The sequence below is a fragment of the Cibotium barometz genome, chromosome 52, assembly GCF_041138505.1.
Source record: "Cibotium barometz isolate CiBa-2024 chromosome 52, ASM4113850v1, whole genome shotgun sequence".
Taxonomy (NCBI): Eukaryota; Viridiplantae; Streptophyta; class Polypodiopsida; order Cyatheales; family Cibotiaceae; genus Cibotium; species Cibotium barometz.
Genome location: NC_141097.1, coordinates 5,396,185 through 5,468,273, shown reverse-complemented (window position 1 = coordinate 5,468,273; position 72,089 = coordinate 5,396,185). Strand labels below are relative to the sequence as shown.

The 72,089-nt window shown below is 43.4% G+C and overlaps 2 protein-coding genes and 1 pseudogene across 5 annotated transcripts; all 3 read left to right on the top strand.

Annotated features, from left to right (window-relative positions):
• The first annotated feature begins 28,980 nt into the window (after positions 1–28,980).
• LOC147608712 (Glycosyl hydrolase family 47 protein) lies at positions 28,981–58,305 on the top strand. Of its 4 annotated transcripts, none has more exons than XR_015264311.1 (15): positions 28,981–29,350; positions 29,703–29,745; positions 29,850–29,915; positions 30,026–30,087; positions 49,636–49,735; positions 49,871–50,053; positions 50,167–50,215; positions 50,309–50,488; positions 50,583–50,703; positions 50,826–50,907; positions 51,032–51,123; positions 51,267–51,367; positions 53,324–53,475; positions 57,792–57,939; positions 58,039–58,305. XR_015264311.1 is itself a non-coding variant. In XM_086788231.1 (15 exons), the coding sequence occupies exons 1-15, from the start codon at positions 29,205–29,207 to the stop codon at positions 58,279–58,281; spliced, it is 1,752 nt and encodes a 583-aa protein (XP_086644357.1). In that variant the 5' UTR covers positions 28,981–29,204; the 3' UTR covers positions 58,282–58,305. The 4 variants fall into 4 exon arrangements, 3 of the variants coding, with proteins under 3 accessions (XP_086644357.1, XP_086644356.1, XP_086644358.1); XM_086788231.1 differs by having other exon boundaries at positions 51,038–51,123; positions 53,334–53,475; XM_086788230.1 differs by having other exon boundaries at positions 53,334–53,475.
• On the top strand, positions 37,112–37,999 carry LOC147608714 (uncharacterized; annotated as a pseudogene).
• Positions 45,547–46,779, top strand: LOC147608713 (uncharacterized). Its single transcript, XM_086788587.1, has 2 exons — positions 45,547–45,966; positions 46,097–46,779. Exons 1-2 carry the CDS (start codon positions 45,562–45,564, stop codon positions 46,520–46,522), a joined length of 831 nt encoding a protein of 276 aa, XP_086644713.1. The 5' UTR covers positions 45,547–45,561; the 3' UTR covers positions 46,523–46,779.
• Positions 58,306–72,089: the final 13,784 nt, after the last annotated feature.

The following is a 72,089-nucleotide window of genomic DNA, read 5'->3' as shown; positions in this document are numbered from 1 at the left end:
TGGTAGGAGAAATCCCTTTCCCATGTAGAGCCTATGTTCAACGTTCCTTTCAGAGTCTGGAGGATATTATCAAGGACATGGCAAGGACATTGATGGAGGGAGAGTGGACAGAGTATTGCAGGTTAGTCGGTGGAGGGACTGTCTCAGATGGGTCCATTACGTATGCCCACATGTCAAGCTTCGCAGTCACCTCATCTCAAAATTCAAGCATGTCGAAGAGGTGGGACACTTTGATCAATGTATCAAGATTTATGTTGACATGTGCCCAGTGCATGGTAGGAAATGCAGGTTGCTAGAATATCATTTTGGGTTTGTTGCCTACCTCTTTCTTCATGCGCTGATAAGGAGGATTACACAAAAGAGGAGCTCAAAGGAAGGATTGATAAATCAGAATAGTCCTTTATTTCAAGTGCTCAGTCTACAGAAGAAGAGGTCCTAGACCTTGTGTCCGAGAAGGAGGAGGAACTCCTCAGCACAAATTTTCATGTGGAAGAGTTTAAGGCCTCCACCATCATTGATGAAGGAACATCACAAACTTCCTTCCTAATTAATGGGAAGTATTACCTCCTCCTCTCCCGCATTCAAAAACTCTACAATTTTAGGGATGATTACTGTCTTGCTATAATAGCAAATGGTTGTGAAGCTGCGTCTGGTGTTCTCGATGTAGAGAATGAGCATAAGAATGAATTTCTTGCATTGGACACGGAAGTGACAGAAGACTTCATAGAGACCCCAAAAGCAATGTCCTTGTGCTTTAAAAAAGCCAAGGAGAATGAAGCTTATCTTCCTTTTAGAGGAAGAATTTCAAGCCCTTCAGCATAGGATATGGGCATTTCTGAGTTTGGTAGGGAGCCTCTTCCTGAACTTGACCAAGAAAACGAAGAGGGCTTCATCAGCCTTTGGGATGTAGCCAAGTTGGAGGAGGATGAGAACTAGAAAGTAAATTATTGCTTAAGTTTGCCTGAATTAATTATTTCTTTAACTTGTCTGGTTTAATTCTTATTGCTTCAGTCTGTTTGCACTATTTCTTACTTTAGTTTGTTCCTTTTCCTAGTTCTTTGTCAATGCAGATAGAGCTTGGCGACGCCGATGGATTTCTTGGACGAGGTGGTGCTAGTCGTGCAAGATTTGGGCAAGATGCCACTCTTGCACACTACGTCTCTTCTATCGACAAAAATATATTTATTATATATCATAGCAAGTACTCCAAGGATGTAGAGATTCCACTCCTTACATTGAAAGCCCTATCCAAGTATACAGGGTATGCATTTATACCTTATAATATACATAAAATCATGCTTATAGAGAAGTGTGCTGCCATCCATATCTTTGGATACGGCCTTGGTTTTTGGCCTTCTCGAGCAGGTTGTTTCCTATGTTATTCAAGCTATGCCCTGGGTGCAGGAGTGGAGGATGTAAAGTCACTCAAAGGCTATAGTCGTAAGAGGTTTTTGCGTTATAGAGGGAAAATGCCTACCGAAGAGGGAGAGCAAGAAGAGAAGAAACTCAAGAGCAATTAGCTTTTTTCGTCAATTTTATTTTCACCGTAAATCTTCAATATAATGAAATGGTGCAATTATTTTTTATTTTCGAGTCAAAAAGCTTTACAACTTTCTTCTAAATGTTGTCTACTTCCTAAGTCAAAAATGTTTACAACTTTATTCCAAAATACTTTCAATTTCAAAGTGCTGTTTCTACTTCCAAATTCTTCCTATGCGTCTTCGTTAATGAAGATCTCCATGCTGCATGACGTGCTGGTCCTGTAGCAACTTTCCACTTTAGTGATCTTCTCTGTTTGGCATTATTTTGTGCTGCCCTTGCTAGATTACTCATACGTGCCCTTTCCATGGATAATTTTTGCTCAAAAGTGTATTTGTAAAACCAGTTAAACATCTCCTTGAGGTAATTTGTACAAGTTTTCCCTCCTCCATGCCGAGTGTTTTTAAAATATACTCCTCTAGCTCGATAGTGAGATTTCTCCATTCCTTGTGTGCTCCACATGTCCAGAGAACCATACTCATTCATGAAGTATACACCATGAGTATAAAGAATGTGCTGCACAAAAATTAAGACGACAGAGTCAGTAGTTATTCATACTCGTTTCTTAATATCTAGTAGGAAGGAGCAAATGTGTTTACCATGTGGTGCGTAATGTTGGTTTCACTCCATGTATCAACCATGGACTTTGTAAAATTAGAAAGCTCGTCTAGAAAATGAACCTTCCATGCATCACATATACTTAAGTGTTTGCAATATCCAAGGAGCCCATTCTCACCCTCTCCAACAAAATGAATGAGGGTAGGTCTGTGAAAGGTGGAGAGAAATTTGAAGAAGGATCATTAGGATATAAATACCTATTAACTCAAAGATCCACATTACAATGACCCTGCTATCTTCTTTCTTGCTTCTCCTGTGTGTTTAGACGTTCTTTTCTGATAGGTGCATATTCATTCAAGATGCGAATATGAAGTCTACCTTCCTCACTCGTGATAAATTTGAGGTTTTTGTTATTTCTGTGAGTGCCAAGTAGACACAATGGAAGATGGTAGGTAGCATGGATCCCAAAGAGAAGCTTGAAAGAGAGACCTACTGCAATGAGAGAAGGGCTTGGGGGGGAGAGAGAGAGAGAGAGAGAGAGAGAGAGAGAGAGAGAGAGAGAGAGAGAGAGAGAGAGAGAATCTTTTAGTTGTTGAGTCGAACAGAGAGGAGATGTGATAGTAATCAATGAAGAAAACGGATTTTAGGTGGGTTTGCTAAAATATAAATTTTAAATTGCTAGCCTATCTAAAAATTTAAATTTAAATTAAACTTTTTATGTTTTATGCATTTAAAAGTGAAAAAATAAAAAAACATAAGTTTTCCTTGTCTTTTAATGACTATTGATTTAGAATTTGTGGGAACTTCAAAAATGTAATGAAAGTGTATTAAACGAGATTGTCTTTTAATGATTGTTGATATGGAATTTAGAGGGAACTTCAAAAACACAATGAAAGTGTGTTAAATGTGATTGAAAGTTATTTTGAAACAATTACTTTGAATTGTAAGAAAAAATATTTTTGAGGCCCGAGATTGATGATGTTTCGAGAGTTTTAGTGACTAGAAAGAGAATCCTAGAGTGAAAATCCTAGAGAGGGAAATCTAGAGAGATCCCCTACTTTTAGGGCCAAAAGTAGGCTTCATTATGACTTTGTCTCCTTAAACCTCAAAAAAATTAGTCTTAGTTCCTTAAAGTTCTTATAGGACCCTTTTTATGCTCAAGTGTCCCCTAATGAAACCATGGCTTGTAAGAAAGCTAAAAGATCGGAACACATGCTGCTGTGTGTACCACATGCTGCTGTGTGTACCACATACAAATGATGTTCTTGAAAGATGCATACAATCAACTACATTCTGATGCTGCTAGTTTTCATGGGAGGTCATGTTCATGTGCCTGTGACATTTGCAAAAAATATGTGCTTGGTGGCAAATGTGCGGCTTCAAAGCACTCGTTGTCTGGGATAACAAAACTATGGGAATCATGTGTATGTGCAAAGAATCAGGATTCATCATTTCACAGGTACGAATGTCTTATGGAAAAATGCGATAAATGCGGTGTGAAGAATATTTTCTTTTGTCCATGTGAGCATCAAGAGACAACAAAAACAGTTGCAGTTCAAGTCTTTGAAGATCACATTCAAAAAAAGAATGGTGAAACAAGGAAACGAAAGGTGTTGTCCATCAAGCATCTGGTTGTCGGCGAGAATTCACAAAGCTTCTTTAAGAAAGAACCAGGTCCTTCATCAAGCACAACCAATAACTATGGTCGTCGATCACAATAAAAAGATTCTTGGGCTAAAATTAGTAAGTACATGGATGCCTCATGGCCGGCTGGTAAAAGGATGAGCGTGCATACCAAAAAAGGAAGAGAAGCGCAGAGACAGAATAGAAGTGCTGCAGGGCGCTGTACAGAGTGGGTGGTGGATGCCAAGTGTGATGCGGCATCAAGGACCTGGTGTGAGGAGGAAGCTTGTTTCACACATACACGCTGCTTCTCTTTCTCTCATGATCAGGCCGTGGCTGTGTGGCTGGTAGCGAGGAGAGAAAGTGTATTGCCAGAGGTGTTGCTGTTTGGCGCAGTTGCTGGTAGTGCAGGAGATGGTTACCTTCAGTTGAAGTGCAGCTGATTGAGAACGTGTGGGCGGCTCAGCAGGAAGGGTGGTCATCGCCATCGCAGGGGAGATACGTTATCGCTACAATAGTTGGGTTTTTTCTCAGAGTGATGACGATGGCAGTGGCGCTGGCGTGGCTGGTGGTGAAGGAGAGAGGGAGTATTGCTTGCAGGCGAGCAGGAAGGATGCTCGTGGTAGCGCAGCTCATGTACGAGGTCGCACCAGTAGTGGTTGGGTTTTCGTGGGCTGCTGCGGCTGGTGGCTGGCGAGGCGGGTTCTTGTTGTTTTGTTGCCGCCAGTTCTCCGAGGTTGGTGATGCAAGAGAGAGTCTTTTATGTGTGTGTACTTTGTTGAGGTAGCCGCCTCTGAGTGCAAAGTGGTGTGCTTCTTTTGTTAGCTGCGCAGAGCTGGCTGAGCAGAGAGAGAGTGGGTGTGCGTGTGGTTTTGTTGGGTTACTGCCCCCTGGTGTCTCAACAGAGGGGTGTGTGTTTTGTTGGTTTGCTGCTGCTCGTATCTAAGGCCAGCTCGAGGACTGAGGTGATGATGTTTTGAGAGGAGGTGAGAAAGGGATCAGTCATAATGTTGGGGTGTAGCTTGTAGTAGCGAGCAGGGATGGTTGTGTGAGTATATATCTTGTGTGTTGATATGAAGGTGTCGTGTATGTAAGATGGTGTGAAGCAAAAGCTTCTGTGTGTCGTCAGAAGAAGTTGTATGGAAGTGTTGGTTGGGAATTCAAGGATGAATGATACTGGTGATGTATCTGGTGATGGTTGTGTGTTGGTATCCTGTGTGTGTTGATTTGCAGGAGAAGGCGTGATTGACGTGTTTGGTGGTGTAGTCCATGGGTTTACACTCTCACAGCGCACTTTGTGCCAGCCTTTGATTACCTCGTCGTGCACACAGTGGAAGTGTATATGTTTGCTGGGTGTTTACTTACGCTTTCCAAAAGAAGTTCCATAAACAAGGACCAAGTGTGGTAGTTGTTTGGGGTAAGCTTTTGTGAATCGGAAACTTGGAAGGCTCAAAGATTGAGTGAATGGGTTAAAGGGCTGATATGATTGAGTGGGGAGAGGAGTAGTAGTGGAAGTAGTAGTGGAAGTAGTAGAAGAAGGAATCATAGTAGATGAAGTTGCCATAAAAGGCATAGATGATGTAGGGGGATATACCATAGAGGGCATAGAAGTATGTGGATAGGAAGGCATAAAAGACAAAGAAGAAAGAGAGAAAGGATCCGTAGAAGGTAATGGATATGACGGAAAAGAGAAAGTAGAAGCACCTACCGAAGAAGGAATTGCACCAACTTCCGTTGTAGTAGTTGCCGGTCCCAACCATCGTAGGAGATGTAGGATCCATAGTATCTTCAAGTTTTCCTTTGTCTTTTGGAGTAGAGGACTTCCGAGTTCCCATAGGGAGTGGAGGGTGGGAAAACACAAGGGAAGAAGTGTCGTACCTCTAAAAACGCAGCCAATAGATGGGCTATCCACCAAGGAAGTATCTCCAAAATATGCACAAAGATAGTGCAAAAACGCAGCCACAAGAGACAATGTACTCAAGAACTCATCAATGAACCACTAGCCAACTTCATTAGAAATGAACTACAATGCCTCATATATATAGGAAAGTTCCTCCACCCTTTCCCCCACCCAAAAATGTGTGTAAATAGGAAAAAATGGAAATGAATGCTATAAATCCCAAAAATGCCTAGAGGCTAAAGAGTGTGCCACTAGCGTGACACCATCTGGAGATGACACCTATCCAACAATTCTCTGTTCTTTTCATTGTTGCCTTTAGGTATTATATATTACTACTACCAGAACAGGTCCAAAACTGTTTATATACTGTGGATCCTCTCATTTTCGCGGCATTACAAAATGATAGCTCATCATTTTTGAGCCTTATGTCCTGGTTTGAACCAGTGAACCTCAATTTGGCAAGACTTATTTTCATGGCTTACCATGAAGAGCGAGTCTCATGTTAAGTTTTAAATTGACATCAAATATTTGGTAATCTATATTTGTTTTCTTTAATAACATCTATGTCCTCTTTGTTTTTTTCAGCTGACACTGGAGTTTGCTTTTGTACGACATTGAGCAAAACATGTGTTATTTTGGAAACTATGTTCAACAATATCATGGCCGCGTTAGAGAGTAAGTCCCTATTGACATTTCCCTCTTCCACAAGCATGTAGATTTATTTAAGCAGGATAAGCTGGTGCTTGTTTTTTCGACCTCTTAGATGTGCACAAAAAATTGATAAAGAATCATTCAAATCACATTCGAGTGAGCAAGCACTATATACAAAGGGTGGGAGATTTCAAAGGACAAGTCAATCAACATCTCAACTTCCAAGATGTTATCACTATGGAAAACTTGGTCATACCAAGAATGAATGTCGCAATAAAGATAAACCAAAGCTTGTTTGTGACTATTGTGGAAAAATTGGTCACCTAGAAAAAGATTGCTATCAAAAAAATAAAAAAAGCAGGCAAACTACATCGAGGCTGTCCCAACTGGAAGATGTGCTCTTCCAGAGAAAGAACCATTATACTTTTTACCCCTCTTGTCTCTACAAAAAGTGCGATGTAATAAGCCTCTGAGGCCATATGATGCACTCAAGTTGAAATTCACATCCAAGGTAGCTATAATTCGAAAGTAGCATAAAGGCCAAAAAAGCCTAGCACAAGGGGAGAGAGAGGAAGATTGAAAAGCCTAAAAATTGTACCCAATCTAGCATCAAGGGGGGGCGTTGAAATGAGTGATGCTAGAGTGCCAAGTCACCTAGCCAAGTTATCCCACATGAGCTATCATAGCTTTGTTGTACTTTCCTCATGTAAAAGGAGGACATTGAAGCACTGGAATACAAGCACAACATCTCAAGTCTTTTTGTGAGTACCAGTTTCCATCTTGTAACCTAATTGAACTTGAGTCTAAACTTAATTAGCACACACTCATCACCATGAATATTGTTCATTTTTTTTCACCTTAAGATTAGTGTTGTCATTAGTGTGTAGGAGTAGATCAAGATTGGGATCTAATTAAATAGTTGATTGTGATTAGGAAGCTTGATCCATGAGTTTCAACATGGTATCAGAGCTTGGTTTAAGCTCCCCTTTAGCTTAGCTCTAGCATTATTCTTCACTAATCAAGTCATTAGGATACTTAATCTCATCTTATCCCATTCTTCCTCTTTGTGGCCCAAACTTCAAGTGCTTGGCATTGCTTTATCCTAGGCTATAAACCACAGCTAGGAGGGTTTCATTAATTTCACTCTAATTCGGTCGAAAAATGTGCAGATCTGTCAACTAGTCTTTTCAAAATTTCTCCACCTACACAATAAATTGGGCCAAGCCATTCTATCAGAAGGCAATAATATAAGCTACAAATTCACCAAAGGACTTCTCCAATGGTGGAGTGTACCAGCCGAAGCAAGAAGAAAACCAAGCGGCAGAAACCCACGAATTTCGAGCTATTTCTTTTATACAAGGCTCTTGCTCTCATCTAGGGTAGCACCCTAATGCAAAAAGCCCTCTCAATGGTTACTTCCACATGCCCAATTTCAATCTCCACTTTTTAGCTCTATTAATCATAGTGATTAACACTTAATCACTATCATTAGCAATCATTTAGGAGAAATTGAGCTTAATTAAAGGTAAAATTAAAAAATTAGAGTGCTATTCCATTGTGGGAACTCCTTGTTGTATCAAAATACATCTTAAAACCACTTGCATTGCTCAACTACTAGCATATAATTTGCAATCATTTGTAAAAGGGTTAGACACTGCCTGAATCAAGGCTCAAGGTAAGACCCCCTTCCAATCATGGAGCATGTAGAAGTCCTCTCAAGATTTAATGGTGATGGTTTTTTCACATGGCAAAGCAATACCATGTACTTGCTTATGCGTAAGGGGATTTGGCACCTTATTGAGGATGAATAAGTGGAGGTTGAGCCACTTCAAAACAACAAACCATTGGGCCTCATCGCTCAAAATCTTGGTGATGATATGATTAGTCACATTGCTGGCATCAAGGATGCCAAGTTGGCATAGCACGAACTCAACAATATTTTCGGCACCGACTCAAAGAGCTCAAAGATCAACCTTCTCATGCAATTTTACAAGCTCGACAAGAAGGAGACCGAGATCATGGCACAACACATCAATAAATTCAAAGGTATCAAACAACAACTTAGTGCTTTAAAAAAAGTCATTGAGGAAGATGAATCTATTGCTGTATTGCTAAAAAGTGTTAACAAAGAACCTTATGAATCATTGTTGCTACACTTAAAAATGTGCCCAACACTAAACTTCAAGATGTAGAATCATCTCTACTTGAACAAGAATCAAAATTCAAAGATAAAGAATCATTCAAATCACATTCAAGCGAGCAAGGACTGTATACAAAGGGTGGGAGATTTCAAAGGATAAGTCAATCAACATCTCAACTTCCAAGATGCTATCACTATGGAAAACTTGGTCATACAAGAATGAATGTCGCAATAAAGATAAACCAAAGCTTGTTTGTGACTATTGTGGAAAAATTGGTCACTTAGAAAAAGATTTCTATAAAAAAAAAGAAGCAAGCAAACTACATCGAGGCCAAAGCTGTCCCAGTTAGAAGAGGTGCTCTTCTAGAGAAAGAACCATTATACTTTTCACCCCTCTTGTCTCTACAAAAAGTGTGATGTAATCAGCCTCTGAGGCCATTTGATGCACTCAAGGTGAAATTCATAGCCAAAGTAGCTATAATTGGAAAGTAGCATAAAGGCCAAAAAAGCCTAGCACAAGGGGAGAGAGAGGAAGAGTGAAAAGCCTAAAAATTATACCCAATCTAGCATCAAGGGGGGGTGTTGAAATGAGTGATGCTAGAGTGCCAAGTCACCTAGACAAGTTAACCCACATGAGCTATCATAGCTTTGTTATACTTTCCTCATATAAAAGGAGGACATTTGAAGCATTGGAATACAAGCACAACATCTCAAGTCTTTTTATAAGTACAAGTTTCCATCTTGTAACCTAACTTAACTTGAATCCTTAACTTGAATCTAAACTTAATTAGCACACACTCATCACCATGAGTATTATTCATTTTTATCCACCTTAAGATTAGTGTTGTCATTGGTGTAGGATTAGATCAAGATTATGATTTAGTTTTAGGATATATTCAAGTCTATATGTTATGTTCAATAATGTTATTTCTTATTTATGATGTTATTTTTGTGTTATTTGGGTGAAACAAGTGTGTTATTTTAATTACAAGTTATGATTTAGTTCTATATTATATTGAAGTTATATCTGGTTAAATTTGTGTTCAATAATGTTATTTCTGGTTAAATTTTTGAGTTGTACAAATGTATAAAAGCTACTTTTTTGTTAATAGTTGTATTTTGTCCATAGCTAATTTTTTGTTAATAGCTATGTTTTGTCCAAATTCGAATTTTAGGATGCAGGCCGGAACAAGAAGAGAGAAATTCACTTCCAATTGGAGGCCAAGTATGCACCGCTAGAGACAAGAGAACGGCAACAAATAAAAAAGCAACCAAAGATAATGCAACAAGAAAGAAATGCAAGGAAAAAACATGTTGATCTTTGGGTTGAGGGTTGTATTTATCCACCCAATCCAATTACCCAAACACCTCCACAATTTATTGGGCTTACATATATTTCATCAAGTATGTGTGTGAAGGTAATGCAGGGTTATTGGGATACACTAGGAGGCTATCAATGCTTCCTCATAGTGTTTACACATCTGTTCAGCACACCATGATGGGTATGGATGCAAGGATTAAAGAGCTCACAAAATCACTAAGTGAAAAGGAGAGAGAGAATCAGAGACTGCAAGATGCTGCGATGCATGTTATGGAAAATGCAGTGCATGTTGTCGAGGTAGACAATGCATAACTACATTACAAAATGCAAGGTTTGGAGAAGGACAACAAAAAGATGGCAGCAATGCTTTCAAAGACTGTTGTTGCTGAACCCTCAACGAAAACTAAACAAGCACGTAAGCGTGTGAGGTTGCTCAAACCACTTCATGAGTTGACCACAGGGAGTGGGCAATATAATCGGCAGGTCTATGCACAATGTGTAAACATGAAGAATATGTTTTCCAACCCAAGTGTGAAGAGGTTGATGATGCAATTGCAAAGGTCTTAAGCAAAGGTATGGTGAAGTATGCATTGGAAAACCCTAAATTCAAAACCATTGGTGATGATGTTACAAGAGTACGCTTGAAGGAGGTAAGCAATACCTTCATAGCTACAGATGCTCAAGGCAGCATATGTGACAAGGTAGGGATTAGCTCCGAATCCTATGCTATGATTTATAAGCAATTGGATGCAGGGTTTAAGAGGCTGTTCTTAATAAGAGACAGGTGGTACCCATCCCTAAACCGTTCCATGTAAAGCAGGCACGAAAAGATCTTAATACAAAAGTCTTAGACACAATTGGTGAGCCAATGCATTTGGAACATACACAGATGCTTAAGTCTGGATCAAAGAAAGTGCCTTTCAAATTGCATGTAGACAATAACTTTGTATTGAATGTATGCAAGCTACAAGCAGCAATGGTAAAGTTCTACAACATGTCTATCGAAGAGTGCAGAGGTAAGCTTCAATTTGTTTTGAAGCTTGATGAGAGTGAAGTCGTTAAGGGTCAAAATCTTGCACGTGTTAGCTTGACACTAATGAATAGGGCGTTAGATTCTAGCATCAATTCAAAACATCCAAAATATTATCAGAGAATGAAATATGGTGGCTTGCTGCATTTGAGGTACCAAAGGAGGACCATGAAGTACTTAAGATTTTTTTTAACTTAACACAGATACCAGATATTGTACAACAGCAAAACAATGGTGACGTTTTTCATGTCGATGGATTTGGTGAGGTGATTTGAAAACATTGAAATGTATGTTTGGTGTTTCAAATTCATTATTAGGTGAGTGCCCTTGCTTATATTGCATGTAATCCAAAAAGAAAGGCAACGATAGGAAGAAACAATGGATTGCAAGGACAGGACAACGTGGTGCTCCAACACGTGACCAATGTGTTCAAAGGAATGGAATGTTGGTGCCATTAGATCCTAAGTGGGATCCTATTTTAGAAATACCCTTAACAAGGGTCCACTTTTGCACCTTACATTGCATAGTAAGGATAATAGAGAAGTTGGTGTTTAAGTACATGTGTTTTGCCCACAAGATGTAGCCTACTTCAAATGCTGATGCAACATGCAAGAAGGTAGAACAAGTCTTATCTGATGTTGGATTGCACCGGGGCTAAGTAGAAAAAAAAAAAAAGGACGAGAAAAAGTCAGGAAAGAGTGGAAATTTGCCATGCAAATCGTGTTTTGGGGGAACGAAGGCTAGGAAATTCTTATCTCCACCATGAGATGAAGATGATAAGTTGCTTGTTGTAAAACAACCAGAGAAGTACAAAGCATGGAAAAAACTACACATGGCTATCCCTGATCAAAGCAATGGGGGACATACGCGGATAGCAAAGGCAAATGTGTGGATTGCACTTGATAAATTGGCACCACTTTTACAAAAGACGACATTCAATTCTGATGATGCCAATGCATTTAAAGAGGCGGCTGTAAACTTTCATAACTCAATGACAGAGGCATGGACTTCAAATTGCATTACACACTATATGGTCAGAGAGTGGTCTCCATTTCATTTTTACAATTAAATTGTAAATGTAATATTTTGAGTTTAATTGTGGATCCTGTGTTTTTGAATGCAGCACATACTTGAGGCTCATGGTCCATACTTTGCTGAACAAGGAAGTTTGGCGATATGGTCCACACAAGGCATGGAGTGATCTCATTGGCAAGCTCGATGCAGATTCCAAAAAGCAACAAAACATGGAGGTGGAATCAATGATTCCAATCCTATGAGGCAGTTACACCAATGGTGGTATAGGAGAATAGAGATAAGATATGAGGACAAATTAATAAAGTCCAAATCCAATGATACAGAAGTTGTTCACAGGGCAATATATGAAGTGAGGAAAGCAAGATATGAAAATAGCATGGCCAAAGAACATCATGCAGAATGGTTGACAACCCAAGAGAGAGTCGGTAGCAAATGGAAATATCGATAGAATTGTAATTATGAAATAACATTTTATGTTTATGAGAGTATTGGAGAAATCCGATGTTTTAAAGAAATAGGTGTTTGCTAAAGTCAACATGGATAACTTTTTCAAAATAAGTGTTTACTAAAGTCAACATGGATAACTTTTTGATAGTGTTGATATTTTTTAAAAGTAAGTGTCAATAACTTATATTAAGTTCCATTTATAAATAAAGGCACTTCTTTCATTTCTCTCCATTCCTTCATTTCTCTCCAGTCCTTCTAGCTTGTGAGTATGGCGTGTACTATAAGCAAAGAGCAAACAAGATGCCTTCCAAGACACCGGTTCATTCATCTGGATCTAGTGAACGTACTGACACCCACAATGATGAAGGTCAAGATCCTCCCGCTGCTCCAGCTGGAAATGCTCATCCACCTACGCATAAGAAGAGAAGATGGAGACCAGGCACCGTCGCTCTTCGTGAAATTAGGAGGTTCCAAAAGAGTCCTTAGTTGATTATACCCAAGGTGCCTTTCTCGAGGTTGGTGCGAGAAATATTGGGGAAATCACTACAAGTACTTTTCAAGAGATCAAGCATATAATGTAGAGCGATGGTCAGTCCAAGTGTTGCTTGCTCTTGAAAAGGCGGCTGAAAGTTACTTGGTGGATCTAATGCATGATGGTCAACTGCTGCTGTTAGCCATCCATGCCCGGCGCATCACACTCAAGCCCTTGGATCTCACTCTTGTTCGTAGGATTTGTAACAATAGTGATGCATTCAGCCTTAACCATGACATGGTTTGAAGAGCTGTGTAAATGCTCGTGTATCGTTTTGTGTTTTCACGTTTTCCTTCAATTCTACTCAGCTAGTTGTACTTTATGGATGTACCGGATTTGGATATTTTAAGTTTCCTTGTTGCCAATGTTGTGTACCAGAATTGCCCATTGATTTGAATATTTTGAGTTTTCTTCATTTCTAATGTCAGTGTATATTCTTATATTTTCGTGGAAAAATTTTTACAAGTGCATGTGCATGTGTAGGTGCTTTTTTATTTGTGCATGTGTAGGAAAAATTGACGCATGATGTGCATAGATCATAATGGGTTGAAATTTGTTCTATGCATAGATCGTGTGGCTTACATCAGGTTCTGGGTTCACGCAGCATCAAACCCACTACCTACGTAGTGGACAGCAAAAGCTTTGGAGGCACTCAAGGAGGCTGCAGAGGCGTACGTAGTGGACATTTTTGGTGACGTGGTGTTTGCAGCTGTCCATGCAAAGAGGGTCACCATCAATGAAAAGGACATGCAGTTGGTGCGATGCATGCGACGTTGATCCTCCGAGCCAGGATCTTTAGTTTTATTTTTGTATATCTCGCATGATTGTAATTCTCAAAATCTATGTAAAGCCTGATGTATATCTTTTTAAAAAAAATCTCATATCTTGTGTTGCAAATAAGTCTCTTTTAATTTGAGTTTATATAATTTGTTGATTTATATGTGTCTTCGAATGGATACAATTTTTATTTGAGTTACGTGTGTAATTTGAATTTATCTGCTTGAGTCAACTAATAAAATATATTACAAGACACGTATCAAACAAAAAACTCTGCAACCCAAATTTCCATTCATAGCATAAAAAATTACATGGTCAACAAAACATACTCATCAAAGTTACATAATCATCATAGCTATATCCTAGGCTTCTTACTAGTAGGCTCTCCAGACTCTGAAGCCGCCTTGATGGCTGGAATCAAAACATGGAACCCTTCAAGCTTTGCCCTGATGATGGTGGGATCATGTACCCCTACAACAATAATGCCACGGGCCACCACAAAATGTAAACGCCCTGATCTTTGAGTCGAGAACAAGTAAAGTAACTTTGAGCGTCGAAGTAGAACAACTTTTTCCAAACTTGATTTAGTCAGAATAATTTTGAATGTAGCACCCTTTGTAAGTGCTTTAATCTTCAAAAAGTTCTCCGCATACCCCGGAGAGCAAGTCTTGTGGAAGACTATCACATCATTGGCAAGTTTGCCAATATACTCCTTGAGTGCAGAGTCCTGAACCCTTCCTTGGCCCCCAGATCTTCCACTCTGCCTCGATGCAAATTCATCAAGATACACAATTTCCTGCAAAATAAAATTGATGTCAACATCGATAATGCAATGCATGGGAGAGGATGATTTTTTTTAAAGAATGGCCCCAAATTTAATATTTAGGGCCTCTAGGGCATGTAGACCCCACATGTATGATCCCATGCCCCCATCAGAGGCTGGGAAGTGCATTGTCCGAAGGCTCGCATGGGAAGTCCTGATTTTTGCAGATTCGGGGCTTCCCACGCGAGCCTTCGGACAATACACTTCCCAGTCTTTGATGGGCATGGGATCATACATGTGGGATCTACATGCCCTAGAGGCCCTAAATATCAAATCTAGGGAGAAACTGGTAAAAAGAAGATACCTTTTTTGCTTTGTCAAGCTCCTTCTACAAGGGTGCCTCCAGATCTGCTCCTGGAATGGGTAGATCTAAACTCTTGCAAAATCTAGGGTAGATTTGGTCCCCAAGGTGAGCATAGTGAGTGCTGCTAATCCACGCGACAAAAGCAGGGGAGGCGGCCATGATGAGTAGTGGGGAGAGCTAGCACACAAAGGGAGAGCTAGAGAATAGATATTATAAATGAGTTTGATCTATAACTTATACTCATATTTATACTTACACTAAAATTTATAATATTTATAATAAATTTATACTTGTGTTTATTATATTACTTACAAATATCTATAAACTTATATTTATTTTTATACCTTATATTTATTCTCTAATAAATAAAGAACTCTTCATTAAAATATAATAAATAAGAAATCATACTTCTATTTCATGTTAAATATTATTATTATTATTATTATATTATTTACATAGTTACTTATATTATTATTTACACTTAAATATATACTTAAAGTTATATTTATTTTTAAACTTATATCTATAGACTTAAAAATTAATGACACTTCATTAAAATAAAACAAATCATAAAAACATATTTATATTTCTAGCATAATTAATTATATTATTATTTACACTTAAATATATACTTATATTTATATTTACGTTTATATTTACTTATACTTATCATTATTTTCTTACATATTAAAGGGTTTGAAACACAATAGACTTAAAAAACCACAACACTTTATGAAAATGAAGAAAAATTAAATTTACAACACTTTTAGAGAAACAACTTCTTATATTCACTTGGAAGAATAAGAATTACACTGACTCCACAATCTCAAGGATGTGTGGAGCAACACACTGCTTGCATGTTTTGCAATGTTCACTTCGACTCCCAACTTTCCTACCATCCAACTTAAAATAGAAATTACAAGGGGGATTATTGAACATAAGTTGGATTTCCTGCCTTAGAAAACTAAGAAGCCTATGACTCTCTACATTAACGCTAAAAGGGTCATGACCCTCCCAAAGAATAACCACATCAATGAGTGCTGAATGCGTGCCATCTCGCATGTCTTGGTCCAAGCTGAGCCACTCCCCTCGTAGAAGTCACCACCTCCTATACTTGAAGCGAATGTACAAAGTTTGTCTTGTAATCAATGATTTTATATTCACGTGATCACAAATTTTTTTTGTTAATAACATGTGTTAACATGTTATTAACATGTTAACATGTTAACATGTTCCCAAAAAAGCCGGTGGGAAGCCACCTGGTAACCGGATAAAATCCCGCCGGGCTTTTGCTATACTCGACGGTCCCCCCAGGAAAAAGGAAAACCCGGCGGGTCCCGGTAGGGTCGTCATCCAGCCCCGGCGGGGTACAATTTCCTATATATATGGGCCCGGGGGGCCCTTTGGGAGTTCAGTGCTGACAGCATACACAGGTAATGAAACTTGTGTGTGTGTGTGTGTTCGTGTGTGTATGTGGGTGTGTGTTCGTGCGGGCAGCCGCCCACTGTCGCAATGTGCGGCAGGATGTGGGTGGTCCGCCACACGAGGGATGTGTGTGTGGGTGTGTGTTCGTGCGGGCAGCCGCCCATTGTCGCAATGCGCGGCAGGATGTGGGTGGTCCGCCACACGACAGGTGTGTGTGTAAGGCCATTCTTCAGAATGGTGCTTACCCTGGGGCACTTAGTCGGTAACGCGGCTAGTCTGTGTCCTATGGTAAGTATGGCACGCCGTATAGCGATACTAGTCGGTAACGCGGCAAGCATAGTATCGTTATGGCGATGTCACCTTCCCTTCCCTTCCCTTTGTCAAATGCGGGCATATGGTCGGTAACGCGGCCAGTGTATGTTCGTATCCTATTCGTATTCCCATAGAATCGGGCGGCATTTTGTCGTTAACGCGGCAAGTTGGTGTCGTCCGCTAGTGCATAAATTGTTTTTTGCATATTGCGGCATTTGATCGTTAACGCGGTCGAAAAAATGTCATAAATTTGCTTGCATATTACGGCATATGATCGTTAACGCGGTCGAAAAAATGTCGTAAATTTGTTTGATTTGACTTGTATTGTTTTTATTGTGTTTGATCCATGCGATACTTGGTTGCTAACGCGGCATGAGTATTTCATGGATCAAAGTTTACATCATATTGTCTAAACGTTTTATTTTATAATATCGTGATTCGTAACTCGAAAAAATGAATATCTCTCTCTCTTCCTACCCCCCCTCTCTCTCTCTCTCATGATACACTTCACAACTCTTTCTCTCTCTCTCTCTCTCATGATACACTTCACAACACGATAGATATGTAGATAAGGATTTCTTTTTTTTTCTCTTAAAATATACATAATTCCTAATAATTTCTTTTTTCTCCCTCTATTTACTTAAAAATTAAAACAGTACATTATTTTCCTCTTTAGGAACTCACAAAAAGATTAAAAATGTCATCTAATGTTTCTTCTCTCTATCTGTCATCACAACTCTCTCTTCCTCTCCTCTCTCCTCTCTCTCTCTCTCTCTCTCCCTCTCTCTCATGATACACTTCACAATTCTCTCTCTCTCTCTCTCTCTCTCTCTCTCTCTCTCATGATACACTTCACAACTCTCTCTCTCTCTCTCTCTCTCTCTCTCTCTCTCTCTCTCTCTCTCTCTCATGGCAGTGATCTTATGCAACGTCTACAGTTATGGGACGTTGTATGGAGCGAGCAAAGAGCCAAGAGCAAGCGCATGAAGGCGCTGGATGCAGAGTCCCTCCCCAAAAGAGTTCGCATTGCCCAGGACATCGCTGCAACGTCCAGCCAGGCAGATGCAAGTGGTACAGGTGTCATTAATTGTACCATCTATAATTCTATGTGCACACACCTCATTGGCATCCCGCACGAGGCTCTGTTCGAAGGGCGAACAATAGGCTCTGGTGTTTTTGGCACAGTAAAAGAGTATACAGTTAAAGGTATATCATTTTTGCCGGAGCACATTACTTTTTGCGGAAAGCACTACAAAGGAGAAGGCAGCGCCAAGTTCGAGAGCTTCCAGGCAGAGCAGGGCATGCAGGTTCTACACCCATCGATTGTCAGGTGTATTGCCTTCACAAAAGAATCTCCTTGGATCACTATTTTCCCGTACTATAATGCGGCTCGCTTGGTGATACTCTTCTGAAGGTTCCCTTCAGATTCAGTGAGTTCACCAGAGCAATTTTCCGTTTGGATCGAGGATGGAGACAGCCCCCGCCCGATAATATTCCTTTAAGTCATCTAGAACTTTCTAAAATAAAACAAATAGTAATAACCATGCCACATATTATGCATGCCCTGGTGGAAGGCCTAGCGGCAGCACATCTGGCAGGAATTGTACATACCGACCTAGATCCATTCAATGTAGTGTTGGATTTTACAAAAAAGTTGAAGCCACGCATAGGTATTATCGATTGGGGGTTACTGCTGAGAGCGCCCAAAAAACGGGTGTCTCTCAATTTTGTATTTGAAGCAGACAAGAACCCTGAGAAGGTGGCACAGGCGGTCTCCTACGCAGACAGAGAGCGAAATAAACGGCCGTGGATAGCCTCGGAGCTTTATGATCCGTTTTTGGCAGATGCATACACTCCTGCATCTGATGTTTTTGCCTTGGGATATTTATTACAAACTTTATATGACTTTTGGCAGAAAGTACAAGAGTTGTGGATGGATAATAGTTCCTATGACAAAGTTACCATGGATACTATTATTTATAGAGTCAAAAATTGGATGTTTCTGCCTAATCGCGATGAGCGAAAATCAATTGTCCTCCAACATTATCGTCCATCTGAACAAATAACCTATTCAACCAAGCATATAACAATGAATACACAAATGAAAAAACAACAAAGTCACTCACGTATTACAAAACATACATTAGCAGACAAAGTACTTCGAAACTATCTTGACAAATACAAAAGATCATCACATAACACAAAACTACTTCAAACTATCTTGCAAGGTCTTACTACAAAACTACTTCGAAACTATCATGCACATTGCACCCCCAATGAAGGATGCCTTTTGTACCCAATTAAGGATACTTTACACAATCAAAGATCTATGCTTGCCCAATACTCTAGTATAGGACAATAGACCTTCTCTAACATTCACAAAGAAAATCAAAGATCTATGCTTGCCCAATACTCTAGTATAGGACAATAGACCCTTGTCTACTCTAAACTATATCAAGTATCAAGAACCAATACAAGCCCCTAAGCAGGACTCTTGGCTCCATCCAACCATTCATAAAGCAGAATGAGGTAGATTACCTACGTAACTCAAATGCAAAGCTGAATGACTCCAAATTTGTCCCTAAATCTCCGCAAGTATTAGCTACGAACCACACCCTGCCCCCAATTCAAAGAACTAAGGACAAGTGGCTCAATAGCCTTAGGAGTGCCTACTAGGAAAGACGACAGCCCCTAAGATAAGGAAGTTCTTCCCAAGAGGACACTTCTAGCAACTCGAGAGCTCTACAAGTACTTTGAGGAGAGATATCACGCCCCCAAAACAAGGACTATCTCCCCAAAAGTTCCACGATGGGTGTTGGGCAGTGTTTATATACAGAACAGAACCCCGCCCGGGGTTCTTTGTTTTCCCGGCGGGCCTGTCGAGATATCTGGTATCCCGGCAGGCTCGCCGGGAAAGCTAAAAGCCCGGAGGTGTTACGGGACTAGTGGGTTCTGGCAGGTCATTGCTCAGGTCATGTGAATATACAATGTGATCACAAGTTTTAATATGTTAACAATAGGTTTTGTTAACGTGATCACGAAATTGTGAAGACGTTAATGAAATCCCTGCTTGTAATGAAGTACCTGTCATAAAAAACAAACAACAACCAACATAAAAACATAAAATCAACAATCAACATTCAACATTCACAACAATCAATGTCTTGCAACAATGAAGTACTTATGAATAAAAACCATCAACAATCAACAGAAGTGCAATCTTACCTAAAGGTAACATCTGACACAGTAATTTTCAACTCAATGATATCATCGTGGTGATTTCTCTTTAAGATGTTACCTAAAGGTAACATCTGACACAGTAATTCTGCACTCAATGATATCATTGTGGTGAGTTCTCTTTGAGATGTTACCTAAAGGTAACATCTGACACAGTAATTCTGCACTCAATGATATCATCGCCGTGGTGAGTTCTCTTTGAGATCCATGACTCACCTAGTAACTAAGTTATCCAATCCTCAGATGGGCACATGCCATTGATAAGTAATCTTAGTTTTCTTAACTATTTCACAGGATCCAAACAAATGTGCAAACAAACCAAATAATACAAACCAACTTAGATGCACATCTCTAGAGCCTGTGGGTTTCATGGCAGCATGAACATCAGTTTTTATCTTTACCCTACATGCTTCTGACATGTCTAAGCTAGGATTATACCATTCCTGGCTAGACAATGGTGGTAGTGGAATATACTCCAAACTATGTCTCTCCACATCATACACTGAATCATAAAAGTAAACATTCTGAGATGCCAATTTGTTTGCACTCTTGTTGTCATAGATCAAGGCACCTCTCTCTGCATGTAAAACATTTAGCTTTCCACTAAAACATTCTACATTCTGCGAGTCATGTAGAGTGGATGGATATAAAAATGCAAGCAAAAAACATGCTTGTACTAAAACTCTATCTAATAAGCATGGACTCAAAGCACAAGAACGCAAAGCACAGAGATATAAACTTACTGTTAGGCTTATGTCTTTCACTGAAGTTATCACGATGCACTCGAATCTCTTTGTGCATATAATAATGTTGAATGAAAGCCTCTGTTATTGTACTCATACCATTTATGCATCTCCTGAACTCTATGATTCTACCCTTCCATTGCTTATTGGGGTCTACGACATCTTTAAGCTTGACCTTGAAATCGCCACGAGTACTTGGTCGCATTAAAATCCAATTTAACTTACTGTACTGATCAGGGATCCAGTTACCTTCATTATCTCTCTTGTTAAACACCTCCACTGTGTGAATATTACTGATATTCCTCCTCCTTGAAGACGTCTAAATTAATAAAGCTAGATTGCATGATTAATAAATATATATGTTATATTGTAAGTAACAAATAAATGTTCAAACAATAAGAAATAAACAGCAACTTACTGCTTTGATTTACACAATCTTGTTGCTCACAACATTGTTGCTCCTATGAAAATAAACATAAACACATCAAGACAAAACATAGACAAACCCTAAACCTATGATCGTTACTCACATCAAGACAAAAACATAGACAAACCCTAAACCTATGATCATTACTGTTGTATTTTATGCCACTTGAAATCAATACTGTGCAGAGAAGATTGTAATCAACAAATAAAGATTAAAACAAGAAATAAACAGCAACTTACTGCTCACAACGTTGTTGCTCCTGTGAAAATAAACAGCAACACATCAAGACAAAACATAAACAAATCCTAAACCTATGATCATTACTGTGGTATTTTATGCCACTTCAAATCAATACGGTGCAAAGAAGATTGTAAGTAGCAAATAAAGATTAAAACAACAAGAAATAAACAGCAACTTACTACTTTGATTTACACAACCTTGTTGCTCACAACCTTGCTCCTGAGAAAATAAACAGTAACACATCAAGACAAAACATAAACAAATCCAAAACCTATGATCATTACTCACATCAAGACAAAACATAGACAAACCCTAAACATATGATAATTACTCACAAGAATTTGATGCCACTTCACATTAAGATAGCTATCTGTGGTGTAGAGAAGAGAAAGTTCATGTGAGAAAATGGGCATAACTCACATACATTTTGTCCAAATGGATGAAATTTTAGGAGGAGAGAGCTATGGTGGAGAACAACATGCCTATACATTTTCGTAAAGAAAGAACCAGAATTACATAAGATATGGCGAAATTGAATTCCGCCAAAAAAAGGGGAAAAATGAAAAGGTAGTGAAGGAGGGAAAGTAAAAAACATAAAAAATGGAAAAAATGAAATTCGGTTTTCAAACTTCCATGTGCTGACCACAAGGTACATCTGACATGAAAGATATGGAATCTGACATTTCTCTATTTTTTTAAGATATAGGCTCTATTATTTTATTGTCTTAAGAGATTTGGGCAAAGATATGACAAAAAGATCCATATTACATGGATCTAGAATCCCAGCTCTCTCATTGGTCTTAGGCTGGTCTAAGGCTAATCTTTTTTTATTCACTCCTTTTAAGGGGCAAAATAGAGAGTCCATATTTCTCCTAATGACACGTCACTCGAAAGTAATAATTTGGTTCTAAGCCAAACTATTGTTTAGAGAATAAAAGAGAATACGGACCTTAAGGCAAAGCTGGAACAGGCTAAGGAGAAACTCCAGAAGGAGGTTACCCACAACCACGAGCTAATAACTATTCATGCCCAGCAAGTACAAGAACTCCAGCACAAGTCCATGGCCAAAGAAGAAGAGCTGTAAAGCCAGATCCAACAGTTATCTTCAAGTCTAAAGGAAGCAGAAACGAGGGCCACTCACTTACAACAAGAAAGAGAACAAACAAACAAGGTACATGCAGAGAAAGTGAGAGCCCTTAATGATGCCATAAGTGCCAGTCAAGTTGAGATGCAAAGAATGGTTATAGCACACCAAGAGGCAATGGCACAAGTCACCCAGCTGTTACAAGATAGTTAAAGGTTGGCTGCCAAAAGACTTCAAAGAATCACAGAAGCTCAAGAAAGAGAGGCTACAGCCAAACATGCCCAAGAGGAAGCAACCTGGTGATTCGAGGAGTTGGATGCTGTAATGGTCTGTGAAACCACCATGTCAAACCTCCACAGCACCAATGACTCCCATCTACAAGAGTTGGAACACCAATTGGCAATACATGACCAAAGTCAACGGCAAGAGCCTACGGATGACATGCGCCTACTCCTTAAGCGAGCCTCGAAAATAGGTCAGTTGTTGCTAGTAACCCCTCGGGCCCCTCCTCAAACTCCTACTCTATTTTTGTCTACACTAACCCTCTCCTTACTTCATTATGATATAAATCTATCTGAGGACCTAGGCCTAGGTGAACTAACCCTCATTAAGCAGAATACTAAATGTGATGCTGACCCCACTATTATAATGGGAATTTTACGGGGAGATATAGTATTAACTAATCCATAGGATATCTACTTTTATCCATTACATCCTATTGTGTTAAACCTTCATAGCTGGCGTCGGGTACTACAAAACTCTGAAATTCTAGACAATAGTGTCAAAAAATTAGACCTGTTTGTTCTAGATGACATCTCGAGACACCGGCCAACTACAAGGTGGTAGCACAAAGCTATCAATGGATTATAAGCCATGGGTGGCTTGAATTCTACAATAATCCATGTTGACCAATGTACTCTACACTTTTGATGCCACCCATATTGAATATCCTAACATAAATCCTGAAGTTATCCCTGACCTTCAAGAGTTTATGAAATCTCACAAACCTAGCCACCCACCCCCCAGCTCAGGTCATGGTCATGGTCAGGAAGAGGCACCATCTTCATCTTCCATCTCCACTTACCCAGTATATTCTAGTGTCACTAGTAAACTACTTAATCCCTATCCTAATGCCCCACCTACTAACAAGTCTCAGGTCAACTGCATCTTTTCTACTCTCACTCCTAAACATATAGATTTTCCCACTAACCCTCTCGCCCCCGAGGAGATACTAGCACCTCACCCGTCTCCCCAACGGCAACCTCAAGAGGTACGCTATACTGTTCCCCAAGACAATCTTGAAGCTTTTACTAATGATACAGTTTTGAAGTCATTATGTGGTGCAGAATATGAAGGCTTCATTCGAGCTGGCAATCCACTGTTAAAGCCGAAGCTGATGTTCAAGGTGTTAATGCAAGTAACACCATTTGAGCCAACTCGAAGAATTCTACCAGAGACCTACTCCAAGGTCACACCGACAAAACAACCTCATGTACCATAACCTCTACAAGCACCTCGCCCAGATTTAGAACTACTCCCTTTGGTTAGAGAGGGTACATTGTGGTCTAATGTGGCGTGGCACACAAAATTAGCCAATCCACAATTGGCCGATGTGCTGGAGATCAAAATTGTTACCTTCGATCAGTTATTGCTTTCGCAGGTGGAGAAAAGCTCACCCAGTACACACACGAGGGGGCTATGCCACTATCATCACAGATGATGCACATCCCAAATTAGAAGATTTTGGAATATAGCCAGACTGGAGAAAAGAATTCTTAACAATTCCAGAATACAGCCAAGTCTATATGTGCACGCCACCAACTCAACGAGTTGACCCATTATACATGCTACTAAAGAGAAGATGGAGTTTCAAGAGGCCAAGCAGCGCGACTCTAGAGGAGAGAGAGGGAGGGTGGGGGAAGGAGGGAGAGGGAGGGTGGGAGAGTGAAAGGGAGAGAGAGGGAGGGAGGGTGGGAGAAGGAGAGAGGAAGATATAGAGATGGATATAGCCCACATCACACTCTCTCTCCTAGAGAGAGCGAGAGAGGGAGGGTGGGAGAGGGAAAGGGAGGGAAGAGAGAGAGAGGGAGGGAAGAGGGAGGGAGAGAGGGTGGTGTGGGCAAGGTTGGGCTGGGCGGTGGTGGGCGGAGATGGTGGTGGCAATAGCTAGAGAGAGATTGTTCAAGTAGAGAGAGAGGACATCCAAGAAAATCTCCCTCCACACCAAGCTCCCTCGGTGACCATCCCCCCATCTCTTGTGTGCATGAGCAACCCATCCACAAGACCTTTTAGGCTATACAAAGATCTCTAATCAACTCAAAAGTTAGATGCCTTGGATGGATAGAGGGTAAGGTTGAAAAGTAACCATTATATTCAAAGCTCATTCAACACGTGTAATGGCTCCTTATTTCTACTCTAAGAGAACACATGTTGGTCCATGATGGAAAATGATGTGGTTTTGTAATAAAAACATCACACACACTTGGCATCTAGATTCCAACATCCCACGTCCCAAATACTGCCAATTTGGATTATAGATGATAGCACCAACATTACCAAAGAGGAGGTTGACATGCTTATAGAGCAGGAGGGTTTAGATTGCAAACATCTAGATTCCAACATCCCACGTCCCAAATACTGCCAATTTGGATTATAGATGATAGCACCAACATTACCAAAGAGGAGGTTGACATGCTTATAGAGCAGGAGGGTTTAGATTGCAAACACTTTAACAAATTAATGAGGAGTTGACAAATTAAACCCCACATATAGGTTCAATTGTTCAACAAGAAGATCTAAATTGCAAACCCTTTAACAAGATAATGAGGAGTTAACAAATTCCACCCCAGACATAGGTTTAATTGTTCAATTGCTGCAAGAAGATCTTGGAGCCATGTCATCTGTATTACAAAGATCTAAATCGTGACATGGTACATCCAAAGAGCCAGGGAAGAGAATTAACAATGCACTATTCATGGATCTTATTGTTATGAGTGAGGCAATTGTAGAACTTATGAAGAATGTGATCTTTCATGTTAAATCTAGAAGCTATGAAGTGGCTGGTGTGTAATATGATGTGCACTTGAAGAAGGAACCTTACTACACATGCCCAGAGTTTCAAAAGAGAGGAATAGTTTTGCTTATAGTTTTACTTAGAGCTTTAGAAATATCTAACCTAGAAATGATTGGTTGATGCAAAAACAGGTTGTCATTTTGATATAGCCCCAAGACATGCAAAAAAATGAAGTAGATATGCTTACAAGCAATGTATGACTTATTTCCCCATTCCTCTCTTTTGAAAATTTGGGCATGTGTAGTAAGGTTCCTTCTTCAAGTGCACATCATATTACACACCTAGAAATGATTGGTTGATGCATAAACAGGTTGTCATTTTGATATAGCCCCAAGACATGCAAAAAAATGAAGTAGATATGCTTACAAGTAATGTATGACTTATTTCCCGTTTGAAACTCCTCCACACATGTGAAATAGGTGCCTCCTTCATGAGGGGAGATCCCCACACTGAGGTGTCAAAAATAGAGCCTACCCTTGAGGCTATATATCCTACTTATCTTCTCAAAGATGAGAGACATGCTTGCTTATGTTTTTGGACATGCTTGCTTATGTTTTTGGACACCCAAGGCTTTTTTGGACATGCTTGCTTATGTTTTTGGACACCCAAGGCTTTTTTGGACATGCTTACTTATGTTTTTAACTTTATGTGTTGTGGTACAAGAAACCACCTTGAGTTTGTATATGTTTTTTGGGCTTTTTTAGACATGCTTACTTATGTTTTTAACTTTATGTGTTGTGGTACAAGAAACTACCTTGAGTTTGTATATATAATTACTATTTGGACCAATCTAAGAGGTGACTTTATTATGTAAATGATTGGACCATGATGGCTAGATAAATATGGGAGGTGTCCCTTTTATGTTAAGCTAACATGGACACCCAAGGCTTTTTTGGACATGCTTACTTATGTTTTTAACTTTATGTGTTGTGGTACAAGAAACCACCTTGAGTTTGTATATGTTTTTTTGGGCTTTTTTAGACATGCTTACTTATGTTTTTAACTTTATGTGTTGTGGTACAAGAAACTACCTTGAGTTTGTATATATAATTACTATTCGGACCAATCTAAGAGGTTACTCTATTATGTAAATGATTGGACCATGATGGCTAGATAAATATGGGAGGTGTCCCTTTTATGTCGAACTAACATGCATATTTAAGGTTAATTGGATTTGGTTGGTTAAATGTGAGTCTTTTACCTAAACAACTAGTTGGTTAAATATGAGTCTTTTATACCTAAATGTGCAAACAATATTGCTAACATGCATATTTAAGGTTAATTGGATTTGGTTGGTTAAATGTGAGTCTTTTACCTAAACAACTAGTTGGTTAAATATGAGTCTTTTACACCTAAATGTGCAAACAATATTGCTAAAAAATCACAAAGCTCGTAGCCCCAATCTCGCAAAAATATATTCCCTTTGTGATGGTAATAGTTTTGAAGTTATGGGATGGTTACCTGAGTATGTATAACGATACTTCTTAGAACTACCCTTCTTCTCTAGCTACAGGTGGTGGTGGAGGCGCTGTTGTGCTTATGAAATTATCTATTTCTTCAATATTTTCTTGATCTACTAGAAAAGAATATTCTATATGATCGATAGCGAAATCAATAAGTATAAATCAATATAAGCATGAATTCTACATGTTTTAAGATTTTTTGATACAGCTTCAATACTCCATGTGGATGATATAAAATACTTTCTTGTAGTATGAGGTACTTATGGGGTATCATATGCCTCCCAACCACCTCTGGGTCCAATTAGAATTGCTATTGATGGTCTCGAAGGTGGTTGGTAATGGTGGGAAATTATCTGGCAAAAAGAGATTTATTATCCCCTTCTTGTCATCCTCCCTATCATCCCCTTGTTAAGTCCTCACTGACATCAATGGATGTATTATAACAAAGCGAGGGTTAGTTCAAAAAACATATGGAGTTAAGGTTCCTTATTAATAGAGAAGCCAATTGGAAGGCCCATTCAATGAACTGCTTTGTTTTATTGTTTAGCTGCTTTGATACTTGTGGCTTTACTTTTTGTGCAAAGCTGCATTTCCAATGACAATCCTGGCATCCTTTATGTTCGGTGCAACAGTGATTGCTTCCTCTCTAGTCACCAGATAGTTGGACTATACACGATATCTTCCACGTCTCATGGTTATAGTCGAATGTTGGACAATCCTCACAAGAGGTTTCGAATGAGCAGCAGCTTGCAAAAACGAATTAGACATCATCGAGCCTAAGTAGATTCTCCTCCATAAGTAGAAGCATGGTTCTAATCAAAGAATCAGACAATTCTACACAAAGTTTAGAGCTCGAGGCACTCACAAAGCTGTTTGGCTTGATGAGAAATTCTTCCAAGAGTACCCACAGTTATTGTTGGACTACTTGGAGGCCATGCAACTACCCCCAAACTAAACATGAGGGAATGTGACATGTACCCATGCATTGAGGTAATGTGACATAGTAATTTATCATTAGTGCTATACTTGTACAGAAGTAGTACCTTTTTGTCGTACACCATACTAACATGCTCCACAAATGAGTGTTTGAACTCCATATCAAGCCCATAGAGCTGATTTATTTTTGAATTTTTCGTCCTAGCCCCAAACACTTTCTCTAGCTCATCCCAGGCTTCTTTGGCATTCTCTTTGTTGCTAATGTGATGAATGATGTTGCCCCCAAGGCTTAACCCAATGATGGCAATGGATTTTCTATCCTTATTTGTCCATGCTTTGACCTCAATATCACTCCTTTCCTTTAGCTCATCTACATTTACTACCCCCCAAAGCTCGTTTTGTATAAGTAGATACATGGCTTTTGTTTGCCATTTATGGAATCCTTCACCACTAAACTTATCCACTAAGATTTGGCTACCCATGGCTCAATGAGGAGGGTCTTACTGAGATTCATAGTCGTATCTCAACAGTGTCTACTCCCTAAAGATTTGGTTCAGATTTAGGTGATAATCATGAAGTTCTGAACCCTAGAGTGGGTGATGAAAGAAATAAGAAGTTATTGAGGCTCAAGTTAGACTTTGGAGATATAGAAGTGACATAAAGAAAATAGAACCAAGTTGATAAAGTGGCATAAATTGATGAGACATTATTCTGTGATTGATATAGAAACCTTGAGAAGTTGTATCTTAGATAAGGCATCATTGTTTTGAGTTTAGTCATTAAGGATGAATCGTTGAGGGGGTGTTAATATCATGAACCTAATTTGGCAAGGATCAAGTGGATTAAGGCTAACAAAATAATGCTTTAGGCAAGGTTTAGTGGATCAAGGTTGAGAGATTAAGCAAAGTGCCTGAGGACAAATGGTCTGAAGGATAGCAATATATATGGCGCCATGAGTGTGTATCAACATTTGTAAGTTGCGAGCGTGAATGCTAGTCTAAATCAAGCAAACGAAGAAAGTTAGAGTTTGTAGGCCAAGCCAGACAATCAAGCATGTTTTTACACCTTCCAACATTAAATAAAGCAATGTTTTCTTTTGTTCTCATTAGTCCAAAAAGTTTATACCTCAGAAATTTGCAATCCATGAAATCGTCATGTTTGCCATTCACCCAATAGGAACACTTGCGTGAGTTCAAATCCTATATCTAAACTGGGTGTTCTAAAGACCGCTTGTTGGTGGACTCATCATGTTGGAAGGAGCCCAATGCAAGCTAGGTGGGATTCACGTGGGAAAGAGAGAGTTAAAATGTGCGTGTAAATTGAACCAATAATAAGGACGGCTTTGACTTTGAGAGCAACTGTGGATACTTTGTTGTTTAGGAGTTTGCTTCTAGGATGGATCTCACGGTTCGGGGGGCAAAAACAAGGCAATTTGGCGGACGATGTTTTTGCAAGCAAATCCGACCCACTGCTGTAACCAACCATAGCTTTGATTTTGCCCATCACTAAGAACCCAATTCCATCGCCGATTCTGCTCATGATCCATAGGCCCAGTACGTTTGAGCTAAGACCCGAGTCACGGCTATGGAAGACAAAAGCAACTTGGGCCCTTTTCCTTGTTTTTCCAGTTTACGAGCTCTCCTCCTTCTCACAGCGTCTTCCTGGCTGCTCTTGGCAACGCCCTCTTACGCTCGAGATCGGGCCGAGCTTAGAGAAGACGTGCGCCAAATGTGAGTGCCCAAATCGCAACTAAAACTTTTCTGTTTCCATTGCTTATCACATCCGTTTTTGATCGCTTGCCACATCTTTTTTGATTGCTAGCAAATATCTGCATTCATTGCTCTATCAAACCTGCTTATCACATCTTGTTTTGATTGCTCATCACATACGTTGTGATTGCTCATCACATGTATTTGTTGCTCATTACATATGTATTATTGTTCATCACATCTGTTTGGATTGCTCATCACATTGCATATGTTTTATTGCTCACATCACGTGTGTTTTCCACATATGTTTTTATTGTTTATCATAGCTGCTTGGCTTCATATCATATCTTTTTGAGTGCTTTTCTGTGGGCAGGTTTTATCATGCCTATGACAATTATATGCAGTTTGCATTCCCAGTGAGTACCTCAACTTAAGACTTGCTTCTATACCAATTGTTAGTCTTATTTGATTAGAATACTAATAGCTGCCATTTTCCTTTCTTTTTCCTTTCGGCTTTCAGCATGATGAGTTGAAACCATTGTCAAGGTCATACACAGACTCCCTTGCCCAATTGGGAAACTTGAAGGCAAGTGTCATCGGAAGTCCATATTCAAATTGCATTTTTGAGTTGAAATAGGAGAGAAGTTTGAACCTGTTCTAGCTAAGGTCTTTCCAATTTTTGTTGCTGTGCCTCAGCATGAACACTTACCTGAAAAGTACAATGGCACAGCTCTTACTCTAGTGGAGTCCCTGTCCAGGTACTTCTCACATGCCTATAGTGTGAAAAGGAAAGAAAACTTAATCAGTTTAGCGAGACTCCTCTTTCGATTTCTTTCATAAGAAAGGTCAGGAATTGTGCCTTCAGCCTATACAAACTTCTGAAAGAACTGAAAAGTACTTCATCTGTGCGATTGTTCTGAGAATAGGCCATTTAAAACTATGCAGCCATAAAACAAGTTGAGTTCTTCGTGGCATGATCTTGACACACATGTATTGTGCATTATAACCTTCTCCAAAATAGCAATGGGTGCCATTGGAGAAGAGCAACTACTTCTTGCAAGTTAGGCTTAAGGACATGGGTGAAGACAGGAACCGACCTGATTCACGATGAGGTAAGGGTGTAAGTGGCTTCTGGTTGATGGTTCAACCATTAGTCCGGGGTTGGGACACACAGTGTACCAGGGGAGCAGAGGGCTGAGGGTCGCGGTGCAGCCAGCACAGGTTCCAGCGGGATGCACGCAGCAGCAGGGTGGCGCGGAGCAGCTGCGCAGTTAGAGCAGGGCGGCGCAGATAGGGCAGAGAGAGAGAGAGAGAGAGAGAGAGAGAGAGAGAGAGAGAGAGAGAAATGAAATGATATATTAACGTCTCTAAGAGGCCATAATGGCATATGAGACCAAAACTGAGAATACATCTGAAGTTGGTGTCTCTGATTATCGTACAGTTATGAGAACATAATTGTAAGACTCCAAGATGATACTGAGGAGAAAATACTGGAAAATGTATATCAAGTAGATCCATGTATGCTGATTAGTTGAAGTGTTGCCCTCTCCTTAGAGCAAGTGTCTCTGCCGTGGGGCTGTCTAGAATGGAGAGGTCGTAGAAGCGAGGTAGGCGCCTCCGATGCCGAGCAATAATGGCTCTGATCTGGCGATGGTGAGGATGCCGTGGTCGGGATCCTGGTGGGCGTGGTCGACGAGCACGACATAAGATGACTGCTCTATTAGTGGTGACTCCTTGGGAGCGTGGTCGGTGCCCTGATGGCCCAATGGAGGAGGTATCAGGTGTGTGGGCTGGGTTGCTAGTGCTAGTGCCGAAGAAATCTGTCAGGGTCCTCTGTCTAGGTACATCATGGCTCGGTCTCCTGTCTGCCAAGAGGGTCTCTCTGTGTCTCCTGAGCTCGAGTAGGAACAATCCCATGCATCTTTGATCCTCAAACTCCATGACCCTGCATAACGGCCCAAAACCCTCTCGGAAGAGGCAGTGATATCTCCCTCGGATCTCATAATAGGATGTACATCGGCAAATGTAGTGCTCCTCTGTCTCTGCCTCCTGGTAGCATAGTTGACAAATGCGGTCATCCAAGATCTGATGCACATATCGCCCTGTCTCAATCCGCAGCTGGTGTGATGAGGTCCGGATCTATCCAATGGCACAACGTATCCCATGTGATAGGTGTACATCCATGTACGCCGGGCGGGTGATAAAATCATCTGGTGAGAGGTGTAGAAAATGGCTCTTGCAATGAGCCATTTTCGTGCCTAAGGGCTCAAGGGGGCTAGTCCATGTCCTCTCTGTGTCCACTCTGATGATATCCATCCTGATCACGTGGTTTTTCTCTGAGCGGGTGAGATCCAAAAATGGACAATCCAGACTGTATTGAAAGGGTGGTAGTGCCTCTATCCGAACACCATGTAGGATAGAGGTCAAACCATGATCTCATCTGAGCGTACCAACAATGGGTATCTCCATCCTCTGCCAACTGTATGGATGAGGTCAATGCCAATTGGGAGTACCTCTGGTGAGGGAGCTCCCATAGCCGCTGTAAAAAGGTAACTGCTTGGAATAGGGCCTCTGTTACTACTGGTGCGGCACCCAGCTCAGCCCGAACAATCTCATGTGGTACTGATGATTTGCTCCGAATCATACGAGCAATCATCATAATCAATGGTCTCTCCATTTGCCTCCATCCCTCATCTGTCCCTCTCTAAGATCTGTGATGTATGCTGGCCCCCCAAATTGGAGCTCCGTATAGGAGGGTCGGTGTGACAAGCGTATCAAATAGCCACAATTTGGTGCACGGCTCCTGAAACTGTATGTGTGCACACTGCCTCTCAAGTGCCCCCAAGGTAGAATGTAGAGAGAGAGAGAGAGAGAGAGAGAGAGAGAGAGAGAGAGAGAGGTATTAACGTCGGTAGAATGCAACACGAGGGCATATATGACCAACGATTGGACTTGAACTCGGGTGGATCATGGCCAAAATGACCTATGAGACCAAAAGGTTACATCATATCCATGAGGTACATCATCTTGGGTACACAATAGTAATAAAGAAAGATAGCAAAGATCTAGAACTATAAAATCTGATCTAGGTACATGAGCAGAGAGCTCTCATATCACCCTAATACATCTATCATGGGCGGCTGTGACATGGTGCTTAAGGTGGTAAAACTAAGCTGGTGCGAGAAGGTCCTACGATGATGGGAGATGATGGCCCGGATCCTCTTGTGGTGGTGTGGCCGTGGGCGAGGGCCATGAGGTCTGGGGCGTCGAGCTTTGCATAACGCAGTGGCTCTGTCGAGTGTCACACCTATCAGTGGCTTTGTCAAGTGTCACACCTATCGGCCGAGCTCTTGCACTAGCCTGTGGTTCGGGTATGGTGGGTGGATAGTGCTGGTATGGAAGAAGTCGGTGAGAGCTCTCTGTGTTGGTCCTCGAGCAAGTATAGCTAATCTGGATCTCACTAAGGACTCCCTGTGTCTGCGGAGCTCTAGAAGAAAAAGTCCCAGGCATCTTTGATCCGAGAAGTCCATGATCTTGGAAAGTGGTCCGAGCCCAGTTCAAAAGAGGCAGTGGAACCTCCCCCGAATCTCAGTATATACAGGGCATCGACATATGTAATGATCCTTTGTCTCGGGCTCTGTGTGACAGAGCTGGCATATCCTGCCCTCTGGTGCGGCCACCCTAGGTCCATATTTGGCAGTCTCCACTCTTAGCTCGTGGGGCGAGGTGCGGATTTGGCCGATCGCACATCTCACACCAAAAGCCAATAGATAGGTGTGTGTCCATGTAGCGTGGGTGGATGATGAAACCATCCTTTGTCAGGCATAGGAGGTGATCTCTGTAGAAGGCCATCTTCGTCCCTAGTGAACGACTAGGTGAACTCCATGTCCTCTAAGTATCCAGTCTGACAATGTCCTTCCTGATAACCTTGTTCTGCTCTGTGTAAGTGCCTACCTGTGCATACCAGCACTCTGTATCTCCCTCGAGTGTCAGCTATCTCAAGGACTCCAGGGCTAGCCGGAGGTATTGTGACATGAAAAAGTAATATCTTTCATTTTCAACTTTGTATATAGTTTTGTGGCTTTGCAATGGTAATAAGGTGGAAGCTTGTTCAAGAAGATTGCGGCGGGCCCGTAATAAAATGACATCATGGCGGTGGCTTGGCGGCTACCCCGACGGCATCTCTCATCAATATTTGCATTTCCTAAAGTTTGTGTAATGTGTGGATGTGCTCATTGTAAATACCAAGTATGTTCTATAAATGCTTTGGTATGGTTGTATAGGTGAGTGATGTGGAAAATAAAAGTGGGCCTAAATGTATGCATGGCTCACCTTTGTAATATTTAAATGCTTTGCCACAAGCTAGCATGTGGAAGGCATGTGGAGAAGTGTGTGTAGGTGCATAATTAGGGAAGATTCTTCTAGAAATCCTACACGGATGAGGAGCCTTTTGACATTTGTAAAGTAAAAATGCCACATAGGTGCCAACTTGGCTACAACCTTGTCTCATGCAAGTATCTTTAGTCAAAGATCTCCAAATTAAAAATTAGAAAAAGACTTTGTCTAAAGAGATATTTCATGTGACCTCCTCACAGGTGTCATGGGAGGTGGAAGGATTCTACAATTGTAACTTGTAACAAGGTGAGAGGGGGTCACTTTTCCATCTATAAAAGGAGCCCTCCTCTCCCTTTCAAATCAATGAGTGAAGCCTCCACAATTGAGCGTTTGAGCATTCCTGTGTCATTATCACTCTCCCAATTCTCTTAATCCTCTTCTCAAGATACTCTCTTTGCATATGTAGGCTAACTTAGCATTAGCTCCCAAGGCCTTACCCTAATGTTGGAACTCTTGATGATCCAAACTAAGGGAGATAAGGAGTTATTATCTCGATGGGCCTATGACTTCTCAAGGTAGTCCTTGCCTTATTGCCGCCCTCCTCTGGAGATACCAATGGTTCTAGCGGTGATGAGCATGTGTAAAGACTTTGGGAACCATGGGTAGATTTGCGTCGTCCACTGCGCAATGTTAACCCTTACTCTCTAGTTTGTATCATGAACGAGATGAAAGGCAAGGACTTTGCTAAGCTGGAGTCTCAAACGTAAAGAGGAATGCAGTTTTGGTGGTTTTAATCCTTACTTTCTATTGGTAATTAGTCTTTTCTTGGGTGATCTTTTCTAAAATTGTTAATACTGTTAGAAATCTCTTTCAATACTCTTTCCATATGTGTAATCAATTATTCCATCTCATGTTAAAATGATGATCAAAATCTCTCCTGAAATTGCTAGCTTAAAGTCGTTTTTTTTGGACAGCTTTCTATGCCGTTAGTAAAATGCCCATAACTTTCCGCTCGGTTATCCGTTTTCAAAACTTTTTATATAGGCGCGAAGCTCTCTTCGGGCTCTACGCATCTATGTAGTCTAATTTGAGTGCAGCCATAAGGATTGCAAACAGCAATTCTCTGTTTTTTGCTGTTTTTTTTAAACATATTTGGTCATCTCTCTCTTTAATCACAATTATTTCCTCTTAATCATCTTGCCCATGTGAAACCCCATGTATTTAAATCATTTGTAACCTATTTCTACTACCATTTACTTCCCAATGCTGCGTCCAAATCGCCCAATACGTCCAAATGAGCCATATTAATACACCCCTTTCACCTCTATTCACATAGTGCTACGCCAAAAGATTTTCTTCCAGCAAAGACTCTGTAATGCCAACGGGGGGATCCCGTGTGTAAGGTGTAGAAGGGGCCGCTCGCCAGGTGGTGTGAAAGGCCTGGCGCCGCAAGATCGCCCCATCCGAGTCGCCCCGGATGCGGTCATACTGTCCTCGCAGGGTGTGGATCAACTCCTGCCAAATCCCCCGTACAGTCTCTGCTGGTGGCTCCAGTCTCCCCTCAAAGGCCGTGAAACACCGGGCCCTCCAGGTGAACCAGATGGTGAGGGTGCTGATGAGCTCCCATCGTAAATCCCGCTCCTGTGTCCAGCTGGCGGACGAGAAATCCGGTGCCGGAACCAGGCGAGGCTGGCCCCTAATGAATCTGATGGCCTGACTGTCCTGCTCCATCTCATAACCCATAGCAGGCCCTGACGAAGTTGACCAAGCAGCGGCACCCCACGTAAACATACCCTCTGGAGAGAGGGGGGCCAGAATACGCAGCATCCGCAGCCAAATCTGCTGCGCCTGAGGGCAATCCCAAAGGCAATGTCTCTGTGTCTCCATAGGGTGGCCGCATCGGACGCAGGCCGCCGGAAGATCGCTGTAAACAAGCCAGGTGCCAACTGCTGAGCCCCTGTGGGCGACCAGCCACTGGAAAGTCGAGATCATGCGGGCCTGTCGACTAGCCCAGAGCCGAGCCCAAAAATCCTCCAGGAACTCCTGTGAGAGTCCCTGTAGCTGCCAATGCCCCGCTGCAGCTGGAGAGACCATCCTCCTCGCCGTCAAAATATGCCGCCCCAGCCGAACTGTATACTGGAAAAAGGTGATCTCTGTGGCCTCAAGGGATGCATAAGGATCATGCCACTCGTATTCCCCCGGGTCCCACTGTAGCCGGGCCAAGGGCCGCGCTGCATATGCCCATATGCGCCAATCCGGGAGCACATCTGCAGGGTGCTCCCCACCACTTTCTCATTTAGTTATATGCGGGATCTTGTGTATAGAGAAGAGTTAAGGGTAGTTTTCTGAGCAAGAGGGAGATAGTTAGGTTGCTGATTGGTGGACTATTTTGGATTGTTCGGGAAGAGAAGGTGCAAGAGGAAGGCGGGCTAAGGTGCTGGACAGCCACTTGCAGGTTTTAAAGTTTTTTTTTCCCACCCACCCACCCTTTTCAGTTTAATCCCTGTGATGGCAGATTTACTAGAGATGGCTGAGAAGCACGTGAAGATTCCGACTCTCCCCACGTTCCTAGTGGACCGTCAGTTGGATGGGTCCAATTACGGCATCTGGAGGTTATGATGGAGTCTAAACCCTCGCGGGCCTCGAGACTGTTGCCGGCCTCGGCTGCATGAAGCAGTTGCACGTCTGCACTATATCCAGGCTCCTGACCATAGAGCTCTCACAAACTCACGTGAGACTCTATATGACTAATGACTAACCTTGGCCACTCTTTTATAGGCTCTTGGCCGGTCATCGGGCGTCCACACTTGGGCGCCCGCCCGTCCATACTTGGGTGCCTGCTCGTTAGTCTATCCCTAACTCAGCTCGCCAATCAGCCTGCGAGCTCCAAGCTTCCCCAAACCTCGAAGCTAGTCTTGTGTGCGTGTAGCACACGGTAGATACACACTGTGCACATGACAACTTCCGTCCTTTAAATGCATGCACAAAGAGGGATTATTTTCCTCTATCCTTTCTATGGCATCGACTTCCTCTGACGTCAAGAATCTCTTTGAGATCAAGCGGTTTGAGGGAACAGGTTTTGATCTTTGGAAGGATAGGATTCAAGGAATCCTCTTCCTTAAAGATTGTGATAGGGCACTTGAAGCAGAGAAGCCAGAAGATATGTCAGATGCAGCATGGCTTACATTGAACAAGAAAGCCATTACCTACATTAAAATGGCCGTCTCTGACGAGATCTTGGTAGACCTCAAGGGTCTTGTCAATGCGTTTGAGTTGTGGGAGAAGTTGAAGGCAACGTATGAGAATACAACGCCAGTTAATCAGGTGCATTTGATGCGAAAACTTGTTGGCATGCAGTTAGTTGAGTCCAAGAGCGCTGCAGAGCACTTGTCGTTGTTTACAGGTACTCTATCTCAGTTACAGGACTCAAGTTTGCCCCCTTTTGAAGATAAGCTCAAGGCTATCTTCTTGCTGATGACTCTACCTGATTCTTGGGAGACTTTGGTGGTCTCATTGTCAAACAATCCCAATTTGACCTTTGATGGTGTTAGGGGTTCTATATTGAACGAAGAAATCAGGAGGAAAGCAAGTGGAGAGGGTGGCAGTTCAGCCAACATGGTTAGAGGCAGGACAGAAAAGAAGACTGCTTATGCACAAAGGAGTAAGAGTAAGAGTAGAGAAAGGGGAAATGCCAGCAAAGGCAAGAGTGATGTGACATGCTATCAATGTGGCAGGAAAGGTCACAAGAAACCTGACTGCAGGTACTATAAGGCAGAGTTGGAAAGGAAGAAGAGTGGTGGAGACAAAAAGAAAGAGAAGAAGGAGATCAAGACAGGTACACAGGACAGCCCAAAGAACAAGGAGAAGGCCAATGTGGCCTCTAGTGTTGTTATTGAGGAGCTGTCAGATGTAGAAGACATCTTATGTGCCACTTTGTCAGCCGATGATGCTCATGAGTTTGATGCCTCTCTCAATGTTCATACACAGGATATGCAGATCACCAAGAGTGATCTAATTGATGCTTTATTGACTGTTAATGATGCATTATCTCAGACTTGGATAGTCGATTCCGGTGCTTCGTTTCATGTGACTCCTATCAAGGAGTGTTTCTCTACTTTTAATGCAGGCAGCCATGGTCATGTATACCTTGGAAACAATCATGCATGTTCCATTGAGGGTATTGGCACTGTGCATCTTTCTATAGATGGCACAAATGAGCTTGTCTTGCATGATGTTAGATATGTGCCGGGAATCAAGAAAAGTCTGCTTTCTGTTGGCCAGATGGATATGCATGGTTACAGCATTTTGTTTGAGAAAGGATCATGGAAGATGACCAAAGGCTCAAGGCTGATTGTGAAAGGTACAAAGAAAGGGACACTTTACTGCTTGCATGGAAAGGCCTTGTTGGGCAAATTTATTGCTTTGGCTGAAATTAACTCACATATGGAGTTGTGGCATAAGAGGCTTGGCCATATGAGCCAAAAAGGCCTTACTAAGCTTGGTAATTTGAATAAGCTTGATGCTAAAGGCACAAAACTTGACTTTTGTAATGAATGTCAATATGGTAAGCAAGTGAAGAGTTCTTATTACTCCGGTGTCTCTCGCAAATCTAATGTGCTTGATCTTGTACATTCTGATGTTTGTAGCATGCCTGCCAAATCTATGGGGGGTGCACACTACTTTGTTTCCTTTGTTGATGATCATTCTAGAAAAATTTGGGTTCATTTGCTCAGATCTAAGGATGAAGCCTTTGCTGCGTTTAAGAAGTTTCATGCATTTGTGACCACCCAAACAGGTAGAAAGCTGAAATGCTTGCGTACGGATAATGGGGGTGAGTTCACAAGTGGTGAATTTAATAAATTTTGTGAAAATTTGGGCATTAAGAGGGAGCTTACTGTTCCATACAGCCCCTCTTCTAATGGTGTGGCTGAAAGATATAATAGGACTCTATGTGAGAGGGTGAGATGCATGCTGTCCACAGCTAATCTCCCTCATGGATTTTGGGGAGAAGCTCTAAAAACTGCAGTGCATATATGTAATCGATCCCCTCACATGTCTTTGAAAGGTGACATCCCTGAGGAGGTTTGGTCTGGCAAACCTGCTTCATATGATCACTTACGCGTCTTTGGTTGCGAAGCGTTTGTGCATATAAGACCTGAGTTGAGGAGTAAGTTGGATGCAAAGTCCATTAAAGGCCTCTTCATGGGATATGGTGAAGAAGGTGAAATGGGCTACAGGATTTGGTTACCTCAACTCAAAAAGGTTGTGCGCAACCGGGATGTTGTTTTTAATGAGGCAAAGCTGCTTAAAAACAATTGTGCCTCTAAGGATGACCATAAAAAGGTCAAATTTCAGCATGTACAGCCACCTATTAGGCCTGATTTTGACCCTCAGGATGCACCACATATGACTGAAAATGTTGATGAACCAGTGGTGTTTGAGCCAGATGATGTTGGACAGCAAAATGAGGCTCCTGAAGGGCATGTGCAGCCACATAACAATGCTGAAAATGGGGCTGAAAATGATGTACAACAGCCCTTTGCTGATGATATTGTTGTCCCACCTGATGTAGACCCATTACCAGATAATGTGGATCATTGGGTGAGACGATCTACTCGTCCTAGGCGGAATGTGAGTAGATATGATCCCTCTTTGCATTATATTATGCTGACAGATGAGGGGGAGCCTCTCACTTATAAAGAGGCAAAGACATGTGAGCACAGTAAGAAGTGGGAGCTTGCTATGCAGGAAGAGATCAAAGCTTTGCATTCGAATGATACTTGGGACTTGGTGGAATTGCCCAAGGGAAGGAAAGCCATTCCAAACAAATGGGTGTATAAAATCAAGACAGTTGATGCAAAACCCAAGTATAAGGCAAGGCTGGTTGCAAAGGGATATGCCCAAACGAAGGGCATAGACTTTCAGGAAGTGTTCTCTCCTGTAGTGAAGATGACCACTTTGCGTGCATTGTTTGCCATAGCGGCTGCCCTTGATTTGGAATTAGACCAAATGGATGTGCATACAGCTTTCTTGCATGGCGATGTTGATGAGGAACTTTACATGAAGCAGCCCGAGGGCTTTGTTATTCCTGGAAAGGAACATTTGGTATGTAGGCTTAAAAGAAGCTTGTATGGGCTGAAACAAGCCTCTAGACAATGGTACAAAAAGTTTGATGCTTTCATGCTCAAACATGGGTACAAAAGGAGCCATGCAGATCACTGTTTGTACACAAAATTTGATGAGGATAGCAGCCCTATCATTCTTGTGCTCTATGTAGATGATATGTTGATTGCTGGGAAGAAAAGAAGCACTGTTGATGCTCTTAAACAGCAGCTGAAATCTGCGTTTTCCATGAAAGACCTTGGGGCAGCTGAACATGTTCTTGGAGTAAGGATTAGAAGGCAAAGGGACCAGCGCATATTGTATTTGTCTCAAGAAAAATACATTGAAAAGGTGCTGGACAGGTTTAACATGGCTAATGCAAAGCCTCTTGGTGTGCCATTACAGCCATATGTTAAGTTCTCCAAGGATGATTGCCCCAAATCTGATCAGGCAACCAATGATATGCAAGGTGTTCCTTATGCATCAGCTTGTGGTTCACTTATGTATGCTATGGTTGCTACTAGGCCTGACATAGCCCATGCAGTGGGAGTTGTGAGCCGATTTATGGCTAATCCAGGCAAATTGCATTGGGATGCAGTAAAGTCCATTATGAGGTATTTAAAAGGGACTAAAAACAAATGCCTTTGTTATGGTAAGGGTCCTTTGGAATTGAAGGGATTTTGTGACTCTGACATGGCTGGTGATGTGGATACACGCAAATCCACAAGTGGTTATGTATATACTCTTGCAGGAGGTGCTGTCTCATGGTGCTCTAGACTACAAAAGATAGTTGCACTGTCTACTACAGAGGCTGAATATATTTCAGCCACTGAGGCTTCCAAAGAAGCCATATGGTTGGCACGTTTATGCAGTGAGTTTGGTTTGCCTGACAAGGCACCTATGCTTGGTTGTGATAGCCAGAGTGCCATATGTCTGGCAAAGAATGCCATGTTCCATGCGCGCACAAAGCATATTGACGTGCGGTATCACTTCATTAGGGAAGTGCTTGAGGATGGCCTTATCACAGTTGTTAAGGTACATACGTCACAAAACCCTGCAGATGCTCTCACTAAGTGCTTACCCAAAGCACAACATCAGCTATGCATACAGATGGTGGGAGTGACTTAGCTTAAAGGCGCCATTTATGCCTTTAAGTGGGAGGTTGTTGGGTTACAGGCCTAAATGACCCCCTCTATGTACTTTTGTATATCTTTGTACATGGCCTTTTTGAAGGCTTAGGATTTCTTTTTAAAAAAAGGTCCTTGGCCAAGTTCACATTGAACTTGGGCCAAAGACTTTTAAAAAGGTCTGAAGACCTTACTTTTAATAAAAAGGGAACACAAGGGCAATATGCCCTAACGTTTTTCCCCCAAATCGTACGATCTCTCTCTCTCTCTTTTTCGAAGCTCTACGCCTCTCTCTCTGTGTGCTCACGCCTCTTTGCTGCAGCCCCCAGACCACACTATTGGACCTTGTGCATCACCTGCCACCTTCCTTGCTCCCTTTCAATGTAGGTCATAGAGGCATTTTGGCCACAGCACAAGCTTTGGAGAGGTATTTCTTTTGGCCAGGTATTCGCAAGGATATTGAAGCATATGTACGTGAATGTATGGTATGTCAAAAGGTCAAGTTTGACCGACATAAAGCACCTGGATTGCTTCAGCCTTTGCCTATACCAAATGAACCATGGGAAAGCATTGCTATGGATTTCATTATGGATTTGCCAAGGACGCCACAGGGAAATGATGCTATTTGGACCATCATTGACAGGTTCAGCAAGCAGGCACATTTCATTCCCGTGCGCAAGACAATAAAGCTAGATCATATGGCTAGGATGTTTTTGGCACAGATATTCAAACACCATGGCATGCCTAAATCTATTGTGGGGGATAGAGATCTTAGAACCACATGCTTATTTTGGTGCGCATTGTTTGACAATATGGGTACAAAGCTGAACTTCTCATCAGCTTACCATCCACAGACAGATGGGCAAAGTGAAATAGCAAATTCAGCCGTCCTCGACTTGTTGAAATCTTATGTATCCGACCGCAAATCGGATTGGGAGAAGTATTTACCACTTGTGGAGTTTGCCTACAACAATACGGTACATACTTCTACGGGCAAGGCGCCCTTTGAGATTATCTATGGCAAGGTGGTACTACCACCCATCCTTCGTACAAAGGATGAGATTTTTGCAGCAGATGAGTATGTCAGAGACTTGGATACTGCATTTGTACAGGTACGGACAGCCATAGAGAGGTCTCAAACCAAGAATAAAAAGGCAGCTGATAAACATAGAAGGGATGTACAATTCAAACAAGGTGATTGGGTCTTGCTGAAATTTGAAAAGGCACGCCTTTGGAAGAGGCCAGGGAAAGAGGGAAAGTACCCTAAACTTTCCAACAGGTACTATGGACCTTTTCAGATCTTGGAGAAGATCAATGATGTTGCATTTTGGCTTGTACTCCCAGATCATTGGAACATGCATAATGCTTTTCATGTGAGCCTATTGAGGCCTTATGTGGGACCGACACCGTTTGAGCCGGTTTTGGAAGACCTATCCGAATTGGATGAGCTGGAAGAGATTCTTCAACCTGAACAGATTGTTTTTCACAAGGAACGAAAGCTTGCGAGAGGCAAACTTGTTCGTAGGTACCTTGTGAAGTTCAAGAATTATTCAGCTTTGGATGCGAAATGGATGGATGAGGCCTACTTTGAGGATTACCCAGATCTTTTGAAGGCCTATCTGGAGGCTTTTCAGTTGCGGTCAATTGATTAGAAGCCGGGGGGAATGTCACAAACCCCTATATTCTAGGGACACGCGGATGCGTGTCAGGCCTAGAAACATGCGGATGCATGTATGTATTATACCTGGGCATGTGTATGGATCATATGAGTGGATGCATATGAGTCCAAGGACATGGCAGGACATTTGTGGACTTTCGAGCGGTGCCCGTGTGGATTCCGGCCATGCACACATGGTGTGTTATGATGGCAGGCGGAATATTTTCAAGTACAAGAATGATGATAGGTGGTTCTCCAAGTTTACATGTGCACAATGCATAAATGATGCATGCCATAACTTTATTTTACTTTGTGTGACATTGTCTTGCTGCCTGGACAATGCTTGTTATTTTGGCTTGTGAAGTCCGAGGGACCGGGGATGCCCGGGCACCTTATGGACACGTGTGTGCACTCCTGTTTGGGCCTAAAACTGTGGGCTTATGGGTTTTGCAGGTGGACCTAAACTTATAGAAACAGGACAAATGGAGCACTATGGGCTGGACACCTACCTGGACACCTTATGGGGACACATGTCAGCCAGCATGTGTACCCACCAGGCCCCTGAGGTGGCACCTGAAAAAGGCGCCTCCCTCAAGAGGCCCTTTTGGGTTGTTTTACTCATTATTCAACATATTGGAGAGCTGGTTGGAGCTTTGGGAGTTGCTACAGGGCTGGTTGCTTGCTTCCCGGACTCACACAAGCTTGGACAACGATCCCCACACTCTTCTAAAGGGCTGGTTGGTGAATTTCAGACCTGCAATTTCTGGTTATTGCGAGTTTTGGACTGGTTGCAGGTGTCCAAAGTCAACTTGGACAGTACAGGACAGCTCTAGGGACCTCCACAGGGCTGTAGGACCCTTTACAGGTGGATTTCTCGCGACAGAAAGTTGCTGTTTTGGACTGGTTATTGCACATAATAAGCCGGACAGGAATGGAATATGTGAGCATGGATGTGTCTCAAGGATTCCTGGTATAGCATGTGCTTAGGGCAAGCATTGGGGACACTTGCTCGCGGAGAACACAGGTTTCTGGATGAGTTTCTCGCGTGGAAACAGGGCCTAAAGATCCATTTACATCTTGTGCAGGGCGGAGTACCTGTGAGGATTGTGATACTCTTGTGCAGGGCGGATGTACCTGTGTGTAGGGCGGATGTACCTACAGATTCTCTTGTTTGAAATGTATTCATTCATAATGTATTTGGAAGAATCAGGTGCAGGCTGGTGGTGAATCCCCAGGCACCCGTAATCTTGTACTTTGCAGACTCTTTTGGTAATATAACCTAAAGGGGGGGGGGGTCAGCCTATCATCGGCCCCTTTATGTGGTGTACTGTCATTTTCAGCTTTGTGGTTGTAATGCTCAAGTGTTAAGTGCTCAGAATCTTGTTCACATTTATACGATTCCAATACACGCGTCCGCCTCTCGTTACAATTGCTGTTTGCAATCCTTATGGCTGCACTCAAATTAGACTACATAGATGCGTAGAGCTTGAAGAGAGCTTCGCGTATATATAAAATCTTTTGAAAACGGATAACCGAGCAGAAAGTTATGGGCATTTTACTAACGGCATAGAAAGCTGTCCAAAAAAATGACTTTAAGCTAGCAATTTTGGGAGAGATTTTGATCATCATTTTAACATGAGATGGAATAATTGATTACACATATGGAAAGAGTATTGAAAGAGATTTCTAACCGTATAAACAATTTTAGAAAAGATCACTCAAGAAAGAGTAATCTCCAATAGAAAGTAGGGATTAAAACCATTGAAACTGCATTCCTCTTTGCATTTGAGACTCCAACTTAGCAAAGTCATTACCTTTCATCTCGTTCATGATACAAACTAGAGAGTAAGGGTTAACATTGCGCAGTGGACGACACACATTTACCTATGGTTCAGTCTTTCCACATGTTCATTACCGCTAAAACCATTGGTATCTCCAAAGGAGGGCGGCAATAAGGCAAGGACTACCTTGAGAAGTCATAGGCCCATTGAGATAATGACTCCTTATCTCCCTTAGTTTGGATCATCAAGAGTTTCAACCTTAGGGTAAGGCCTTGGGAGCTAATGCTAAGTAAGCCTACATATGCAAAGAGAGTATCTTGGGAAGAAGATTAAGAAAATTGGGAGAGTGATAATGACACAAGAATGCTGAAAAGCTCAATTGTGGAGGCTTCACTCATTGATTTGAAAGGGAATGGAGGGCTCGTTTTATAGATGGAAAAGTGACCCCCTCTCACCTTGTTACAAGTTACAATTGTAGAATCCTTCCACCTCCCATGACACCTGTGAGGAGGTCACATGAAATGTCTCTTTAGGCAAAGTCTTTTTCTAATTTTTAATTTGGAGATCTTTGACTAAAAATACTTGCATGAGACAAGGTTGTAGCCAAGTTGGCACCTATGTGGCATTTTCACTTTACAAATATCAAAAGGCTCCTCATCCATATAGGATTTCTTGAAAAATCTTCCCTAATTATGCACCTACACCATAGTTGCAAAAAAACGCGTTTCAAACTTTAGGCTACTCGTTTGAAACGTGCAAACGTTTCAAACGTTTGAAACGCGTTTTTTTGCTGGGCCAGTTTTTTTTTATGATAGAAAACGTACGATGCAGTATCTCCTGGCATTTCAGTTTTGAAAGTGACGCTTGAAAGAGACGTTTCCAGCCTTTGAAGTCTTCCAGGTTTGCTTGCACCCCTACCTACGCACCAGTCCTTCTCCCCCGGCCCCTACGCACCGTAGGTAACAGGTTTGTACTAACCCTAAATCCTGATTTTTTCTGATTTTGGACCAAATTTCAGATTTGAAATTTGGGCATTTTTTGCCAGGTTGCCTACATTGGTGCATGCACACCTTGCCTACGCACCAAGCCTACTCCTCCGGCCCCTACGCACCCTGCTTCTCAGGTTTTTAATAACCCTAAATGCTGATTTTTTCTGATTTTGGACCAAATTTCAGATTTGAAATTTGGGCATTTCTTGCCAGGTTGCCCAAATTTCTTCATTCATTCATCATGCCTCGGGCTAAGGATGCCATGTGGAACCACGTAACTCCTGTGAGCAGATATGGGGGTTCAGGCACAGAAAGGTGGAAATGCAATTTTTGTGCCAAAGTGTCAGGTGGGTCTATTATTAGGGTAAAGGCCCATTTTACAGGAGTAAGAGGGGAAGGCATTGGCCCTTGCAGTCAAGTACCAAGAGAGGTTGTAGCGTCTCTTCAGCAATGGAAGAGAGAACATGAAGCAGCAAAGGGAATTCAGCCTATTGATGATGATGTACAGGATACAGATTCTGTAGGTGAGCTCCTAGTATTTCGGAATGGGAGTCATGCCTTTGGGAGAGCCACTGCAGTTTTGAGAGAGACTCAGCTTCAGCCAGTCTCTTGGTGGGAGAAATATGGCATCGGTACTCCAGTTCTGGTAAGTGCCCACTGACAAGTTACAACTTACATGTAATAAGTTTGCACTTTGAAGTAACAACTTAGTACTTACAACTTATATAAGTTGTTTCTTCTTATTATTTATAAAGTTTTCTGTTATCTTTTGACAGAAACGCCTTGCATTACGAGTCCTCTCACAGGATTGCAGCTCTGGTCCATGTGAGAGAAACTGGAGCACATGGGCCCTCTTCCATACAAAGAAGAGGAACAAATTGTCCACTGCTCAATTAGAACGGTTGGTGTATTGTCATTGCAACCTCCGTTTAATTGAGCAGCAAGGCAATCCCATTGAGCCGCGCCAAGTGAATGTCGACAAGATCGACATAGAGAAAGTGAAGGACGTACCAGAGATCCCTGCTGAGGAGCGCGACATCTATGCCATGCTATACGAGGAGATGATGGCACCAGCTACTATGACACGATCACGGGCACCGACATCAGCAGATCATGCATCTACGAGTGCTGAGGCTGAGGCTGAGGCTTCATCTTCTTACGACACAGACTCACATTCCTCAGAGGAGGATGATGCTGAGTAGTTACTAGTTACTACTAGTGACTCTTGACTCTTGACACTTGAGTCTAGAGTTGAGAGTCCAGACTCCAGACATTGGAGACCATTTGTTTTTTCAGAGTTTTTGTATTTGGTCTTTCGGTACAGACATCTGTATTTCAGATTTCAGATTTATCATTTGACACTATTCACTAGTGCTTAGTATGTTGCTTAGTATGTTGTAAGTTGTAACTTGTAACTTCAAACTGGTTATGCTATTAATAATTATATGGGTTTTTGCCATCTATGATCTAATTCCTGATTCCTGAAGACTGCCATGTATCATGTATGATGTATCATGATTCATGTTACATGTATGATCATTGTATGATGTAAATTGTAATCATGTATGATGTATTAAGAATCAGGATTCAGTATGAAATTTGAATCATGGATTCATCATTCATGATGTATCATGATTCATGTATATGAAAGTTGAATGTAGATTTTAGCATTAAACTGTACCAAACATAAATTTATGGACACCCCCCTAAAAAAAACCTGGAAAAAACACCTGAAAAAAAATTTGAAAAAAACTTTTAAAAAACTTTTGGAAATTTGTTTGAAACGTTTTTGAAACGTTTCAAACACGTTTCAAAAACGCGTTTCAAAAAACGTGTGGCAACTATGACCTACACACATTTCTCCACATGCTAGCTTGTGGCAAATAGCATTTAAATATTACAAAGGCGAGCCATGCATACATTTAGGCCTACTTTTATTTTCCACATCACTCACCTATACAACCATACCAAAGCATTTATAGAACATACTTGGTATTTACAATGAGCACATCCACACATTACCCAAACTTTAGGAAATGCAAAATATTGATGAGAGATGCTGTTGGGGTAGCCGCCATGATGTCATTTTATTACGGGCGTGCCGCAATCTTCTTGGACAAGCTTCCACCTTATTACCATTGCAAAGCCACAAAACTATATACAAAGTTGAAAATGAAAGATATTATTTTTTCATGTCACAGTATCTATCTAGTGGAAGCTCCCATAGCTTGTGCCAGTATGTCATTGTCTGGAATAGAGCCTTTGTCACTATCGGTGTAGTCCCCAGCTTTGCCCGCACAATCTCATGTGGCACTGATGGCTTACTTCTAATCATGCGCGAGATCATTGCCACTAGGTGCCTCTCCATCGGCTTCCAGCCATCATATACCTCCTCTGTATCTGTCTCGGCCAGCTCTCTTCTTTGTCTCCTCTTGTGGTAGAAGTTGGGACCCTAGATGGGGGCACCATACAGTAGTGGAGGTGTAACTAGAGTAGCAAATAGCCAAAGCTTCGTCGTCGGCTCCTGAAACTGTATCTGTGAGCATTGCCTCTCTAGCGAGCCAAGGGTTGCATATTCCCTCATCAATCTAGCTTCGGCCGCCTTCCACATCGAGAATTGAGGTCCAACAAAAGTGATCCCAAGGTATACATATGAGGTAACATACTCCACAAGCTCTCCACTATGTAAACTGTACTGCAGATCTACCTATCCGCTGTGGGGAGGTGTTAAAGATCATGACCTTGGTCTTTCCAAGGTTCAGAGTGAGGTCCCGATCCTCGCAAAAGGCCCGTAATGCATCCAAATGCCTCTGCAGCCCCTTTGGTGAATTAGAAATAAGAACAATATCATCCGCATACAAGAGGATCCGTATCAGGACTCCTGCTGAATGTGCTCCTGGTCCTCCCTGTCTGTCTATTTAATCCGAGATCTTGTCAATGTATAGACCAAATAGAGTAGGAGACAAGGGGTAGCCCTGCTTCACCACCCCGATAGTGTGTATGATCTCTAAGTCACCTCTTGGAGCCCGTACTCTGCTTGTGACTGACTCATAGAGTGTAATGATTCTCCAAAGCATCTCTGCTGGCACTCCCATATCTTGCAGTCTCCTCATCAAGTCTGGCTCGTGGGACGGTATCAAAAGCTTTGCGGAAATCCACAAAGCAGCAGTATATCCGATGCCCGTGAGCTCTCCCCTCCTCAATGATCCCCGTAGTGTAAAGATATGATCTAGTGTGGAGTGCCCTCTCCTGAAGCCTGCCTGCCCCGGTGCTCTGAGTCTTTGCTCCTCGGACCATCTACCAAGCTCATGCTCCAAAATCGAACCATAAATCTTGGCCAAGGTGTGACCAATCATGATAGTCTTGTAGTTGCTGGGGTCCATGGGGTCACCTGCTTTCAAGATAGGTACAATAGTATTTGATGACCAGCTGGCGGGGAAGCCCTCACATAGAGCCCTGTTAAACATGTGAATTAGTAAAGGGGCTAGTGTGTCCCTAGCATGAGAGAAATGCTCGGTGAGGAGTCCATCATGATCGTCTGCTCTCCCAGTCTGCATCTTGTCAATAGCATCTCTCACCATGCTCAAGTGAAAGAAGGAAGAGTGTGGGGGACGTGGTTCGGGTGGATGGGGGAGAGGTTACTGCTCGGGGGCATGGTAGAGAGAGGTGGCATAGGTGTTCCAGGTTCCAGGTGAAGTAATTGGAGTCGGCCGGCAATGATCTTGGAAGATCCTCTAGGCCTCCTCACAGTCCCTCCCAAGAAATAGCTGGTATAGCTCCTGCTCAAGCCTTTTAGGTAGGCTCTTTTCTTCCTCCGTGTGAGATGTCGGAAGATCACTCGTGCCCGCCAGTGAGTGGTGGATCCTAGCGCCACCTCCCGATGTAGATGGGCTCGGGTATCACGACATTCCTGGTCGTACCAGCTATTATGTGGGACATTCCCTCTTGCTGATGTAGGGGTGGCTCTGGAGTGCGGGAAGTTGGCTGCAGCGGACGTATGGAAGGTGGCTGCGAGTTGTGTGGTAAGCGCTTCAAGTGGGATGTGGGGGTCGAGGTCGGAGAGGATGCGGTAGACGTGATCAAAATAGATGGAAGAGCTCTCTCTGGTGAAGTAGTATCTTGGGCGGCATGTGAGGGAGAAGGCCAGGTATGCATGGTCGGCTGCAACACCGATGGGTCGAGGCGAGATGGTAAACTCCGGAATGAGTGGGATGAGAGAGAGAGAGAGAGAGAGAGAGAGAGAGAGATTAAAACTGCTAGTATGACACGACTTCAAGATACTGGGAGAGTAAGGCTTTGATTTTGTGTACTCTAGCTTAGCTGTGTTGGGGAATGAGACGGAGTTTGCAAAGGCAGTACTTTGGCTAGGAGAGAACCTTTCATTCGATGTTGATGTTCGTGTCAACCTTTTTGAGGTACAAATCTCACATGTCTTTGATATTTTTTAAAAATGGCTGAATACAAGCGGTGTTGCAGTTCATTTTGTGTGAAATACTAACATTGTTGACAATGAAACATGTAATTGTAAGCATTTTTGGTTTGAATTTCAGTGCAATATCAGGTTGCTTGGAGGTCTTATATCGGCACATCTGCTAGCTTCAGAGTCTTCTGGTGAGCTGATACCAGGGGGTTACAAAAATCAACTACTTCAATTAGCTGATGATCTTGGACAACGATTGTTACCTGCTTTTAATACACCTACAGGCATACCATATGCTTGGATTAACTTGAAGGTTTTACGTTACACACTGTGTTGTGCCTGCAGATATTGCTGTTACCTTTGATGAAGGTGGCATCTTGTGTTTAGTAATGCATTTAGTAACTATTTTATTGGCTACCCTTTCAGAATGGGGTTATGGAGGATGAAACTTTGGAAACCAGTACTTCAGGATGTGGTATTAACTTCTCGGTGTTCATTATTAGTAGTCACACTATTGGGTAATAGAGTCATAGAATAACATTAAAAATCTTGGATTTATGCCAAGCAGGTTCTCTTATTCTTGAGATGGGTGCACTTTCTCGCTTAACTGGGAATCCTCAATATGAAACTGCTGCACTTAGAGCTCTCCGCAAGCTCTGGAGTCTACGCAGCTCTTTGGATCTTATGGGAACTACTTTGAATGTTGGAACAGGAAAATGGATCGAACATTCATCTGGTATTGGTGCAGGTAGGAAATACACTTGTTAAGGGTGTTCTTGATGTCATTTAGAGTTCTCATTATATGTAGAATATCAATATGTTCACTTGTTGGCTCGAACCAGGGGTGGACTCATTTTATGAGTATCTTCTTAAAGCCCACATTCTTTTTGGAGGTGACGAATATTGGAATATGTTTCAACATGCCTATATTGCCGTGCAGCAGTACTTCCGGCATGGTCCGTGGTTAGTGCTGCCCTTTTTATTGTTTTTCACCTCTCCTTCTGGCTAAGGGTATGAAACAAATTACTACTCGCATTAGCACGCACTTGGTCGTGCATATTTTTTATGGGCATCTGTCTGAGAAGGTATCATGAAGCTGACATGAGAACTGGAAAGGCAACATACTGGCAGCTCACCAGCCTCCAAGCGTTTTGGCCTGCAGTGCAGGTGAGGTAGCGGGCTTCAGTCTTGCTGTATAGGATTCTAGGAAATCATATAGAAATATTATGAACCCATTCCTCCATATCATAAGCATGTCATTTTGCCAATATTTTTCATTTAATCTGCTTAGATACAGGTTCTTATTGGTGATGTTGCAGCTGCTAATGCAACTCATCGTGAGTTCTTTGGTGTCTGGAAGAAATATGGAGTGATGCCTGAGAGGTAGGTGATTACAATCCTAGGTTTTTGGTGCCTTTTTGGAGAGGCATCCACATAATTAGAGAGTAATAGACGAGTTTTATATCTTAGTATACTTATAATTGATACATTTGCATTGATGATCTGCTTGGCTTTGATTGATAAAGGTACTTGTTGGATAGAGGCACAATCCATCCAACTGAGCGTTACTATCCTTTGCGTCCTGAGTTGGCAGAGTCAACTTTTTACCTTTATCAAGCTACAAAAGGTTGTTGCTTATTTTTCCTACGATTAATGGGTGCATTGGGACATGCTCTTGACTTTCTCTGATTAACTTGTTCAGCACATGTTTACCCCCCGCGCCCCCGCGCCCCCACCGCCCCTGCCCCCTCCCCTCCCCTCCCACCTCCACACCCCAACCTCCACTGGAAAAAAAACCCCACCACCCCAATTAGAAAATATGGGCAGTTTCTGCTTGTTTTTCAGCAAAACACTCAAAAATTGGGCGCTCAGCTTGTAAAGTAGCTGGGTCATGTCTGGTCACTCAAACAAGGCTGAAAAGCCGTGAATTTGTGATTTCCCGCAAAATAATTGGCGCCGACTGCAGTGGCTGTTGCGCGCGATTCCGCCTGATTCGGTCTAATTCCTCCTGGTCATGGCTGCGCCCTGGAGTGCTGAATGCCCTCGTAGAAGATCATGGTCAATAGTGTGGTGTGTTGACAATGCCAAGCTTTCAATTGCCTGTCTGTTTTAAGCCAAGTGAAAAAGAGGATAAGGTTGTGAATAATTATGATTAGCACTAATGATAGTGTTAATACTTGCTAATTCTTAGTGTTAGGAGTGAAAATGAGTCCTTTAAAGCCAATAAACTTTTGGTTTATAAAATTATGAGTAGTATTTGTAATTAAGGAACACAGACCCTCTTTATGTGGAAGTATATGTAAACGCTTTTCTAGGAGACGGTATTTATTGGTGTGAAATTGGTTTTTGGTATCATTCATTTCTCATTGTTTTTCCCCTTTCTTGCATGTCATGGGCTTGTTAGATACTGGCAACCAGCGGATCATCAGGTTGGGGAGAGGATTTTATCCTATTTAGATCTTCTTACCCCTTCATTTGAATTCATCTTCCAGAGGCCATAGCGTATAGAAATCAGCCTGGAAAACAGCTAACCAAAGGTCAAGGGCCCTGTTTGCATTACAATCGTGCTTATCAGTCAAAAGCTATGTGGCCTCTGAAGTATTGCAAGGCAGCTTTTCTACTCATCTGGAGCCCCGGACCTTTTGTCTTAAGGCCAGGATGGGATCACTTGGAATTACAGCCCCTAGTTATATCTTCCATAGTTTTCGCTTTTTGGGACCTAATGGAACCCCTCCCTGTATTCTTCTTCTCTAGACAAAGAGATACGGTTAAACTCTTTTGGCCCGCTTAGCCAGGCATGACCCTGAACGAACACAGGATATCTAGGATACCATCCAAGTCATAGTTACCACGAAACGTCGTTCCGCCTTCCTGGAACGCCGGAACGCCGTTCCGGGCGAAGGCACGTTCCCGGAACGTCCCGAAACGTTCCGATTTTTATTTATTTTTTTGCTTGCAGAAATGTATGTTCATGTCTTGGGGGAGCAAATATTATGAAGCATATTTGGCTATCAGTATACAAAAAGTTACATTTTTTTGTGTCATATGCTGACATGTCATATGACGTGGCGTTCCGCGACGTTCCCGATCGGCTCCCGTTCCCGTTCCCGCTCCCGTTCTAGCATCCGACGTTCCCGGAACGTTCCCGTTCCGCGGTAACTATGATCCAAGTACACCTGCTGTAAATCAGCCATGCTAGTGATTCAGATGATTTGAATTCTGGACAGGGCATTACTTCCCCCCTCCATTTTTGCACCACTTCCTTCTCTGTTTCTTTCCTCATTTCTTTCTGAAAAGAACCTATGTGTCTAGACAAATCTGTACCTTGCAAATTTGAGTTGATTGGTCATGTTGGGTCTTGCGTCTTGCAGCAATGTTGCACATATGATTATATGGCCGGTAAAAATATATCTAATTTATGCAACACCTGCTAATCTGGTGGGAGCGAATGCTGTAAATTCTAGTATCTTGTGTTTGTTTTTCATCATTGAGTTGATGTTTTGAAAGTTTTTGTGCCATTGTAATAAGGTGAAATGCTGGATTGTTCCTTTTACCATGTTTGATGTCTTTTATTTATGTCTAGCTATTTGCAGACCCTTGGTATCTGGATGTTGGTGAGAGACTTCTCATTTCCTTGAATGATTTAACTCGTGTTGCTGGGGGCTATGCAAGTATTCGAGATGTGACCACAATGGAGTTGGAAGACCATCAACACAGTTTCTTTCTCTCTGAGACGTAAGGTTCCCTCTGACATATACCCTGATTGCTTGCTATTGGACATTGGTATTCATTGAAATCATTGTTTTTTTCACAAGCAGTAAAGGGTTGATAGAAATAGCCTCCAAGAGAGCACAAGAGGAGCACCATTGATGTCAAGAAAGGCTGTCCTGGCCCTGCTGAGAGTGACGAGATTCCTGCATTCCCCTTCTGCCGGGAGGGGGGGGAGGGCCCTCTTCCATGTGGGTTTGGTGCCACCCCCTTCCGCCCTCGTGTGCTGTCCTATTGCCTCCGCCCAACTCCACCTCTGCCCACCATCCAGCCCGTCCCTTCCTCTATGCCATCCAACCGGCCCCTTTCTCTCTGCCACCCCTGTCATTCTCTCCCCTCTTTCCTGCGCATCCACTCCATCCTCCTGCCTTGTCCACTTCCTTGCATGCGTCAGCGTCCTCCCAAGACTACCCTCATCTGCCTTGGTAGTGGTCACTGCCAGCGCTGACGGGGTGCCCATAGTTTTTGTCCTTGTCTCTGATCCATCCATCATGTTGCAGAGATAGAATGGTTTGCATTTCAGACAGAGAATGGAGATTGCAGGGAAACTGGACCAGTGCTGATTCTGTCGACAGCAGGGCCACATTACTAGGGACTGCCCTAGAAACAGGAGGCGCACTAGGAGATGGGTGGGCGTGCTCAACAGATGCCGCCCACCCCACCCCGCCCTGCCCCTGGCTGTTCCAGCACCCCAGTAGCCAGGCGTCTGAGAACCCCACCCCCTGCCCCAGACGTAGAGCATCCCAGCCCTCATGCCTATCTTGCAAACCCTGATTGCAGACTTTTCGCAGGTGGGCCCTACCTAAGACGTGGAGCATCCCAACTCTTATGCCTCTCTCACCGATCAGACTCCTCGCAGGTGGGGTATAGCTCACAACCTATTCCCTCCTCCCCTAGGAGAGGATTTCTCCCACGAATGGGAGGGAGATTTCACCCATGCTCTTACACATAAGATTTTTTCTCATGAGGACTTTCCTATACTCGCCTCCCCACAGGTGGCTACTTGAGGCATTCCACTTCCTTGAGAGGTGATGCATCAACGCTGATCATGAGGTTTGGTTGCACCTTTCACACCATAGTCACATAGAAACGCGTTTCTGGGCTGAGAAACTCCGAAACCTTGAAACGCCCGAACCGCCAAAAAGCGTTTCAGAAACGGGGATTTTTTTTCGTTTCTAAAAGAAATAAATTGTCTTTTTTAAAAATTTTGTCTAAGTGTTTTTTTTTAAATGTTGGGCTTACACACTCTCTCTCTCTCTCTCTCTCTCTCTCTCTCTCTCTCTCAGATCCTTATAGTTGTGCATTTACCCTAGTAGTGCTCCATCCTTATATATGACATATGTACATACATCCCGACCTCATAGTAGTAGTTTTCTTTCAGTTTTCTTCTAGTTGTTGTATTGTGCACTGAGCACCATTTGATACTCAAAGATTACCACATACATTGTACTTGGTTTTGTCTCATGGGCCAGTTCTCTTTGGCCTGAGAGAGTCGTTAATACAATCTTTCTTTCTTTCTCCCGAGAGGAGAGGGTATGCAGATTGTGCAGAGAGGAGGTGGAGAGTGAGGAGCATTATGTATGCAGATGCAGAGCATATACAGCCATCAGAGAGAGATATCCCATTTTATTCAGAGAGCCACATTCCCTGCGCCAGATCTTTGAGGCAGCAGACCAGCGCATACTGGGGAGATACATTCTAGACATACAGCGCCACAGAGAGACATTATTACAGGCTCAGACAGCTCCAGAGGGGGGGCGACAGACACAGATTACTACATTTTTTCAGAGATCCATACCCCTCCCAGCCCCTACACGGCAGGGAATTACTCTCCAGAGAGCAGAGACACTTAGAGCCCGCAGGAGACAGAGGACACCTGGCTTTCGGACACCACGCCTATACCAGAGAGAGATGACAGAGATCAGAGCTCAGTTTCACAGAGAGGGTGTGGAGCGACTGGCTCGCTTCAGAGCACACCCAGGCATGTTCTTCAGGGAGCTGTGGACACCCCCTTCACTGATGTATACCATTTTATACCCCCAGTATGGTACAGGATGGAGCTAGCTAGGTTGCATATCATGATTGTATACTCCATGCATATAGCTTTGCATTCTCCTAGTAATAGAGCTCCATCCCCTGCACACCTAGATTCAGCTTTTTTTATTCAGTACTTTTTCATTTTGTTGGGATGACAGAGGATACCCCATACATGTACTCCGATTTGTCTCATAGGCCGAGTTCGGTCTTTTGGAAGACGTTAATAAAATCTTTCTTTCTTTCTCTCTCTCTCTCTCTCTCTCTCTCTCTCTCTCTCTCGCATGCGATCTGCAGTCACCTCTTCTCCTCCTCCTTCTCTCCCCCAATTTCTCACAAATTCCCCAATATTCCCAATTCCCTAAATTCTCAATTGCCCAATTTCTTATAAATCCCCAATTTCTCACAATTGCCCAATTTCTCACGAGTCACAATTGTACAACTCCCCAATTGCCTAATTGTGACCACAATTGCCTGAGCTTTTACCATATTTTAAGTGCCTAGCTAGCACTAGGTAGTCCTACAAATAATTCTACAAACTATTGTATTTATATAGAAAAAACTACGAAACCTCAACGTTTCTTAGCCGAAAGACGAAATGTTTTGTCCTGAAACGTCAAAAACCCCCCAAACGTTTCTGGTGACTATGTTTCACACTCTTAAGATTGTCTCGTGGTGTGTGTGTGCACACGTGCCTAGTGCGTGTTGTGATCCAACCGTGCGGATCGTGAGGTGAGTCGATCATGAGATGATTGGAGAGGTGAATTGTGAGCAATTGGAGATGTGAATCGTGAGCGATCGGAGATATTGATAAGCATGTTTGTGTTTAGGTATCATCCTCCCTAGCTTAGATTAGCACTAATCACATTGCTAATTAGTATAGGATTAAGTCTTTCTCATCATCACCATCTCCATGGGAGCTTGGATACACAAGCTTTAACATGGTATCAGAGCCAGTCTCTTGCTCCCTATATCTTAGCATTCACCTCCTCTAGCATGACATTGCATTAATCTTAGATTATTAGCTATTATCACTCACTTAACCCCAATCTTGTCTTCTACTCAAGAGAGGCTGAGATTGCAGAGCTCTATTCTCCTCATCTTCTTGACCATTGGCCAAGATCTCTTAGACACTTATTCTCCATCCCTAGACGACCAATCACACCAAAGGAAATTGCCAATTTCAGCTTCTACGCATCAAACCGGACGTACGGCGCCGTTGACTGGTTTTCTGTGCCATTCAGTGCCTACACCTCAAATCGGGACAAGACCTCTTAGGTTTGGCTAGAGCATACTACAAGGAGCCCACAGCTCGAATCTCAAGGCGTTTCATCAACGGAACAAGGAGAAATCAAGGAAAAACCAGTTGCTGCTGTAGGCGCGATTGTGCCTGTTTTTAGGGTATTTGAACCAAACTTTGCTACAAATGGCACTTGGCCTCATCAAGAACAACATTACTAAGAAAAATGCCCCTTCAAAAACTTCATTGATAAGCTCAATTTCGGCCTCCATCTCTCAACCCTCTTAATCACTGTATTAAGAAGGTATTACTTAATTAGTTTAGGGTATTCATCATGTTTGTATTTAGGTATCATCTTCCCTAGCTTAGATTAGCACTAATCACATTGCTAATCAATATAGAATTAAGTCTTTCTTATCATCACTATCTCTATGGGAGCTTGGATCCACAAGCTTTAATGAGAGAGAGAGAGAGAATAAAAGCTTTGATATATGTGTAGGTTGCAAACACACACACACACACACACACACACACATGTATATATATACATATTATGTGCAGATATATATGTGTGTGTGTGTGTGTGTGTGTCATAGTCACAAGGAAACTCCATTTTGGGGCCTATCGGATCGGAAACTCCGTTTCCAATGTCACCCGTTTCTCATTTCCTTTGTGCCGTTTCTTGATGAAACTCTTAAGGTTGCATACAAAATATAACTATGTTGTTTCAAAGAAGCCGTTTCTTATCCGTTTCCATTTCCAAGATTAAGTCGTTTCCGTTTCCAATAGCCTTGTCATTCTTGTTCCGTTTCCCGTTTCATGTGACTATGGTGTGTGTGTGTGTGTGTGTGTGTGTTTGCATATATATATATATATATATATATATATATATATATATATATATATATATATATATATATATATATATATATGGAGAGAGAGAAAGAAAGAAAGAAAGATATATTAAGCGTCTGAGAGAGAGAGAATAAAAGCTTTGATTTATGTGCAGGTGCAAATATTTATATCTGCTCTTTGATGATACCTTTCTATCAAACCGTAATTATGTTTTCAGCACTGAAGGGCACCCCTTACCAGTTTTAAGGTCGTGGCAACAGTGGGTTCCTTCAGAGCCTTTTGAAAATGATACATCATTGAAGGTAAATCATACCTTATGTTTCTTATAACCAATAAAACAACAAACTCGGGTTTCATGCAGCTTTCCCAAGGTTTAAGCAACTCCTTGTTTTCATGCACAGAGAGAACCAGAGAAAAGAGAGACGAGCTGGAATAGTGCCATGGAATCTAAAGTATGTCCAAACTTCAAAGGGTTCTCCTCTACAAATGTGTCTCAAAAGGTTGAGAGTGCTTGTCATGTTTTGGATGAGCAGCTGGACCACAGATGTAAATCCAACGAATGTTGTGGGGTGGATGCAGCAACTTGTAGGAAAAGAACTTGCAGCTTTTCTGGATATTGTGGGTTATGGGAAAGCTTAATTTAAACTTCGTTTAGACAAACACAAAAATCAGTTAAACTCCTGATAAGTGTGTGTGTGTGTGCACGCGCACACACGTGTGTGGATGCAGGTTATTGGCAGTACTCTCAGCTACTTCTAAAATGGGTCAGCGGATCACCATTTGTCATCGGTTATCCATTGGTGAGGCCGGTGGCTTGTAGACCCATTCATCTGCAAGTCATCACTAGAAAGTGGATGCACGTCATTGGCAGTACTCTCAGCTAATTCTAAAGTGGGTGAGCCGATCACCACTCGTCATTGGCAAGAACCCATGTTTTATCCATTGGTGAGGCCCGTGGCTTGTAGACCCATTCATCTGCAAGTCATCGCTAGAAAGCCACCACACGAGCACACTGTGGCTACTGAAGGCCTGCGTTGCCAAAGAAATGAATTTCTGCTCCCAAAGTGGGTGGTCAATCCACGGAATTTGATGTGGGCAGGGGCAAGGAAAATCTAGAGCTCTTGAGAAGCCTGAGCAGAGTAGAGTTACTGAACTAGTTCAGACCTTGAGTTGGAGCCGATAGAAGACTTACTGGCTGACACAGGCATGTGCAAGAAGCTCGAAACAGGGCAGAAACAGTAAGAATTGATCAGCATTGATGTGGTGAAGAAACAGGGTTTGATAAAGACTGTGAGCAGTGTTTCAAGAAGTTTTGAGTGGAGTCTCCCACCTAAGTCTCCAGTGGGGCCCCCTAGGATCTTGGGGCAGCCTGTGGATTATAGTTTCTTCCGGTGTCTTCTGACGGAAGGGATAGACAGGTTCAAGGAGACCGTAGCCCCTATTCGGGTATGTGTGGTCTCCAAACCCTCTACGCCAGAGAATGGCACGATGATCGTCTCTTTCCCCTTGAGCGCAGCCCCCGAGACACAGTGGGATCCAGAGTCGGTGGCCACTACCATTCAGGGTCAGGTAGTTGAGCTATCGCATCATTTGCAGGATCTCCGCATCACCGACGTTCTTATTCATCTATGGCCTCTTGCCAGGATGGAGCTTGGTGGATCAACCCACAGAGACCAGGGAGGGGAGATGGTGACCTCCAGCCTGGAGGTGCTGCTTTTTGTGTTCATGCATACCTCTCTCACAGTACCTCTCCCCCCTTCTTATAGATATCTCCATTGTGATCGATGGAGCATGGAGTATGCATACTCTCGTGCTCGGGTAGAGTGGCAGTACATGGAGGGCAGGATCCACGCCCATTTGGCGCGACTTCACACCAAGATAGATTGTGACTATTCCCCGTCTAAGCCCGTGCCCAAGACTCTTCGAGTGGAGGGCAGTTCCGGTAGTTCCGCCTCACACAGAGATTGATATGAGGATTGTCTCATGGAACATTCAGGGCTTAGGGGGGCCTCAGTGCTTTCAGGAACGAGGCGTCCTTAGAGGAGAGCTGCAGTGAGCTATGGTGGGGGGACCTATCGACATTCTTTTCCTCCAAGAGCACCATCTTACTGAGGAGCGTACCCACCGCTGCCGGAAGATTCTACCAAGCAAGAGTCATACTTTTTGGTCTCCATCCTTCGGCCCTTCAGGGAGGACGCAGGGAGGAGTGTGTCTCTCTGTCAGCGAGCAGTCTCTGCCGTCTGTGACAAGATTAGGAGTCATAGTTCCAGGACGTGCTCAGTTAGTTACCATTTTGATTGGAGAGGATAGCGTTGGCTTCCTCAACATTTATGCCCCAAATGCGGCAAAAGGTAGAGCTATCTTTTGGAGCACTGTCCAACAGGCCCTGCCCCAGGCTGATTTTTGGTGCATGGGCGGTGACTTCAACATGATAGAGGTAGCATAGGACAGACTTGGAGGTGGCACGGCCACAGTCTTAGGAGCAGAGTACTTTGCATGGGAGGAGATGATACTGATTCTTAGGGGACAGGACCCTTGGCATCTTGCAGAGTTTGGGCGTAGCCCTGGGAGTCTTAGCTTCTCTTGATCGGATAGGCGGAGGCTGGAGCAATGGCCCCAACCTCTCTCGGCTGGACAGGTTTTATGTCAACGAGTGGGCTTGCAACCATGGAGGCATGGTTGGTATTCTGGCAGGCACTACATTCATGCCCCAGTTATTCTGTCCGTAGAGGACCCATGGAGGCATGACAGACATGCGAGCTCCATGATTCCAGACAGCCTCATTCAAGACCGCGAGATCTGCAGCCGGATCGAGCAAATATGGGTGGGGCTGGACTTTTCCTTAGGCTCTGCAGCGTGCACTTTGGATGATGGCCTTGGGGAGATCAGTATTTTCTTACAGGAGGCAGCCTAGAGTAGATTGGAGAGATTTCGGGAGCAGGAGAGGAGTTTGAGGAGGAGCCTAGCCTCTTTACAGCGTCTTTAGGTTCCCCAGATAGCCCGTGGATTGAGAGTCGGATTGCAGTTGCCCGCACGGAGATTCGGTCCATTGAGGAGAGGAGGGTGGAGTATAGATTTTGGACTCAGGCCGGTGACAGAGTTACTGGAAACTTCTTTGAGATAGTTGGCCCACACAGGAGGAGAGACGGTAGACGGTATTCACAGGCTGCATGGAGCTATTGTTTCTGATCCCCTGCATGTGAGAGCCATCACCACGGACTTCTTCCGATCTCTTCTCACCGGTGCCCCATTATCCCCCCAGGTGATGGATGTGCGCGAGAGAGTCTGGAGGCACACGAGAGAGGTGGTTCCTCCCTCCCTTCGGTCTTTCTTATTGACCCCTTTCACTTTAGAAGAGCTAGTGGAGGCGGTGAAGGCATTACCTAGGGGCAAATGCCTGGGGGCGGATGGGCTTCCTGTTTCTTTCTTTCTTTGCCATTGGGACCTCATGGAAGGTGGCCTTCGCGCTGCCTTCAATGAGATTATGCTCACAAGTGCCATGCCAGAGAGGCTCATAGAGGGCTTGATACATTTGATTCCCAAGGAGGGTGGTGATCGATTGGAGATCCGGCAGTGGAGACCCATTACCCTTCTAGGTGATAGAATGTGCAGCGGAAGAAGGGAAAGTGGAAACACAGGAGAGAGAGTGAGAGAGAGAGATGGAGAGGAAACACAGGTGAGAACCTGCTCTCAATATCATCACCAAAAGGAATATATGTCCCGAGCAAGAGGGGAGAAAACCTTGTATGTGAGGGATTGCAGCAAACAATGCTAAGCAAGCAGTGAGAAATGAGGGAGGCAAGCCAGCTATATATATGCCCATAAGTAGGCAGCCGACTGGTGATAAAATCCTCCACGATTGGGAAAATACCCAAGACTCCATAAAATGGGGAATAATGTGGGAAAATATATGTGAGGGGTGACCAGCCCCTCTAACTAACATGGTCAGCCCTAGAGGCTATAATAGGACACCAAACATGAAGCCAGCAAGAAGGGGATGATGTCTAACAGACCCTCTCAGCACCGGATGCTGAGTGAACTCCAAGAAGCCAGAGACGTCGTCCTCGATCAAAGATGAAAGACTGCAGAAACAGGTACCAAGAAAGCTCCACAAGCAATCTCCTCAGCAACTCAGCTATAAAAGCAACAGAACAAGCTGGCAGGTACACCGCTCCTTTGGAAGAAAACAACCATATAGGCTGCGACGTGCTGCTCCAAATAATGGTTCCAAACCCAAGTGTAAGAACACTCCCCGAAGTCGAATGTCGTGTATCAAGCCTGGAGAAGGTATGAAAAACCTCATAACCAACCAAGATCAGATCCTGTATATAATCAATCCTGGGAGAAGCAAACTGCTCCTCACTGGAAACCTCAAAAGAAAGAGTCGATCTGCTCCAACTCTGTCTCCACATCACCCTCTGAAAAAAGATATTGTTGGACTGGTACAAGCCCAACTCGATTCTGATCCAAATCCAAAGCACTCTGGAAGTACCACTGTGCCCTAGGCACGGTCAGCAACCACAGATCCAAAGCATCCCACTTGGTCCAAAAAACCATCCTCCAAAACAACAAACCTGCAGAACTGGCAGGGGGAGGGGCATCCTCAAAAGCATCACAAAGAGAGGCAGAGGTAGACTCCTCACAATGAGGAAGGGAAGCAGGAATATAAACTGCAGTGGTAACAAAGTCCTCGAAACATAGACACAGGAAACGCCCGTTTCCAAGGGGAGAAACGTGAAAATGGCGTTTTGGGGGCCGTGCTGCATGAAACGGGCTAGAAACGCGAGTGGACTTGCAACGGCCGTTTCTCACACAGGAAACGTTTGAATTGGCGGGCTGGAAACGTGTAACCTTGCTTTGAAAACACGTGGCCTATCTCTAGCCCGTTTTTTATTAAAAGTAGCCCGGTTTTTTCTTGAACGCGTGGCCTGAAGCAGCCCGTTTTTTTAAAACGTTTGAAGCAGCCTATTTTTTTAAATAGAAACGTGCAGCCAGTTTTTTTAAAAATAAAAAACGTGCAGCCCGTTTTTTCATTTGCAGCCAGTTTTACACAGTAAACTCTGCTCAGGATCTCTGAAAAGATCACTGCTCTCCTCCAAAATGTGTAAACTCCTGTCAAAGAAGAAAGTCTCCACAGATACAAAACAGCTCCCGAAACTGATCCTCAAGTGAAGTAGCTGGAGATAGGCCCCCTCTGAGTGTAGAAAACTCCTGTGGGAAGCAAAACGCAGCCAAAACACTGCTTTCTAGCAAAAAATAGCACTCCACCGCCAACAGAAGGCAAGGAACATGAAGAAACCGGGAAACCGTGTAGGCCAGGAACAAAACACAGGTATAGATGCTCCAAAATCAGCAAAACGCTGACTGAAATCAGAAATTCAGAATCCTCTTGAAGTACCAAACTGCCTCCAAAGCCACAATCCAAACAAGAAACCCCCTCTGCAAGTGATCTGTGTCCACTGGAGAAGAAAACGCAGCCAAACAAGGGGCTACAAACCTGAAAATTCAGGCCAACTAGTGTCCACACCTCCTATGAGGAAAAACGCTGAAGAGAAGGTACCTTCCGGTCCAACAGATGAAGCCCATGTGAAGGTAGAGCTTCCAGCAAGATCAGTTCAGAAAAAACGCAACAACCATGGCTGCAAATCTGAAAACGCAGAGGTATTCGGGGCAGTAGAAAGGGCTGAATCTGGAAACGTAGAAGAAATAGGTACGCCCATGCCTCAGATCAGCATATCAGCATCAGAAACCTGTAGAAGAAAAAAATGCAGCAAATATGCTGCTGCTGGCTTGTACAAAACAGGCGACCAGCACTAGGGGGGGGTATGAATGCTGAGAACTGCTGCAAACTGCTGTAGACAGCCACTTGTAGAAAAACGCAGCACACTAGGTGCTGCTGCCCTGAAAACAGTGCATAAAACAGGTGTTCTCAGAGGTCAAAGTGATGAAGAAAGACCACGGGCTGCTGAGAAGAAACACCTGGAAGAGGTAGGTGACCAGGAGCACTTCTGAGAAAAAACGCAGATCTGTCCACCTTGCTGAAAATGCAAAAACGCAGGAGGGAGCATCCAACATTGAGGATCACCGGCGCTTTGATACCATGATAGAATGTGCAGCGGAAGAAGGGAAAGTGGAAGCACAGGAGAGAGAGTGAGAGAGAGAGATGGAGAGGAAACACAGGTGAGAACCTGCTCTCAATATCATCACCAAAAGGAATACATGTCCCGAGCAAGAGAGGAGAAAACCTTGTATGTGAGGGACTGCAGCAAACAATGCTAAGCAAGCAGTGAGAAATGAGGGAGGCAAGCCAGCTATATATATGCCCATGAGTAGGCAGCCGACTGGTGATAAAATCCTCCACGACTGGGAAAATACGCAAGACTCCATAAAATGGGGAATAATGTGGGAAAATATGTGAGGGGTGACTTGCCCCTTTAACTAACATGGTCAGCCCTAGAGGCTATAATAGGACACCAAACAGGAAGCCAGCAAGAAGGGGATGATGTCTAACATTAGGGATGGCCTATAAGATTTTGGCCAATGCCATCAGCAGGCGACTTCAGCCTTCTCTCCCAGACTTGATCCATGAAACTCATATTGGTTTTGTTTAGGATCGGAGCATTCTGGACAACTTCTTTATCTTTTGGGAGGCGACAGCTTCAGCCAAGATGCGGCAGCAGGACCTCATTGTGCTACTCCTAGACTTTGAGAAAGCTTATGACAGGGTGGATTGGAGCTTTCTTGAGGGCACTATGAGCCGGATGGGATTCCCCATGGAGTGGATTCGTGGAGTCTCAAGACTTTATTCAGCATCTCACAACCAAGTTCTCATTCAGGGAGCTCGAGGTGACAGATTCCCCCTTTCCCGCTCGGTTCGACAGGGCTGTCCTCTGGTACCATACCTCTTTCTATTTGTCGCTGAGGCCATGAGTAGTTTTCTCTCCGCCCAGGAGACCGGACTTCAGGGATTGCGCCTTCCCCTCTACACGTAGGAGCTACTGGACTCGGAGTTTGCTGACGACATAGCAGCCTACCTTGCCGGAGATGTTGGGAATCTCCAAAGATTCGCGGAGGCGATAGAGATTTTCTGTTGTGCATCAGGAGCGCAGATCAACTGGCACATGTCGTGTGATTTTTGGGTAGGCTCAACACCCACCCCGACTTGGTGACCGATTGAGGCTTTCCAGTGGATCCCAACGGGCACTCCAGTCCGATACCTCGGTTGCCAGGTTGGCATTGATCTCTCCAGAGCAGCAGCTCGCTCCATTTCTTCTGAGTATTCGGAAGAAGCTTTTATATTGGAGCTTCGTGAGGCTATCCCTAGCAGGCAAAGTGGTGGTGGCAAACCAGGTATTGCTTGCCACCATGTGGTACATCACCTCGTGTTGGGACTTTTCTCGGCATGTATTGGCTAGGTACAACGTTTGATCCGGAACTTCTTGTGGGCTGGAAGTGATGGGAGGCCAGCTAGGGCCAAGGTGGCATGGAGAGTGATCATTCAGCCACATAGCAGAGGGGGGCTTGGCCTGATCGATCTAGCTATACAGAGCCGCCTGTTGGGCAAGTTGATTGTCAGAGGACTCCTACCCGGTGGTGAGCTTTAGAAGGATTTCCTCTTAGCCCGGATTTCAGCCTGCACTCAGAGCCTTGGAGGCCCGTGGCCACAGTGTACTAGATGGATCTTCACAGAGATGCGAGCCCATGGTTTTAGTCCTGCCTTTGAGGACATATTCGTAGCCAATCTACTTCGTGCTTGGGATCATCTCAAGCCAGCCCTCAGACAGATTGTTCCAGTGGCCTCAGAAGAGCAGCTTTGGTAGCCTTTGATATGGAACCCCCTGATCCGTTTACCCAGTGGCCACATATGCTAGGGGCCCGACCGCATATATCCTAGGGCGCCTTGAGCATGGGACCAGCCAAGTCTCTCGGAGATTGGATTGCACATAGGCAGTTACCTCAGGCAGAGCAAGAGAGAGGCCTGACAGGGATCCGGGGTAGAGACAGGCTCAACATTGACATCGACTCAGCTATTCCTCAGGAGGGGCTGACTCCTATTTGAGACCTGACCCCCCAGTGTGGCTAGGCGTGCTCACTAGACACGATATCCTTGAGGTGGTCCATGGAGAAGATGAGGACAGTGGTCTGCTCACTTTTTCTTTGCTCACTTTTTCTATTGGATTACATGGCAGACTAGAGACATTAGAGCACCCCTTGGAGGATTTCAGAGGCTGCACCTTGCAGAGGGTGAGGGTGATTGGTTTTCAGGCACGGGCATGGCACATAGATCCAGCACCGGCCAAGGTGGCCAGGGAGAGACTTTGGCGGTTATGGATTTGGGAGTGCCGACCTCTCTTGCGGTTGCAGTGGGACCCTGGAGAGTGGACTTGGCATGATCCCACAGATTGGGTGGAGACTCTGGATGCCCCTTTCTTTGCATATACAGCACGGCTCGGCCGCAAGATCCAGATGCCGGAGATAGATGGCACATCGGCAGCAGCAGTACACTGGCAGTCTCAGGGCCTATCACAGCGCTTCCTTTCAGATTTTTGGAAGAGGCTTTGGGACAGCTTTCGGCCGAGGAAGATCACTCTCTTCCTTTGGCTGACGACACACAGGAGTCTGGTGGTTGGTACTTGGCTGGCAGTCAGAGGTCGGTTAGCAACTTGCCCGAGGTTGGAGGTCCCAAGAGTCTCAGCGACATTGCCTGAAGGCTCAGCAGATTTGGCGCATCTTCGCTATGGACAAGACATCGACCTCGATCATCACTTGGGGTACTGTCGCTTGGGCCACCGAGGCTAGAGTGGTCAGGACTTATGAGGAGAATGAGGGAGGACTAGCCCTTCAGGTTTCCCACCATCGTATTGCAGTAGTACCAGTCACAGCCCCACCGGCAGGTGTCTGGCGACTAGGCTCATGCCAGTGATGGGAGATTTGCAGTAGCTGGCACATCTGGCGATGTAGTGAGGCCATCGAGGGTACCCACACTCCGTCGGCTGAGACCATCAGGAGCATAAGGCTCGATATCCTTCACACCCTCCGCGGTCAGTGGGGGAAGCTGCAGGGAGGTTCTAACCGGGCTGATCCTTCAATTTGCCCCAAGCCTTGCATATGACTCTACTCTTGGGCTCATGCCCTGTATTACCCTGCACATCGGGTACAACATTCACAAGAGGCTTTTCCACATTAGGCTCAGCATTCTTAGGATTCTGTGGGCATTTAGGATATAAAAAATCTTTACTGCCACACTTAAAGCATTTTCCAGCCTTCCTGTACTCTTCCAATTGCTGTTTTGAGAGCCCAAAATTGTGGCGTTTACCCCCCGGCTTCTTTTTGGAGTCATCCTTTGCATCTCGGCCAGCATGCAGAAGGGGCGGGAAGCCTTCTTGAGACTTCGGAGGCCTGGCCCTTTCCTTACAGATAGAGGCGGTGACCCCATTTGGCATTACAGACCACCTGTATGGTTGTCCCCCCCCCATAGAGCGGCCAGCCAGAGGAGAAGCATCTCTTTTCCTTTGATCATTTGGCTCCTACCCTTATATGAGGTGAGGTTGTATTTAGCCTATCGTGGTTGTACTTAGCCCTTTGCGGCTGTTTTTCTTTAACTAATTGAAGGATCTTTTTCTTTGGAAAAAAGAAGAAGTTTTGAGTGGATGCCACGTGTGAGTGCCTTTCAGAAACATAAGAGATTGGGCCAGTTTCTTCTGACGCTTGTTGGGCAATGAACAAGACGATGAGGAAGCACAGGCTTCTACCAGATGGTTACAGTCTTGATTGGTGAGAAAAAGAGGGGTTTGGTCTTGGATCACACAGGTGTGAGTTGAAAGGGCAGCCATGTGAAATTGAGATGCAGGCCAAACTGTATGTTACAAGCCATACATTCTGTCGAGAGGCTTTAACACAGCCATGTGAGGGGTGAAAGACTTGTCGTGGTTTATGAAGATCTATTTTCTGCATGGGCTCTGTATCAAGTAGATGTTGAGGTGGAACAATGATTTATTCAAAATGAGCATAGCAAAACAACAATGAAATGTAATGTTTTCTTTAATGCCCCCTTGCCCTCTAGTCCACTAAACACCTCCAGCACCTCATTATATCCTCTTGATAGTGAAGTTGGCTGGCATGCCACTGAGCTCCTTGTCTTCCAAATCCAGCATATTGCATGTTCATGTTTTAAAGCATGCTGCATGCAATGCAACAATTTGTTGGGCATTGTTCCTGCACCTCTTGCCATCAGAATCCTCCAACAAACTCAAATGCCCCCTAAACCACCATCTAGAAGCAGACTAGTAGTAGTGTTTCACTCATTACATTTATGGAATGCCACGTGCATCCATGAATCCTTGAGAAATATGCACTGCATATGAAACAAGTTTGGAGTTTCTATACCGTTGTATATGTGAACATTTCAAATAAATACCCTTGTTTACCTAATATGCAAGGGGTTACCATGCACACTATTAAATGCCTCTTGGTTGAATCTCGTCTCAAACAAAAGAACCTCATGAGTTACCATCCAATCTTGTTGAAGTATCTATTATTCAGGATGATGTAATTGAGGATGCAATGATCCCCCATGAGAAACATATGCTGTCACAAAATTCCTCATCGCTTTTGTTTTCTAATGTTCATGTGTGGCATATGGAGCTTGACATGACATACATGTATGGCTTGTGGAGTATGACATGGTGTGCTTGTATGGCATATGGAGCCTGACATGATAGTACATGTATGGCTTATGGAGCCTGACATGATGTGCTTTCCCGGGACTAGCTATCTTGGTGATTATGTGAATTTATGTTTTGGGGAGATTCCGGAAGGATCATGAAGCCCTGAACACTTGATACAATTGAGCATATGGGTGTTTCTTCCAGTCTAGCTGAACTCGTGTGTGCATGGCTTTGATTTTATATTTGGATGACTTGTCTTGTATGCCTGGACAATGCCTGAGGTTACTGCCTGTGTTGTCCATGGGGTCGGGGATGCCTTGGCACCCTGTGGACGTGTATGCACACACCTGTTTTACAGGTGGTAAGCGTCCCTAAAAACCCAATTTATACCTTTATGATTTCACGTACTAATATTTATTGGTGCAGGTCCACACTCACTTATAAATGACCGGACAACTTATAAGTAGTACACACTGGGCAGGAGTATTTTAATACACGTGGCGGCTAAAACTCAGGTACTGGACATAATTTGGGCAATTTGCTTCTAGGCGCCCCATCTTGGACCTAAAAAGCATACGCTTGAGTTATTATGGGAGGACAACAAGCTCTAATCTGGAGGAAAACTTGAGTTTGGGCTCATACGCATACTTTTCTAGTGCATGGAGAACTGGTTGACCAGATCTGGAGCTGGTTGCTAACAGCCCTGAAAAAGCTTCTGGTTGAGACATCTGGAGCACTAGAAAGCTGGTCGATTGGTGTGGAAGACTTCCTCTGCTGATCAGTTACCTTCTGGCATGTAAACCTTTGCTGGTCGACTCATCTTGGGGCTTCTGAGAGCTGGTCGACTGCTGAAAACAGTCCCTCGAAGCTGGTTGATTTGCTCTGCGAGACTGAGAGGTGGAAGATGGAGATACATGGCTGTCCCAGGCTGATGTGGGAAGGTTGTGGGCTGTCCATGGTTGTCCTGCATGTGCTCTAAGCTGGGAAAGCTCTCTTGTTCTAATGACGAGCATCAAATTCAGCATATGTTTGCTTTTGTTTTCATCTTATATTGGAAGTGTCAGGTGCTAGCCAGTGGAGAATCCTTGGGCACCAGCAAGGTTGTATCTAAAGCAGACCCCTTTTTGGTAATCTAACCATAAAGGGGGGGAGGGGGGGGTCAGCTCATCTTCTGGCTCCTAGTGTGTACTGTGCAAAGTTTACTTCTCTCTCTTATCTGGCATGTTCATGTGTTTGATCAGTGTTCATGATTGATGATGAGATTTCCGTGTTACAGCTACCCTTCCGTTACATTGGTATCAGAGCTTGGTTTTTTACAAAGCTTATGCCATATATGATGTTGGATATGGCTGTAAGGATTCATTATCCGTGAAAGAAGGTTGGGATACTGAGGTAGCCCTCGTCTTACTGTCGTGCTTCGAAAGAGGTTACCTTTTGTCATGTGCACAGTGTGTATCTACCGTTGTGTATCTACCGTGTGCTACATGCACACAAGACTAGCTTCGAGGTTTGGGGAAGCTTGGAAGGCAGGCTGATTGGCGACCTGAGTTAGGGATAGACTAACGGACGGGCACCCAAGTATGGACGGGCGGGCGCCCAAGTGTGGATGCCTGCTGACCGGCCAAGAGCCTATAAAAGGGTGGCCAAGGTTAGTCATTAGTTCATAGAGTCTCGCGTGTCTTTGTGAGAGCTCTATGGTTAGGAGCTTGGATCTAGTGCAGACGTGCACTTGCTTTATGCAGCCAAGGCCGGCAGCAGTCTCGAGGCCCGCGCGGGTAGCTTCGTGGTGGTATGGGACGCCACGAGATAGAGATTGGTCGGTACGTCCATCTAGTTAGCTTAGCTCGTGGCTCGGTGGGGACAACCAAGACTTGTGGGCTTGCCCACGGCTGTCAAGGTTGGGAGGTGAGTCAGGCCTACACCCCTTTCACGTTTGTTTGGTTGTTTGCAAGTTTCGAGTCTTGTGTCATGTGCACAGTGTGTATCTACCGTGTGCTACATGCACACAAGACTAGCTTTGAGGTTTGGGGAAGCTTGGGAGGCAGGCTGATTGGCGAGCTGAGTTAGGGATAGACTAACGGGCGGGCACCCATGTATGGATGGGCAGACGCCCAAGTGTGGACGCCCGGTGACCGGCCAAGAGCCTATAAAAGGGTGGCCAAGGTTAGTCATTAGTTCATAGAGTCTCGCGTGTCTTTGTGAGAGCTCTATGGTCAGGAGCGTGGATCTAGTGCAGACGTGCACCTGCTTTATGCAGCCAAGGCACGGAAATTCTTTTCTTTCTGAAGACTTGGTAATTACATCACGGCTAGCCATTTAGATCATTCTGTGGAGGATTCTATCACTTGTATTCGCTGCACATGGGAAGAGGATAGAGACATGGACCAAGTTGGGGCTTTGGTAGGTAACAATCCACAATTATCTGCTAGGGTTGAAGATCACCAGGATCTTGATGCTTTGATGAATGAGCTTGAAGAGCTCCATGCCTCTTACTTTGAAAAGTTGTGGTGATGTTTTTGATGATGAGGGCAAGTGGGTCTTCACATGGCAACTTCACAAGCAATCCCGTGAAGGGAATTCTGATGATGTTGTGAGAGGGCATGCAGTTCGAGTAAGTGATGTGAGTGGGCATGCAGCCCGAAAAGATGTTATGAGAGGGCATGCAGCTTTAGGGAATGATGTATATCGACATGTAGACATGCAGCCCGAGCAGATGATGAAGGGTTTTTCGCCCGTATGAGAGATGCAGAAGATCTAAATGCATGGTCGGTGATATCTCCACCTTCTAGGTATGTTCCTGCTCCCATAGTTTCATCCTGAGTGGAGGGTTTTGCATGGGAAAACAACCCTAGATCTGGGCATCGCTGCCATCGTAGACATGTCGCAGGGGATGATGTACAAGAGCGACGAGATGCTTGGCACAACAAGAAGGCCAAAGAGTTCAAGTCGGGGGATAAGGACATCAAATTCGAGAGCTATAATGGAAGATGGATACCACTAAGGCACTTGCATTCATAAGGAAATTTGAAATAGCCTTTTGCACTTAGGACTTCACAGAGAAATCTATGCTCAGGCATGTGCAAATGCATCTTAAAGATACTGTGAGTGATTGGTGGATGGCAAAGATCTTGGAATGAACAGCCGCTCGTACGTGGAGTGCTTTCAAGGAGCAATTCTATAATTAGTTCCTTCCTCTCCACTTTGAAAAAGATGTACGGAAGGAATGGGATTGGCGACACAAGATGAAGGTGAGTCTGTTTCCTCATATGCCTCAAAGTTTTGGGAGATTCTTCTCAAGGTTACACCTTTCATGACAATTAGTGAGGACAAGAAAAAAATAAAATTTGAGTCACGGCTGCAAACGAATCATCCAGAAGAGCCTAGCAGTGTATCCTCACAGCACTTTACAAGAGCTGATATATTCAGCTACTATTTTTGAGGAACTGCATGACAAGGAAGCTTTAAAAAGACAAGAATTCAACTCATACAAGGAAAAATTCAGAGCTGGAAATAAGCAAAAAAAAAGGGTGGCAGCCATCTAAGTTTATGCCCAATGAGTCTAAGGATGCAAAAGGGGGCTCTGAAAAGAAGCCGAGGGGTAAGAAGCTGTCCAACTAGCATATTTTTAATTGCATGAAAGAGATTCTTCTTATGTGGCAGCAAGGATCACATGAAATCTCAATGCTCCTAGAATGCCAAAAGGAATAATGTGCAGGATGCAAAACCAAGTGAATGTTATACCTGATGTACATGGTAATACTGCACATGAACCAAAGAGAAGAATT

Coding starts and splice junctions, on each gene's coding strand:
- LOC147608712 (XM_086788230.1), top strand. CDS start 29,205: ATGGAAGACAAAAGCAACTTGGGCCCTTTTCCTTGTTTTTCCAGTTTA. Junction 29,351..29,702: donor AGAGAAGACGTGCGCCAAAT/GTGAGTGCCCAA, acceptor TTCTGTGGGCAG/GTTTTATCATGCCTATGACA. Junction 50,216..50,308: donor AACCAGTACTTCAGGATGTG/GTATTAACTTCT, acceptor TATGCCAAGCAG/GTTCTCTTATTCTTGAGATG.
- LOC147608713 (XM_086788587.1), top strand. CDS start 45,562: ATGCCTCGGGCTAAGGATGCCATGTGGAACCACGTAACTCCTGTGAGC. Junction 45,967..46,096: donor GCATCGGTACTCCAGTTCTG/GTAAGTGCCCAC, acceptor ATCTTTTGACAG/AAACGCCTTGCATTACGAGT.